We start from the raw sequence: 72,089 nt of genomic DNA on the forward strand, positions 1-72,089 counted from the left end.
TTTATGATCACAATAAGTACATTATGAACAGTAAAATCAATTGGTCTCAACTCCTTTTTCACCCCACTGCCGTTAAATTGATTCCAAATACCAATGTTCACGTCCGTTACCTTCAGATATAAGTATCCCCATAAAAAGAAATAACTTTTTTCACCTCCTTTCACTCCCCCCCCCCTTAAGTGAATTTCCCGTTAACTAATACTTATTTCTTAAATAGTAAAGGATCTTCTAAATACCAATTATCACGACTATAACATCGTCAGTTTTTGAGATATGTGTCCTCATAAAAGGAATTCAACTCCTTTTCACCCCCCCTCAAGGAGATTATTTCCCCCAAACGCCTTTTTTCCTTGTTTTTAAAGGAGATCCAAACATCAATTTTCACGTCTGAACAACTTTAGTTTTTATTAGATGTAAATATCCTCATACATCAAATTCAATAAATTTTTCTATTTCTTCACCTCCCCTCCCGGATTTTCCGAGAATACGTGTTTCTTTAATTTTAAAGCAAATTCCAAATACCAATTTTCACGTCTGCAAAATCTTTCTTTTTTGAGATAATAGTATCAATATAGAAAAAAATTCAACTAATTTTTCAATTTCCCTCCGCAATTAGGTGGATTTCCGAAAACAAAAATACGTTTTCTTTTATTTTTAAAGGGGATTGTGGAGTAGTATCTGATTGACAGTACCTGTTCGCTACACAGCTACGGAGTTTGAGCCTCCATGGACGTTAACATACTCTTTGCTATCTGCTTAATATGGACTCCATGAAAGTTATTTATATCGTGTCAGAAGCATACATAAGTTTAAAATTAAAGATAAGGAAAAACATAAAACATAATATAAATACTCCAATGGCGAAGAGCCACATTAAACTATGTGAGCCCAAAACCTTGCAACATCAAGTGCATTTGGCTTCGCTTTAACCAGGTCTTCTGTTGTGCAGCTGAATGGGCATGAACTGCATTGCAGCAAATGGGCTGTGGTCTGCTCTTCTCCACATACACACAAGGTACTGTCCACTTCGAAACCCCATTTCTTCTGGTTTACCCTGCACCGCGTAACACCAGAGCGCAGTCTGTTCAGTGCTCTCCAATTCACCCAATCTGTGACATGGCCAGGAGGGAGTTCCTCTTTTGGGGTCATCCTTTGACTGATCCTCGTATGTTGACTCCTGACGTGCCATTCTTGAATTCTTGCTTGCTGCGCTGTTCCTGCAAGTGTTTCGGTTACTCTCAAGAAGCTTTTCCTAGACTTAAGCCGCTGGCGTGGTGGCTCATATCCAAACAAAGGGTGGGCTTCCGATGTCAACACCTTTCTCTTTTCTTTCTTGGCTGCCACTTCACGGCGAATATCGGGAGGTGCTATCCCTGCAAGGCAATACACTTTTTCCAAATGTGTAGGTCTCAAACATCCAGTAATAATGCGGCAGGTTTCGTTGAGTGCTACATCAACTGCTTTGGTATGGCAAGATTTGTACCACACCGGGCATGCGTATTCAGCTGCGGAATAGCAGAGCGAAAGGGCAGATGTCCTCACTGTGTCTGATTGTGCTCCCCAAGATGTTCCAGTTAGCTTCCGCACAATATTGTTTCTAGCAGCCACTTTCTGCTTGATGTTCAAACAATGTTTTCTGTAGGTTAAGGCACGATCCAGAGTGACTCCGAGGTACTTCGGGGTAGGATTGTGTTGTAATGCTATGCCTTGCCAAGTGACCTTCAGAGTTCGGGAAGCTTCTCTGTTGTTTAGATGGAAAACACAGGTTTGCGTCTTAGTTGGGTTTGGTGTTAGTTGATTCTTCATGTAATAGCCAGCAAGAGTGTCTAGAGCTGTGGACAATGTTTGTTCAATCGCCTCGAAGTTATCCCCCTGAGATGTGATGACACAATCATCAGTATAGATGAAACTATTCGTCCCGGCAGGAAGAGGCTGATCATTTGTGTAAATATTGAAAAGCATTGGTGCCAACACGCTTCCCTGAGGTAGTCCGTTCTTCTGTATCCTCCACCTGCTTCTTTTTACCTGGAACTCAACGAAGAAACTTCGATTTTGAAGTAGGTTTCTAATGGCACAAGTCAGATGGAAGTCCTTTGTCATGCTGTATACCTTTCCAAGGAGAATTCGGTATAGTAGTCATGGTGATGTTTTGATGATGTTGTAGCAGAGGATGATTATTTTGTAAGAATAAATCAGCAACCTATAACATTTCAGTGTTCTTATGAAGTAAAACATTACAAAGATTCCAAATACCAAATTTCACGTCTGTAACATCTTCAGCTTTTGAGATATCAGTATCCTAATTAAAATAATTCAACCCCTTCTTCAGTCACTTTTACCCCTCCGCCAAAATGATTTTTCAGAAATCAAAAAATACACGTCTTTATTTTTAATAGAGAAAAACATTTTTCACTTCGGTAACATGTTAAGTTTTTGAGATATACTGTAGAAATGCTCATTTTAAAATTTCACCCCCGTTATATTCCCCTTAAGTGGAGTTTCTAAAAACAAATCACCTATGTTTCTTTACTTTTACAGGAGATTCCAAAACTTCTTACGTCTGTAACATTTTACGTTTCTGAGATATACTGTAGATATAGTCTTTCTAAAAATTCACCCCAATTTGTCACTCCTGTTTAACCCCCATTAATTGGATTATTTATTTTCAAAGGAGATCCAAAAATCCCAATTTTCAGGTCTGTAATATCTTCTGTTTCTGAGATATAAGTATCCTCATTTAAAGCATTCAACCCCTTTTTCACCCCTCCTATTGGGATTTTCCGAAAACAAAAATACGTATTTCCTTTTTTAAAAAGAAGATTCTAAATACTGAGTTATAGACACACTCATTTTAAAATTTCACCCCCCCCTTTTCACCCCCTTAGTGACGGGATGGGGTGATGCTGATTCCTTCCTGTGGTGCTCCTGGATAGGTACAGGTAACTGTGTTGCCAGTACTGAACTGAACGTCAGCTTTTGGTAGCCAGACTATCACTTGCGATCTCCTGGCTAATGGTACACGAAACGAACGATACTAGCTCTTTTCAGAGCCAATCTGCAAAGCCCTTGGGAACAGTTCTGAGAGTCCTCCAAATCAACATCGAAGGAATCAGTAGATCTAAAAGTGACTACCTTTCCAAACTGGCACTGGAAAATAATGTTGATGTAATATGCATTCAGGAAACTCATGCCTCTATCAATCTCAGCTTCGTTCAAGAGGAAACATTCCTGGATACAAGTTACTGGGAGCTACTTATCAACAGTCTTATGGAACTGCAACTGTTTTTCGAAATTCCATCACCTGCACTTATTTAGTCTTTACAAATTCTGATGCAGGCATTTTCAACATCACTACAAAAGTTAATGATGTATCGATCATAAATATTTATAAACCTCCAGGAATTCAGTGGCCTAACAGTGTTCTTCAATCTCTCACCCATCCATCTATGTGGGTGATTTCAATAGTCATCATACTCTGTGGGGTTATAGATATAGTGATGAGTGTGGAGAAAAACTTATCGAGTGGGCAGAGCTTTGTAACATGCAACTGATTTTCAATCCAAAAGACAAACCTACATTCAAGTCAGGAAGATGGGACTCAGAAACCAATCCTGACTTGTGCTTTGCTTCATGTGATCAGGGATCAAGCTTACCTGTGTTTCGTAAAGTTCTTATGAATTTTCCACATAGTCAACATCGACCTGTCCTTCTGGAAATTGGAATGCAGATTCCTATTATAAGATCTTCTCCACTCCCTCGCTGGAACTTTAGTAAAGCTAGCTGGAGAGCTATTCAGCTGATCTTGACAGTACCATATGATGGATTCCTCCTGAGGTTAGTAACTACTCTAGGTTTGTGAAAGGTATTCTAACATGTGCTAAAAGACATCTTCGCCGTGGAGTGAGAAAGGACTTTATACCAGGGTGGGATGGGGCTTGTCAACTACTTTATAAAGATTTCCAGAGGAGTGGTGAAAAAGATGCAGCTGACGAGCTCCTTCATAAACTAGATGAAGCTAGACGAAGCAGATGGAAGGAAATCATGGATACACTGGACTTCAGACACTCAAGTCGAAAAGCTTGGAGCCTTCTGAAGAAGCTAGGAAGAATACCTCACAGTCCCCAGCTGAAACCAGAGGTTTCACCTAATCATATTGCCAGCCGCATTGCCAGTTTGTCCAAATCCAAGCCAGACAAATTACACAAAAGGTTTATTAAAAATGAACTGTCTCATTTGAGAAAGCAGTACACTACTTCTTCCAACATTTCTGCTCCTTTTACTGAGCAAGAGCTTTTTCTTGCCCTAAAAAATGGAAAATCCCCAGGTTTTTATGGTATACACCCAGAATTTCTGAAACACTGTGGAAAAAATGTAAGGAACTGGCTAGTGCAGTTTTTCTCTAACATACTCCGAACAAGTCAACTCCCTTCAGAGTTTAAACGAACTAAGATACTAGCTATCTTAAAACCTGGTAAACCTACGGATTCTGTCGAAAGCTACATATCAATTGCCTTAATGAGTGTCTGCTTTAAGCTCTTGGAACGGCTTATCTACAATAGAATAAGCCCTCTAATTTTTAGAATCATTCCAATCGAACAAGCTGGTTTTAGACCTCAACGTAGTTGTGAAGATCAGGTGCTTGCTCTGACAACACATATTGAGACAGGTTTTGAAAAGCAATTAAAGAGTGGAGCAGTGTTTATTGATCTAACAGCTGCATATGATACAGTGTGGAGAGAAGGTATTGCGTATAAGTTCTTTAAACTGACAAAATGTGGTCAAATGTCGCGTCTGATTAACAATATGCACTCAAATAGAATTATCTAGGTAGTCATGCATACAAATCACAGCAAAATAAAGGTACATAACAATGGTCTACCTCAAGGATCTGTTCTCTCTCCATTACTGTTTAACCTGCATATTGCAGACATACCTGTCACGAGCTCTCGTCAATTTGTTTATGCCGACGATCTGGCAATAATTAGTCAGCATGTGGATGCTAATGTGATAGAGAGAACTTTAAATGCAGACCTGGATGTTCTGTGTGCATACTTCAAAATGTGGTGCTTGAAACCAGCTCTAGTAAAACGGAAACCTGCTTCTTCCATTTAAATAACCGACAAGCGAATATCACCTTGAAAGTGTCACTTAATGAAAGTCTTCTCTCTCACAATGCCAACCCCAAATATCTTGGAGTTGCTCTCGACCGAACGCTATCATACAGGAAACATCTAACCAACCTAGCAGCCAAATTAAGGTCACACAACAACATCATCCACAAGCTTGCTGGCTCCACATGGGGAGCTTCTGCATCTACTTTGCGTACTTCAGCTATGGCGTTGGTGCTTTCCACAGCTGAGTACTGTTCTTCAGTTTGGATCAACAGCTCTCATACTAAAATAGTGGACTCGGTCTTGAATGATACAATGCGTGTCATAAGTGGCACAGTAAAATCTACTCCTCTTTTCTGGTTGCCAGTGCTCAGCCACATAGAACCTCCTAGAATTAGAAGACTGAACAACTTGTATAGAGAATACAATAAGATATTAACCAATCCTGACCTCCCTATCCATAAAGATGTTAACGTCAGATTCAGTCGCCTCAAATCAAGATCTCCTCCTATTCAAACAGCGCAGGAACTTGTTAGGAGGGATTTCAGTCCAAAAACTTAATGGCAACAAGAGTGGAACAGCGTAGCTCCGATTCAATGGCAGACACTGTTCAATTATAAGAATCTTCCAGCTGGCTTTGATTTGCCCCGCAAGACATGGGTAGCCCTCAACAGAGTACGTACTAACCACGAGAGATGTAGATCAATGTTGTTTAAATGGGGTATGAGATCATCTCCAGCCTGTGACTGTGGTGCAGTTAAGCAGACCATCAACCATCTTGTCACCGAATGCATTGGAAGGGCATTCGCTGGATCCAGCCAGAACTTTGTGGTGGCTTCTTCTGAGGCCATACAACGGCTAGAGAACTTAGATCTAACACTTTGAACCCTTTTGCTTGCACGATTGTTTTCAATGTTATGTGTTTATCTTGTAATTATGTATATAATATTTTGTGCTGCATATTTAATCTTTGTATTGTTTTGTGTACGTTACCATACGCTAATAATAATAGAGACGGAATATCCAAAAATCCTCTCTTAGCGAGCACTACATGTTAATATGAATGTATCTCCAAAATTTCATTCCTTTATGTCCAGTAGTTTTGTCTCGGCGATGATGAATCAGTCAGTCAATCAGTCAGGACAAGTTATATATATAGATGATTTATGAGTAAATGAGTGGAATCAGATGTAAGGCTTTTTGCGGATGCTGTTATTCTGTATAGAGTAATAAATAAGTTACAAGATTGTGAGCAACTGCAACGTGACCTCGATAATGTTGTGAGATGGACAGCAGGCAATGGTATGTTGATAAACGGGGTTAAAAGTCAGTTTGTGAGTTTCACAAATAGGAAAAGTCCTCTCAGTTTTAATTACTGCGTTCATGGGATTGAAAATTCCTTTTGGGGACCATTGTAAGTATCTAGGTGTTAATATAAGGAAAGATCTTCATTGGGGTAATCACATAAATGGGATTGTAAATAAAGGGTATAGATCTCTGCACATAGTTATGAGGGTGTTTAGGGGTTGTAGTAAGGATGTAAAGGAGAGGGCATATATGTCTTTGGTAAGACACCAACTAGAGTATGGTTCCAGTGTATGGGGCCCTCACCAGGATTACCTGATTCAAGCATTGGAAAAATCCAAAGAAAAGCAGCTCGATTTGTTCTGGGTGATTTCGGACAAAAGAGTAGCGTTACAAAAAATGTTGCAAAGTTTGGGCTAGGAAGAATTGGGAGAAAGAAGACGAGCTGCTCTACTAAGTGGTATGTTCCGAGCTGTTAGCGGAGATATGGCGTTGAATGACATTAGTTGACGAATACGTTTGAGTGGCGTCTTTACAAGTAGGAAAGATCACAATATGAAGATAAAGTTGGAATTCAAGAGGACAGACTGGGGCAAATATTCATTCATAGGAAGGGGAGTTAGGGATTGGAATAATTTTCCAAGGGAGATTTTCAATAAATTTCCAATTTCTTTGAGATCATTTAAGAAAGGGATAGGAAAACAACAGATGGGGAATCTGACACCTGGGCGACTGCCCTAAATGCAGGTCAGTATTGATTGATTTATTGACAGTACAGTTTCTAGATGTTCTCATCTAGTATATCTCAGGTGATGTATACGAATATCATGCTGAACGTCGTCAAAAGCTTATTCCATAGTCAATGAAGCAAGAAAAGACAATTTGTTATTGGTCAAGGCATATTCTAAATCTAAACGTTGGAGAGTCCATTTCTATACCCAAACTGAGTTTTACTAACATTTTTCTCTAGTCTTCTCTATAACCGAGAATGTTAAACACTTTCAGAGCGCGATTAGTCAGACTGGACATTCTGTTACCACTATATCGTTTAGAATTCATTTTCTTGGCAGGCTGTGGAGTCCACTACCTGGCGTCATAGAATTATCTCCACACTACAGTACACCAGTGAGGATTCCGGGGAAATCTGACAACGTGTATTGAGAACTTTTATGTCCCTCCGGCTCTTTCAAGTCCGTGTAGAGAATGCACATTCTCAGTATTACGGTCAAGAAAATGGAGTACCAGAGGGATCTGTGCTGAATATCACACTGTTTGCAATCGCCATCAGTGGCACAGTTGCCACCGATGCTGCCCGCATTTGTTCCACCGCTGTATGAAGACGATTTAACTTCACATTTCAGCTCCCGATGGATGGCTATTGCTGAGAGACAGCTACAGCAACCTATTAATCGAGTCAAAAGATGGGCCTTGCAACACGATTTTCGATTTTCACTGGTGAAAACCTCAGTTATACACTTCCGTCGACGTCAGTTTGTGCATTATGAACCAGAACTCCACTTGCGAAACAGTGTCCTACTAGTGGTAAGATACCTGCTGATTTCTGGGTCTCCATTTCGGCAAGAGACTAACGCGGCAGACTCACATTCGTCATCTGGAGGTAGCCAGCAGGAACATCATGCTTTAGTTTCTCAGTGGTACTTCGTGGGGGTGCTGAACGTATGGTGCTCCTACGTTCTATACGGCTACGTTCCTTTAACGTATGGACTATGGTAGTGCGGCTTACGGTTCAGAACTAGGGTTGGGCAGACCGGAATAGTCAGTTCTTCCGAAACATTAGGAGCTTGAGGTGGGATGTTTCGGTACAGTGCACCGGCACACGGCACACGGGACTATGACTGCACGGTAGGGACAACTTCGTGAGGCAAAATGACATGCTTCGCGTCAGCAGGAATATGCCTGTACCGGACATGCTGTGTGTAGTTACGGCCAGCATAAAGCAGCACGGAACCTGAAGGAACAGTCGGAACACTGAAATTCGCGCTCAATAATCACGTTTAAAGGCTGCTTTTAGGTTAAGATACTTTCAGTCAATATGAAATACACATAACGTGGTTACAATGGCAGTACAGATGTTTAAAAGTAACTAATCCAACGATATTTTTTCCAGTTTAATGTATCGGTCAGTATTGTGAGTAATTAGGACCGGGATGAAACTTCACAGCACGTGAGAAAGCAGTCGGAACTCTGAAATACGCACCCAAAAATCCATGCCTAAATGTTGTTTTTTGGATAAGAACATTTGCATTCATTCTGAAATACACCTGTCACAATTACACTGGCAGTAGTTGTGTTTACAAATGGCACACTGTTATTTTCACCAATTAAAATATACTCGCACGGTTGAAGAAACATTCGTCAGTATTCTATTTACGTACACAATATACAAGCGGAACACGAAAATAATAATTAACCCATACAAGCAAAACACTAATATAAAAATTAAACACTATATACCATACAAGTTTAACAGGAGATAAAAATAAAACTATACACGCGAAACACGAAAATAAAAGTTGTGTTATGTTTAAGTTTGAAATGTCTTGTCATTGTGCCGATTGAAGATCCCTTTGCAGACAAAATAGAACATAAATTGCATTTCAGTCCGGTTTTATTCTAGTAAAAAGTTCTAAACAGGACTCCGGTTCGACATTACCGTCTTTCGTACGGTATATGTTACTAGGCTTCAATGAAAACACTCTTACAAAACAGAAGACATTAAGTTATTCGCATGTACCGAAGGCCAGTTGCCGGTGCAATGGAACTCACAGAACAAAGAGGATATGACAGAACACGGAACGCGGAACACTCCAGCACGTGGCGGCACACTGCCGGTATCGACAGTCAACTAGTAGGCGAAGGACGAAGGGTAGTGCAAAGTGGCCTTTTATACGGGATAGCGAGTCACTGTCTCGGTCTAGCTTGAGAATGTTACGGAACAACTGACACCCGGTGTTCCGGAACAGCGGAACATAAATGTCACCCCTGAGATGAAAATCTGAACCCAGAATCGACCGGGATTCGAACCTCAGCCTTCCGGGTGGGAAGCCAGCAGTTAAGTCACTGAGCTAATCACGCCCCCTAAGGAGGCAGAAATGCAGGGTCATATTTCCCATAGCTGGACCTATCTGCGAAATGTGACGCGATGTGATATACAATGACTAAGGGAATCGTAACTATATCTCCATTAATGGAGATTCCAGGTGTACTGAAGTCACGATCTATACTCCGACAATACGGCGAAGTTTCATCTACACCTGCAATGACGAAGAATATGCCGTCAATGGAAGACACATACTTTTCCCAAGAAACTTTCTTACAATCTCGAATATTAAAAAACCAGCCTTAGCGCTCAGCCGCTTGAATGTAACAACGTAAGGTTCCGACGATGTCTGAAATCCCACCGACAATCATGGATGACTGCTGCAATTTAGTCGGTCCACCCTGAGACCTGCTCCCGACGTGGAATGCAGGAAGAGGAAGGTATTGTTTTCTCTGCAACAGCCCCAGTTGTTATGGAAAAAACGCGGTTGTGGCTAGACCTCAGCACCTCATCGGCCATCATTGCGCGTTTTGAGAACTCCGGCCAATTTGACAGACGCAGTAACCAGTGTTACGGTGATTTGGACTGTCTTTGATTCAAGAGCGTGAGAAGTATTGGGAAATGATCATTATCAGAGGTCATGGTGTACTTGCCACCGTAACAGGGGAACTAGCGCACGGCTACATGCAATCAGTTTCTATAATGAATTGTGTGAAGGTTTAGATTGCAGGGTCAATATTGGCCTGTACATCTCAGTAACGGCTCGCCCGGAAGGACGTGGGTTCGAATCCCCGTCAGGAAGTTAGGGATCTGACTAACCTTCAGCCTGAGGACTCAACGTATAATAATAATAATAATAATAATAATAATAATAATAATAATAATAATAATAATAATAATAATAATAATAATAATCACATCGGTACCAAATATGGAAAATCCAAACGCTGGGTTTATAACAAGTATCTTGGAGAGATGTGTAAGAGAAGGAAGCCCTGAAGTATCGGGCCAAATGTATGGAAAGAGCTCTTCATATCTGTAAACAAATAGTAGACGTAACACAGCCACTACTACACCACAATAGTAACTTATGTCTTGAAGCGGCGGCGGAGGTGGTGATTAATGTTTTAAGAGGAAGTATAACTAGGCAGCCTATATAACGCAAATAAGAGAGAAAAATGGAAGGGGTCCGACATTTCGAAAAATGAAGGTATCGGCCAAAGAAAGACAAGGGCGACGAAAGGCGTGAAAATGAAAGACTCCCTAGCCCTCGGAAACCTAATAGCTTCGGGATCGGAAAAGAACAAGAGTTGACAAAGGGAGGTCGGATAGGATAGATGAAAGTGAGGAGCCTGGCACAAGTAATTGGAAGCAATGTCAGGACTCAGCTAAGGGCCCTGTGGTCGCCAACCCACGCTTCATAGTTCAGAGCCCATGGGGCTGTCTTGAAGCCCTATATGTCGCCAAGTGGTTGAACCTCAGTTATCACGGTGAGATATTGGTGGTGATTATTGCCTTGAGAGGAAGTACAATTGGAACAGTATCCTCTCTTAACAGTAAGCAGAGTGAAAAATGGAGGAGGTCTGACCTTTCGAAGAACTGAGGTATCGGCAAAAGGAAGAGAAGGGACACGAAAGGCGTGAAAATGAATGATTCCCTAGGCCTCACAAACTTAACATCGTCGGGGTCAGAAGAAAACACGAGTCGACAATGGAACGTCAGATAGGAAAGAGGAAAGCAAGTGGGAGCATTGTCAGACCGTTAAGTCATTCAATTATTTGTAACCCTTTAAAATTCATTGAAGTCCAAACAACTGTATTCCAAGCTCATCGCATTGCTCTCAGAGTAGCCATCTACTTACAGTAAGTTTGAGATTTCTCATATGTCATTCATTACAGAAAGCACACGTTCATCTACCACATTTATACCAAGAAACCATAAAACTACTGTAATAATAATAATACAGTACTTGCTCGGATGAAATTGGTAATTTGACCTGACTTGGGAAATCCAGAGTCGGCCCCGCTGTGTAGGGTTACCGTGCCTGCCTCTTACCCGAAGACCCCAGGTTCGATTCCCAGTCAGGTGTGGCACCTGGGGTGAAAATATTTGAAAGAATGAGGATGGAGGCCTCGAAGGTAGGGAACAACCGCGAACCTGAATACATCAGGAATGCAACATCAGCTGTCCAAATTACAGGTTATGCGAACAAAAGGAAAAAGGGAAAGGGAAATAGGAAAAGTGCTTTCAGTTTTAATTAGTGCGTTGATGAGGTGAAAGTTCCTTTTGGGGATCATTGTAAGTATCTAGGTGTTAATATAAGGACATATCTTCATTGGGGTAATCACATAAATGGGATTGTAAAGAAAGGGTACAGATCTCTGCACATGGTTATGAGGGTGTTTAGGGGTTGTAGTAAGGGTGTAAAGGAGAGGGCATATAAATCTCTGGTATGACCCCAACTGGAGTATGGTTCCAGTGTATGGGATCGTCATCAGGATTACCTGATTCAAGAACTGGGAAAAATCCAAAGAAAAGCAGCTCAATTTGTTCTGGGTCATTTCCGACAAAAGAGTAGCGTTACAAAAATGTTGCAAAGTTTGGGCTGGGAAGAATTGGGAGAAAGGAGACGAGCTGCTCGACTAAGGGGTATGTTCCGAGCTGTCAGCGGAGAAATGGCGTGGAATGACATTAGTAGACGAATAAGTTTGAGTGGCGTCTTTAAAAGTAGGAAAGATCACAATATGAAGATAAAGTTGGAATTCGAGAGGACAAATTGGGGAAAATATTCATTTATAGGAAGGGGAGTTAGGGATTGGAAAAACTTACCAAGAGAGATGTTCAACACATTTCCAATGTCACTGAAATCATTTAAGGAAAGGCTAGGAAAATAACAGATAGGGAATCTGTCACCTGGCCGACTGCCCTAAATGCAGATCAGTATTGATTGATTGATTGATTGACTGATTGATTGATTGAATAAGTGACCGGGATGTGTATCCAATGGCATCCGATACAATCAATCCAGATGCGACTGCATGGGCGGCTGTCTCTGCTGCAGCGTCAAGGGAACCCGTAACTTCGGTCGCCGTGCTGGCAGACCATGGTGCTGCAGACAACGTCGCATTATCTGTGCGGACGCTTGTCGTCCTACAAATGAGGGAAATTTCTGACTCAGGGTATGTGACGTGGCTATATGGTCCCGCAGGGCCGCGCGTCGGACATGTCTGTCCTCTTGGACGTTAGTGGCCCGAGATCCTGCATGGCTATCTTCATGATCCTCCTGGACCCATCGATTCCATTTTCGCATGGCAGTTATAAGACCCCGACCAGTGCGAGTAGTAAACCGCAGTCCCAGTAGGCCACGATCCTGCCCGGGCCAAACTCCGACGCGTACTGGTAGGCGTTCCTCCCTCTTACACGAAGCTTTACACAAACAGCCAACGTTCGGATGCGACTTTCGGCTGAGAAACCCGCTGTGTAATCTTCCCCTTTATACAGGCTGTGTATGGCGTTACTCCTACCTGCGCTGAAATGCTAATCACTTGCATATCCCCGCATTTTGTACCTTTCATACAAACTTGACAATATTGTAGCAACACCGCCTTCATGGGGTAGAATTTTAAATGGCCAGCAGTATATAAGAATTGCAGTGAATCGTGAGATAACAAGAACAAGGCAAGTAAGATGATACAGTCAGAGAAAAGGGGAGAATAAATTAAAGAGTAAAAATAAAATTTTAATACCACATAAAATAGTCAGTTATCAACATTAACAATAATATAATTTATATCATCTCGGCCTCGTGTTACTTCCAACAACCGCCACTAGAGCTCTCTTTACTGAGCTGTCTCGCGCTCATTGCAACACGTTGGTTTACGAAAAACTCTACAATTTAATTAAAACTAGTAATTTTAGAAGACACCAAACAGATATAAGATAAAAATAGACCAAGAGCAATTGTACGACTTACTTTCTAGAACGTAGGCCTATATCTTACACTATGCTAACTTGTCTAAACTTAGAATAAGAATAGAATTGGGTGACCACATTTAGTATAAGACCTCATAGGCTTGTTCAAAAACTCGAGATCGTCTTGTAGCACATGATTTTACAAAATCCCAACAACAAAAGGCTTATATAAAATATTAATTGATAATAATGTTGTAGAACATAATTCAGTGACGTCAGCGGGAACTACAGATCACAGGTGGTGCATTCAATCAGCTGTTAACATCGTGCGAGTGCGGAGCAGTGCAAACATGGAGCGAAGCGGCGAGTAGCGTGTTCGATGTGCAGCAGGCGGCGAGAGTAAGTAGGATTCCCACACAGGTCAGGGAGTTTTACCTGGATCCGAGGGTCTACCTGATTACAATTGAGGAGCTACCTGACGGTGAGGTGGAGGACCCGGGCTAGAAAGCCAAGAATAACGGCTGAAAGGAATCGTCGTGCCGACCACACGACACCTCGTAATCTGCAGACCTTCGAGCTGAGCAGCTGTCGCTAGGTAGGCCATGGTCCTTCAGAGTTGTTGCGGCGTGGGGTTTGGTTTAGGAAATCCGGAACATCCAAGTGCTTAGGCCGTATATGACAGGGGCAAGGGAACATGAATCTGAAAACTTAAAATGTCCGAGACAAATCGGGACTTCTGACCACCTTAGCTTAAGTCCCATTCAGCTGCCATTATTTTATAATGCACCCTCTGTTTCTACTCCATCGAAGAAAATTCTCGATTATTTTACTTTACATTGTTATAGGTTGAAATGTGAATGTTGAATATGCTATGCTGAAATAAAACTGTTAACATCAGATGGCTCAGTAAAGCAGTAAGCTTTTGGAAGGCATTCTTTCTGATTATATTAGACATGTTTGTGAAATTAATAACTGGTTCGATAGAAGGCAATTCGATTTTAGGAAAGGTTATTCCACTGAAGCTCAACTTGTAGGATTCCAGCAAGATATAGCAGATATCTTGGATTCTGGAGGTCAAATGGACTGTATCGCGATTGACATGTCTAAAGCATTTGATAGGGTGGATCATGGGAGACTACTGGCAAAAATGAGTGCAATTGGACTAGGCAAAAGAGTGACTGAATGGGTTGCTATATTTCTAGAAAATAGATCTCAGAGAGTTAGAGTAGGTGAAGCTTTGTCTGACCCTGTAATAGTTGAGAGGGGAGTTCCTCAGGGCAGTGTTATCGGACCTTTATGTTTTCTTATATATATAAATGATATGAGTAAAGGAGTGGAATCGGAGGTAAGGCTTTTTGCGGATGATGTTATTCTCTATAGAGTGATAAATAAGTTACAAGATTGTCAGCAACTGCAACGTGACCTCGAAAATATTGTGAGATGGACAGCAGGCAATGGTATGTTGATAAACGGGGCTAAAAGTCAGGTTGTGAGTTTCACAAATAGGAAAAGTCCTCTCAGCTTTAATTACTGCGTAGATGGGGTGAAAGTTCCTTTTGGGGATCATTGTAAGTATCTAGGTGTTAATATAAGGAAAGATCTTCACTGGGGTAATCACATAAATGGGATTGTAAATAAAGGGTACCGATCTCTGCACATGGTTATGAGGGTGTTTAGGGGTTGTAGTAAGGATGTAAAGGAGAGTGCATATAAGTCTCTGGTAAGACCCCAACTAGAGTATGGTTCAAGTGTATGGGACCCTCACCAGGATTACCTGATTCAAGCATTGGAAAAAATCCAAAGAAAAGCAGCTCGATTTGTTCTGGGCGATTTCCGACAAAAGAGTAGCGTTACAAAAATGTTGCAATGTTTGGGTTGGGAAGAATTGAGAGAAAGAAGAAGAGCTGCTAGACTAAGTGGTTTGTTCCGAGCTGTCAGCGGAGAGATGGCGTGGAATGACATTAGTAGACGAATAGGTTTGAATGGCGTCTATAAAAGTAGGAAAGATCACAATATGAAGATAAAGTTGGAATTCAAGAGGACAAACTGGGGAAAATATTCATTTATAGGAAGGGGAGTTAGGGATTGGAATAACTTACCAAGGGAGATGTTCAATAAATTTCCAATTTCTTTGAAATCATTTCGGATAAGGCTAGAAAAGCAACAGATAGGGAATCTGCCACCTGGGCGACTGCCCTAAATGCAGATCAGTATTGATTGATTGATTGCAACTTACTTCTCAATGCTGTGCAGTCTTTTCAGCTCCTTCTTGATGTTGTTCATTTGCTCTTCTCTCCAATTGTTTAGAAACAGCATAAGATCCGACTTCGACTTTACTATACCTGCAAATACAACTCAGAGTTACACAAAAAATACCAAACAGTGATCACCAGTATAGAAATGGAACGGCGAAAGGCTGCAAGATTCATACTTAATGATTTCAGTCCCAGAAGTAGGGTAGCGAGAATTATGAAGATGATGGAAGCTAGAAGAAAATAAGCACGGTTATGTGCTATCTACAGTAACTCAAAAGAAGAAGAATGAGCACATGGTGGTGTGTAAATTCTTCACAGGTACACTTTTCTACTACTACCACTAAAATGTTTTTATTCCTCCCCTGAAGGGGGAGGCGGGCCTCTTATACGGTAACGCCGTCTCTCAGGCCAGAAGATTTGTTGCGATGAAGGAGATGCTCGGAGAAGGTGAAGGGGTTAGTGGCCGTGGCCTATACTCGGAACTGTCCCGCCATTCTCCTTAAAGTGCAGGAAAACCACGGAAAATCATTCTCAGAACAGCCGACGGTTGAGACCAGCCGTGAGGGCCAGTCCTGTCCCGTCTCCCGAATGCAGAGGCGTGGAGTCACGGTAGAGCCGTGGCCACCCCTCATCTGCTCGGTCGGAGTGCAGAGCTGTTGTACCACGGACCAGCCGCAGCCACTTGTGGGCCGAGATCCACTCTGCATCCACCGACCCACTTTTCTTAGAAACAATTGAACCTATAGATTAACGTTCGTTGAGGGTTTGTGTATACATGCGAGGTTAATTATATTTTGATAATAATTAAAATTGTCTGATAAAATATTAAATGCGAGGAAAATTCAACATCTTGCGCTTATTCTTATTTGAGTGCCTATACAATGCCTGCAAACGACCCAGTTCGTTGTCTCACGCTCGTTCGAATCTCCGTCGACCTTGAGCGGATTCGCTAGCAAAGTGTAGTCTGAGGTAAGCCGGCTGATGCGCAAACTTAAATGGGGCGAGGGAAGGGGAGTGACTTATTATAAAATGTTGGACACCATGCAAATGTCCAGCTCCATGGCTAAATGGTTAGCGTGCTGGCCTTTGCTCACAGGGGTCCCGGGTTCTATTCGTGGCACGGTTGGACATTTTAACCATCATTGGTTAATTTCGCCGGCACGGGGGCTGGGTGTATGTGTCGTCTTCATCATCACTTCGCCCTCATGACGACGCGCAGGTCGCCTACGGGTGTCAAATCAAAAGACCTGCACCTGGCGAGACGAACATGTCCTCGGACACTCCCAGCACTAAAAGCCATACGCCATTTCATTTACCATGCAAATATTTTAACGAAATATGCATTGAAGTAATGTGATTACAAACTTACTACAAATACTGTGAAATTAACTTGTCTGTCGTTAGTAGACACGGAACATCAACCTGTACTGTTTTTCACAACGTCACAAACATTCATCATTAGTGTGTTTTTTTTAAGTACAGGTTGAATCAAGAGATCGTAGTTTACTATACCTTGGTTAAGCGAGCTCATTTCAAAGCTACCAGCTGAACTGAAATTTCTTTCACTTGCCTCACTGGAGGCTGGAACAGACAATACTTTCTTCGCTAGCAGAGCAAGTCTTAGATATTCTGTGCTGTTACTTCTCTGCTGTGCAAGGAGATCGTCATCAGAAAGGCGATATTTTGATAAATAAATTGTTATGGTAAGAATATCGGCAACGTTTACTCGTCCATATAGTCTGTGGCAACAATCGTAAAGGGGCGGAGATCTGTTGACGCACTTCTACGTAATGTTTTGTTCGATATCATGTGGTACTCTATTTGATGTACGCAATGTATTCCGTAGCACTTTACATAAGTGTGCTTTCATATGTGAGGTAGAAGATGTAAACATCAATGAGAAGGCACAACATTTACATGGCACATACCTTGTATGTTGATTATTCTCGATAGCTGCAGTCGCTTAAGTGGGGCCAGTATCCAGTAATCGGGAGATAGTGGGTTCGAACCCCACTGTCGGGAGCCTTGAAGATGGTTTTCCGTGGTTTCCCATTTTCACACCAGGCTAATGCCGCGGCTGTACCTTAATTAAGGCCACGGCTGCTTCCTTCCACTTCCTAGGCCTTTCCTATCCCATCGTCGCCATAAGACATATGTGTCGGTGCGACGTAAAGCAAAATAGCAACAACGACAACATATTCCCAGTTGTTACTTGTAAGAAGTATTTTCACACTTCGCTCTTCATCTTTTCTCAATTTAGTACGGCAATCAATATTGCTTCCCGTCAGGTTTTGCTTTCACCCTGTCTTTGGACTCCCGTTCCCGCTCACTAGAGGAGTAGAACTTAACTAGACGACTACCTTCGTTCGACCGACCGTAAACGGTGAGTGCAGATCTCTAATGATAGACGAAAAAGCCAGCCCGGGGAGAGCCCTGTGACACAGGAAGGCTGATCATTCAGTAAAGTAAAAGGAAGACCGCAGGATCGCGTCCGCCTGTCACCCGGCGGCCCCGGGCTCAATTCCCGGCGGGGTCAGGGGATTTTAATTATAAATGATTTATATCCCTGGCCTGGGGACTGGGTGTTTGTGTCGTCCTTAACGTTCATTTCCTCATATTCAACACTTTAGACTTCCGCCATTTACAAAATACATGCAGGTTCCTCACATATGGTGCAAGTAGGGGCAAAAGGTCTTTCTAGGTCACGCCCTGAACAAATAACATTTTTATTAGAAAAACAGACCGAGGAATCTAACTAGGCTAAATAGTCGTTTGTAAATCGGGGAAGTACATTACCTGCAGCGGAAGTGTAGATTATTTCGAGAAGAGATCCAATGTCCTACACATTTGGTGTAAATTTCTATGTAATGATTTTGTAAGTACAATGTTAAGCTAGTAGTCAGTCTCTGTACCGCTAAAGCTACTGTAAAAGGTAGTGTATTGGTAAGGAAATAGTCTATGGTATTTTTGCTTGCAATTATAGTGTTACATTATTCGTAAGTGGTTCTTAATGTTAATGTTCTTTCATACATTTATTTTCAATCATCTTCGTTATCACGATATTTATCATGGTATGATTTGAGGCCTACCATTCCAAAACTCGCTGTTTCCATTCCTTAAAGAAATGAGTTGCCTACTGCATTGGGTAAGTATTCAACAGGGCTAACTAATAAAGTAATAATGCTGTTCCAAAATCTGTCAAAACCTATTATAATAGTGTTTTGAAATTCAGTAATCATTCCAGAACTCGATTCATCGCCGATATCGTTCCAAAACCTGCTAAATACGAGCAGCCAGTAAAAACTATGCATTGCAGTCACGTGATGTGATCTTCTATGGCCTCTCTTGGAAAGTGAGTTGCTTCTATCAAGTTAAATATTTTGTGTTGATATTGCTGTTACTGACAAGATTAAAACAATATTCGACGAAAAATGGATTGTGACAGAACTGTAACACCATCCCCAGTGGGGCAAGGACGAAAAAGACGAGTCATTCGACTAAATAGAAGAAAACAATAACGAAATTGACAAGGTATCGAAAATACAGTACATAATCAGGCAGGATAACTGTCACTGGAGAACTCTACTATAATACATATATAGGAGTGGGCAAGTTTGTGATGAATAGGGAGAAACGGATTGGTGACTGCGCCCCTGAAGTTGTGCCAAGAGGTGTGGTACTGAATCCAGCGAAAGTTACGGATATCAAGACCTTACTGGCCAGTCATTTTGGTGAGAAGTGGGCTGAAGATGGACGTTGTCGGTTTTTCAAAAACCTGTGCAATGACATTGACGAAACAACACGAAGTGATGCTTGTGACAGTGAAGAAAGTTTGCATTGTGAGGTGGTGATGGTGATTATTGTTTTAGGAGAAAGTAGAAGTGGACAACCATCCTCTATAATTTGTACTGTGAACACACTGATGATACTCGAGACAAGGACTTAAGGATCTAAAGTGTGTATTTTCCAGCATTCGACGTGCATTTACCTCTTTTCAGGATCTGAAGTATCAGTTTGATGTTCCAGGCCAATATTGGTGTGAACACACTATGATATGACTTTTTCTGTACAATAATATAGTTTATTGAGCATTATATTAATTTTGTTCTTTCATAATCATTTCCTATTAATATTGATAATTCCTTTAACATTTATGTTATACAATTTACTTTGCAATTGGAGGCAATCTCGAATCTTTACTTGAATTGTCATTCCTAAATTGCCGTTCTCCACATCCTATCATTCCATAACTTTCTTTCTCCATTCTGTCATTCGAAAGCTCGCTAACTTCATTTCTCTTTTTCATTTTCCACATAATTACTTAAACGAATTTATGTAAGATTACTACAGATTCACCAGCAATTCCTTCTTAACACATGCGGGCTATTTGTGCTGCTGGTCAACGTCAAAGTAGCCTGAAAACTGTTTTTCGTGTTTCCTGAAATATTTCCTCAAGTGGAGTTAGCAATTTTTGGAATGGGAGGCCTCTTTTATTGTATTTTTTAATTATTGAATTTATGTTTTAATTTCCGTTAATATTCTATCATAAGCAGACATTGCCACCGAAATACCGTATCTTCCCACTGCAATACTTTTGTCAATTATACACTATCCACCAAAAACAAATTGGGCACCTGTCCACAATGTTTGTTCAGTGGTTGTCACCCCGTTAGAACCTCGTAGTGCCACCCCACCCCGTTCGGCATGCTCTCGACGAGTGTACACAAGACAAACACTGGGATTCGTCGCCATTCCGAGAATTGGACAATGGATTTTGGCCACTCCTCCCGAAACCACACCATGTACTTCAATTATTCATCCTAAAGATGATCTATTGAATTGAGGTCAGGGGTCTTGGTGGGCCAGTCCAGTCGGTGAATATTACTGTCGGCGTACCACTGCATAGTAGCCTCCGAAATACTATGAGATCTAACATTGTCATCTTGGGAGTAACAAGGGTCCATTCCGTAAAAAAGCCACAATGTTGGGAGTATTTTATTATACAGAATGTTACAATATGCCTCTGTGTTTATGCTGCCATGGGCAAACACCACTCGTCCCACGCCGAAGTACAAACAACAGCCCCACACCATCACTCCATCGCCACCGAATTTCCTGGTGGGCACTATACCGTACACTTTGTCAGTAGCCGTACCCCGGATAGATGCCACACCCATATACATCCATCGGACCAAAATAATGTGAATATCTACTCATCACTCCACAGAACTGATATCCACTGCTCTATTGTCTCATTGCGAGGGTCCAAACCCCACCTGAGTCGCCCAGCTTTATTATTTTTCGTGATATGGGCCTTATGTGCCGCTGTTTTTTCGGAATATCCGAGTTGTTGGGCCGGCACACGCAATGTTCCAATGGGAACAGATACTCCTGTTGCTGAATAAAATTACCGTCGGACAGTAGCCATCGGTTGTGCCCTATTTTGGACAACGTTTCAGGGTTCTGAAATTTTTGTCGATCAATGTTTTAGGTCGCCCGCAACGTGGGCACAATGCCCACTTACGCAGAACAAATGCTGTTGTTGATTTGGGCCTGTTTAACTTCACTACAATCTTCCTGTTAGACAGCCCACCAGCCCACAATCCAAGTGCGTGTTACCTCATGTCAACTGGTTCTCGTATGTTCTCAAACATATGTTGACTACACAAGTCAACTAACGCACCAAACATCACGGATGCCCAATATTATTACTGTTTGGTAGATTCCCGCGATGAATGCCAAAATGTACAAATCTTGCTTGTGAGGCTAGTTCTTTAATGTTTGCAACAAGGCCACTGTATTTCTTAGTCATTGCACGAGATCCATCAGAATAAACACCACCACGCCAATACATTTACTCACCGGGCGAGCTGGCCGTGCGGTCAGGAGCGCCCGGCTGTGAGCTTGCATCCGGGAGATAGTGGGTTCGAATTCCACTGCCGGGAGCCCCGAAGGTGGTTCTCCATGATTTCCCATTTTCACACCAGGAAAATGCTGGGGCTGTACCTTAATAAAGGCTACGGCAGCTTCCTTCCAACTCCTAGGCCTTTCCTATCCCATCGTCGCCATAAGACCTATCTGTGTCGGTGCGACGTAAAGCCACTAGCAAGAAAAAATACATTTACTCCATTCTATACCATTAATGTTCATAAATTGGCCTAATTTTGAAAATATTTCATTTTAGGTTGTACAAAGGTAGTGGTTCACAAAACAAGAATTCTGCCTTCGCTGTTTCTCTATCTATAAATATTACATAAATAGGAAGATAGGCCATGGTGGTCATGTCAGTAGTTCCATCCAATCGTATGAAAAATATTATTTACTAGCCCGAACCTTTTTATATTAACAGCTGTTTAACATTTGAAGAAAAATTTCAAAATTTTCGTGATTTAATGTCATTGGATAACGCTTCAAGTTGTTTTGAAGCTCCGACCTTCAACATTATTTTAACGATAGCTATAACTACTGGTAATATTAATCTTCAATCGGTGTGGGGTTTTCCACTTTCGCTACTCTGAAATGGACTTAATAAGATATATCCAAAGTCTTCACGTTGCATCCTAAATATGAGGATATTTGCTTTTATCTTGTTAACAAACCGGATAGTTTTCTCTGGAAATACTCCGAAGGTTGGTGTTTCAAAATTACATTTAATAAGGGAAGACTTCATCGAACGATTTGAAAGCCTTTCGTAACGAATCACACATTGCGGTACTATAATAGTTTTATTTCCATCTCCAGTATATGTGAAACCATATGATAGATAATTTATATTTAAGATGTGTTGTACAGGGATTTTTGTTCCATTCTTGTACAGCGATGTCCATTGGTGGCTGGTTAGCATTCGAATTAGTGGCTTCTGTCAGAGTAGAATTATTTCCTCTGCTTACACTCATTTCTCCCTTTGATATTTATGAGCAGAATCGGCTCGTCAATCACTTATTCTTGTTCTGTTTGATATCCCCTGAATCTGGCTCAAACTACACATGTTGTAAATATGACAAGTTCATAAATTATTAAAATCTCACTCCACTGCTTTATTAACTGCCCCTCACCGCTAAACAAGCGCCAAACTATTTTCCGATCAAATATGTTCAGTTTGCTTTCTGTCATGATCATTGGATTTATACTTAATTGAAATTAAACTTCCGTAATACTTCTGTATATTACACAAACGTTTTTAATGATAATGTAACATTTAATTGTTTTCATTTAATTATATGAAGCATTTTAAGTAAAACTGTTAAATATACTTGTTGTTTGTAAAAGAATGTTAATTTGCCCGTTTATTTTCTCAAATGTATACGTGCCACTCGGCTGTAGCTCACGTACCAGCAGTGGTACGCATATCACAGATTGGGAACCCCTGTTTTAGATGATAGGATTTTAAAACCATACGATTTTTTCATACATACCGAGTGGTGTAACGGCAGCTTGCACACTTGGTGGGAGATCGAAGCCCAAAGCCTCTTCACTAACGCGCACGGACGTCTTTCGACGCCCGGTGCGGAAGAACGTATGCACGCTTTGATCGCGCTCCATCATGGCATTAAATGTAGGAGAAACGTTCTCCTGATCAGAAGTAGAAGTACCTGGTATGGGACCGGGACACGATTCAGGCGGCATCTGGGTGGCCTTTTCGCCACCGTCCTTCCCTTCTTCCCCCTGAAACAAACATACAAATCTTCACAAAAGTGCTAATGGGATTACGTCAGGGATTACCAATGGATTCTGATGAAGAGCCGTTTTAAAAGCTTGCCAGGCTTCTGCCTGTAGGCCCTCACGAATTCAAATGCATTTATATTTTTAATAATTCTCCATAATTTTTCAAAACAGTAGATTTCTGGTAATTACAAATATGCAAGTACGGCTAAAACAAAATAATCATTTGGACAACATAAAAAAAATAATTGATTGGAAATTTATTCATACACTATTAATGCTCAGGAATCTTATTGCAAAAGATGCTGTACGATGAAACCAGAAGTTGTGTTCAAGTGGGTTACGGGCTGTCCAAATGGTTTGAAACGAAGAGAGGAGTACAGCAACAGTTATCGAAATGTATCTCAGCAACATCGCTTTGTTCTTACAATGGCCTCCGTCTTTTTGGCGGCAAAGAATCTGATCTTGGCGCTGGTCTCTTTGTCACTCCTCCTATTTATCACCGTGATGGATTCCATGATAAAGGCTCTAAAAAGGAGGGAGCTGCAAGACGACGTGGTGATCTGGGGTGAAACCCGAAATGATGTAGAGGTAAGGGTGCTGAAATGGAGTCGAGAGTTTGAGACATGATTTAAATATCAGCAAGGCTAAGACGGTGGTGATAAAGATGCAGAGGGGAGATGCGGTTAGGAGCGCGCAGATGTGAGCTTGCATCCGGGAGATAGTGGGTTCGAGGCACACTGTCAGCAGCCCTGAAGATGATTTTCCATGGTTTCCCATTTTCATACCAGGAAAATTTTGGGTTTTACCTTAATTAAGGCCACGGTCGCTTCCTTCCCACTTCCTATGCCTTTCCTATCCCATCGTCGCCGTAAGACCTACCTGTGTCGGTGCAACGTAAAACAAATTGTAAAAAATCAACAACCACGTAAATGACAACAAACTGGACAGTGTCCCAAAGTTGAAGTAGTTGGGTAGTACAGTATCAAAAAACAACCTTGCAAATTATGAGGTGGACAATCGAATTAGCAAAACAACTCAAATTTACCACCAAGTGGGATAAACAAGAAAAGGCTAAAATGACACAATGTACATCTTAGTATACACCCATCCTCATGTAGGCCTATAGCGGGGAACTACCACGCTGAAATGGAATGAAACTGCGTATGGCTTTTAATTAATTAATGTTATTTGCTTTACGTCCCACTAACTACTTTTACGGTCTTCGGAGACGCCGAGGTGCCGGAATTTAATCCCGCAGGAGTTCTTTAACGTGCCAGTAAATCTACCGACACGAGGCTGTCGTATTTGAGCACCTTCAAATACCACCGGACTGAGCCAGGATCGAACCTGCCAAGTTGGGGTTAGAAGGCCAGCGCCTTAACCGTCTGAGCCACTCAGCCCGGCGTATGGCTTTTAGTACCAGGAGTGTCTGAGGACAAGTTCGGCTCACCAGATGCAGGTCTTTCTTATTTGACTCCCGTAGGCGACATGCGCGTCGCGATGAGGATGAAATGATGATGAAGACGACTTATACACCCAGTCCCCTGGCAGCGAAATTAACCAATTATGGTTAAAATTCCCGACGCCGCCGGGAATCGAATCCGGGACTCCTGTGACCAAAAGCCAGCACGCTAACCATTTAGGCATGGAGCCGGACACTACCACATTAACGAGACAAGACAACTCAAAACTCCAAGCTGCAAAAATGTTCCTACGCCCAAGATCATGAACCAAAAAGTTCGAGAGGAGGTGGAAATAGGAGACTCCCTATTGATCCGGAAGGCAAGACTGAAGCGGTTTGGTCATACAAAAGGGATGAATCAGAGTGCAAGCAGGACTACAAGCATGGCAGATGAAAGAGAAATAAAGAAAAATGCAGTGGGCAGACCAAGATAAAAATGGACCGATCTAGTAAAGAAAGATGTCGAGGAGAGAGGACACGATTGGGAGAAGTTTATGAGAGAATAGTGGTTCATGGGCAGACAAAGATAGAAGGGGCTCGTACACCAAACCCGAGCAACTGGGGATGGTCAACGATAATGATGATGATGACTGCGCTGAATTTACTAAACGAATGGCAAAAAATATTCGTCAGCCGGTTGTGTCTTTCGTCATCTACCTCAGAAAAAGTTTGTCTTTGTTCCTAGATATACACGGTTTGTTCAAGACCGAAACGACCCTCATCACTGAACACCGCAACTCTCCATTCGCTTTTCCAACGCACTCTGTCGACACCACCGGCAACGTTCACGACGATGATCAGGTGTCAACAACAGTATTCGTTATACCATATGGCACAGTGCTACGTGTTGACTGCGTAGAGGACCTGGCAGCTTTGCTGACGAGTCAACACATCTTGCAACAACATGTATGTCATGCCATTTTTCAGTTACCTCAAGAAACTGTATGGTCTTCTGCAGACTTTCTTGATTTTTACCAACACAAAAGCAACAGTAGGCAAACTCTTCAACGTACTTGTGGCTGATATAGAAAATAACGGGCGCCAGGAAATGTTCTCCGCAGTGTCTCGTGCTGCTATGTAAGGTAGCATGAGCAGTTTAGTTGGCAGCACGGTGTCACATCTGTCACCCTCGCTCGCTCTCTCGCCGACAGGCCAAGGTTAACAAGGTAGCAGTACAGGAAAAGCCATACGTGTTAGCTGTGGGCTGTCGAAATCGCCAGTATGTATTGCAGTGAGCAAACGTTCAGATAGATTATTGAAATAGTGCAACAGAATACAGGCGGTAATGTTTACTACTGAAGAGAGAGTTTTTTGGTGGAATACGTTTTTCGCGAAGGCGATCGGTTTACAGAAAATGTTAAACTAAAATTTCAGGCACGGTTTCCCAATTCAAAGTGTCCAAACCGGGATACCGTTCGGGATTTGATAAGTAAATTTCGTGTGACCGACTCAGTCCACGATGTACAGGGAACAGGCAGGTGTACAAAACTAATCCAAAAACGATTGATAATCTTAAAGTGAATATCATTAATTCTGTGCAGTCCATTATGCAAGAAACTTTAGTGACAGTCTTCGACAATGTGTGTAGACGTGTTGAAGTCTGTCTTCGAACACAAGGACAACACTTCCAGCATCTGCTATGAATTGCTGTGGTGAGTAAAAGGTTTACTGTTTGTTGTTTGTTTGTTTGTTTGTTTGTTTGTTTGTTTGTTTGTTTGTTTGTTTTGATAGAAGTGGCAGCAGCTGTGCTGACAACTTAACTGCTGATGCAGCCTCGCACAGCAGCACCTAGGCGTTGCGGAGAACATTTCCTGGCGCCCTGTATGTATTTGCAATAAAAAAAAAAACAGAGAAGCTTGTCAGCGACTTGATCACTTCTGCCGATTTCTTCTATTTCAGCTACAGTGTATCCTAAATATTCGTCAAGATTGCAGTCATAAACTTAATGTTATTGGTTTTATGTCTCACTAACTACTTTTGCGGTTTTTGGAGACGCCAACTTGCCAGAATGTTGTCCCACAGGATTCCTTTTACGTGCCAGCAAATCCAGCGACAGGGGGCTGACGTATTTGAGCACCTTCAAATACCTCCTGACTGAGCCCGAGCCTGCCAACTTGGAGCTCACAACTACCTGAGGTACCCAATCCGGCCAATCATAAACTATTTTAGTCTTAATCGCCATCTCATCGATAATGTAAGAACCATTTTTCCTCTCTTCAGGTTAATTCGCCTGTTTCATAGTGAAGACGCTGTTTAATGGGAGAAGTTACTCCCGTTTCAGCATTTGTATACCCGATATGAAAGGTCAGCGGGAAAAGAAAACAGGTAAGTCAACTTCCTTCAGAACTCAGAATAACGAAATTTTAGTTTCAAAACATTGCTATATAAACAAATAAAATGTTTACAAACTGAAATGCTTTGAATAACTGAAGTTCGAAATATAATAAACTGATTTAAGGTTGGCCCGATGCCCAGTACAGTATATCACAGCTAACTCGATCACGACAAAAAGTTGACGCCTGCTTTTTCCCCTTGACCCTTCATATAACTTACATTTTCAATGTTCTTTTACGGGGAAATTTCAAAACATCGATCCAAAGTAAATTTATTCGGATGGAGATTTCCTATGTCAAAGTACACAAACCTTCACATTTTTCTTGCCAGAGGGATTACTTTGTTCTAAAATGAAAGTCGCTTTAATTTCTCCATTGGTAGCATTTTCCTGAAGCCTGAATACCTATTTTGAGAGTATTTGCTACCGAACTAGTTGGTTGTGCGTTATCGAACTATATGTCAACTTGGTTCTTGCAATAGACTCCGTCTTTTTGGCGGCAATGAAATTGTTCTTGGCGCTGGTCTCTTTTTTTTTTTCAGAGGTAACCATGAATCTTTGAGGGAACTGTGTTAGGAAGGAGGGCGCTGAATATTCTATAAGATTCTTTAGCGATCTAGTAAAGACAGATAGCTCAAGTCCATTTGTCTCTCAGTTCGGCGTCCGTGGAAAATTTGTGACATGTGACACTGTCTTCCTTTTTGGAATCATCCGCTGTGCAGTATGGGACACAACAATGCACCATCTCAAAACAATTTATAATCTCTGCTGGAAACATTCGCACCCACAGACGGTTAAAACGCTTTTTCTTTTCTAACAGAACTCTTATTACGCTGTACACTGTTTGCATACAAAGCAATGTAAACTAGTCACGAAACAGGTGACAAGTCTGACATCTAGAGGATGTAGCTGAAAACGCTCGTCTCACGTTATGATGTACCAAATACAATAGAGACAATACGCGACACATCCGGATTTAGCCTTGTTAAAATGGGAGACAAGTCGCAAGTGGCGCTCCTAGTGGCGTGACCTAAAATTAGCGCTAAATTCAAATATCAATGGAAATGTATATACGGAAATGGATAAATAAATTACGTCTAGAAAGAAGGTGTTACTAAGATATTAACTTCAAAGTTGCTAAAGCAATTCTGGATAAATGAATGAAGAATTATTTAACAGGTTATTATTTAAAGAATGAAATTACACATATAATCAAGATGTGAAAAAGACTGTTGTGAAAGGGCTTGATCTTTCATTTATGCATTACTTCTTTAGCTTTAGCATTCCTGCCTGAACGTTCACGGCTCGATTTGTCTTTTTTCTCTTTTAAAAGCATTGTATCATCACAACAGATAGGGAATCTGCCACCTGGGCGACTGCCCTAAATGCAGATTAGTATTGACTGATTGTTGATTGATTGGAATTTATTAAAACGTTTGTCAACAAAAATATCGGCACATTCCCTACACACATGATGCAATGAATTTACATTCAAGAGTTGGACATTTTTCCTTTTAACTTGAACCCTACTAACAGAAAGAAAATCTATAAATTTAGCCTCAAAAACATCAAACTTTCCCTTCAAGCAATACTTGCCATAATGCCATTACATTTGGGTAAAGCAAATTTGCATCATCATATTGTTTCAACAAAATATGTACATTTCTTAAATCACCCATATTTTCTTCAGTGCTTGACAACGCATTACGGCATTACAAATGGGGTAACTTGGAACACAACCAGCCAGACACATATGCATATGTATTTTCCTGAATAAAATCAAACTCACAGATCACACCTACAACACATCGGTATTGAAGGTTAACTGCTGCACTATACAATAAAATAAGCTTATTATATGTGAAGCCAGTTAAAATGTGGATTGCGCAGGTCAGAAGTTCAGAAAGTACTATAAAAATCTCTTTGTAACTGGAAGAATATATGTGCAAGCACAATATTTACTTACATTTTCTTGTCACGAGGGAAACCGAAGACCGCGAAACCTTCTGCACTTCATAGTTATTGCAGCCAAACACAGCACATATCTTTCCACTCATATTGAGAGGAGATATAACGGAATGACACACGCTACTATTTATTTATGTCAACTTAATTCAAACGCATAAATAACGCCAAAAACTTCACAAACAAATACACGTGCTCTTATGACAGAATCAATAACTCTCAGGTCACTCCGCTAGAGAGACCTCTAATCGCTGTCCCTCGATACCTCGCAGAGTGTCGCGTATTGTCTCTACTGTATTTGGAGGTACCAAACCTTCGTTTTTTCATGGCCGCTAGCATTACGTAGGCAAGAGTTGAGCTCGTTGTGTTGCGGCGGGTGTTATCGTGCTGGGACGTTTGTTCCTGCGGTATGTCAAGATATGATCGCAGGGCAGGATTGACAACGTCACGGACGTACAGCACTCTCGTCGTGATCTCCTGTATTGACACCAGAGGAGATCGTGGTCTCTCCCCATTACTTGTACGACGTGAGTATTTTCTATCGAACTAGTTGGTTGTGCGTTAATCGAACTGTATCTCAACATCATCGGCTCGTACTTGCGCTAGCCTTCATCTTTCTGGCCCGGTATCGCGAGTGCGAATACATGATGGATTGTTCCACTCACCCACATATCTATGAACGCGAACACAGTCATCACTTTGTCCAAGACAGAAACGACTCTCATCACTGAACACCACAACTCTCCATTCGCCTTTCCCAACGCACTCTCTTTCGACACCACCGGCAATGTTCACGACGATGAATAGGTGTCAGTGGTAAACGTGGCAAAAGAATTCAAGAACGTAAACCTACAGAAGAGGACCCACAGATTAGGCTTCGTGGATATTCGACCTCAAATCAGTCTTTCCCACTGGCTAATCCTCGGGGATTTCATGTATGAAGTAAAATTAGAGGTCTGCATCACTTTTGTGCCAACATAACTCTCATAGTAGCTTGCGCATCTTTGGATTCACATCTAGCTTTCTTCAGTTTATCCATATATATCTAGGAGTTTAAGATCTTGCCTTTTGGGTGGCAATTCCGTCCTATATACTAAAATTCGAAACTCCGCCATCTAGATGGGAAATTGGCAGATAAGCCACTGCGCTACTTACACCTTTCTTCACACTAATTTCTGGATGAATGTACACCTTTCAAGGATGAATCCAAATATACTGCGGAGAATTAAAATTAAAATGATTGTCTCTGTAATGTGTGTGGCGAGTAGAGAGACTGTTCCTGCCATAAGTGTTTAAGGCAGTTTATGGTGGGGGCTGAGGATGAAGAACTTGAAGACATTTCTTCAGTTACAGAAATTGTAACAAATGTTGCTCTAGCTGCCTAATCCTTATAAATCGCACGCAACCTAGCAGTTTCCGAGCTGTGTTAACACTTACCAGATTTTGGAACTACGAGTTTCTGTTTCATTCCCCGTCAGGTGACAATCGTTTGAAAAGAAGGCCGAGATGAGTCTTTGTTCTCGCCAAAGACACTCAGACCTTTGTCAATGATTCTTGACATGTTGGACATATTGTGCATTGATTCAGCATTATTCATTTGTGGCAAATGTAAATGTAATTTTGTTGTTTTCTCCATCGTATCCGTACTTTATGCTCACCTTATCTTCATATCAATCAGTCGATACTGATCTGCATTTAGGGCAGTCGCCCAGCTTGCAGATTCCCTATCTGTTGTTTTCCTAGCCTTTTCTTAAACGATTTCAAAGAAATTGGAAATTTATTGAACATCTCCCTTGGTAAGTTATTCCAATCCTTAACTCCCTTTCCTTAAACAAATATTTGCCCCTTTTTGTCCTCTTGAATTCCAACTTTATCTTCATGTTGTGATCTTTCTTACTTTTAAAGACACAACTGAAACTTATTCTATCGCTATATGGATTATAACTGGTAAAATGTAGCCTCCTTCAAGACGGTTAACCATATCTGACGAGTAGACAACACTTCTTTGTCAAACTATTGCGTAGAATCGTGAGTTTCCCCTATCGTGATGGAAATCGTTCGAACCTTGTCTGAAGTGCAGTTGTACCTCGTTCGCTTAAGTAAATTAGAGAACTACTTCTTACCTTTTCCTTCTTTGCTGCCTCGTGACATGGTTGACACTCATCCCAGTTGCAAATTGTTTCATCAGCACCCAGAACTTTCTTCATTGCAGCGTATTGGTCTATGAGACGGTCTTCTAATATCTGAATACACACCTTCACATCCCGTGGATGATGTCCGCGTCGGCTGCGAATACCCTTGAGAAATTCAAGTGCCCAACTCAACTGTACGATGCCTGTGAATGAAACATAACAATGTGAATCGTTAGCATAATCCCATCATAAAATAAAATATGTGATTCTTTCAAATTATTTTACCGGTATTAAAAATTGGACAAATACAGAACCTTAACGAGCCATAGTTTTCGGACTAATGTATCTTGAAAAATGTTGTAATGAAACGATTTTCCACGTCTATGTAGAATTTACATATTGTGCCATACTATGTGTAAATAATGTCTGGGTCATTGTAGACAAAAAATACGGTGCGTTTTATTTGTCCTTTTTTGCCTTTTTTTGGCGTATTTTGGCTGACTGGTAATTCTTTTTTTTTTTTTTTTTTGCTATTTTGCTTTACGTCGCACCGACACAGATAGGTCTTATGGCGACGATGGGACGGGAAAGGCCTAGGAATGGGAAGGAAGCGGCCGTGGCCTTAAATAAGGTACAGCCGCTGCATTTGCCTGGTGTGAACATGGGAAACCACGGAAAACCATCTTCAGGGCTGCCGACAGTGGGATTCAAACCCACTATCTCCCGGATGCGAGCTCACAGCTGCGCGCTCCTAACCGCACGGCCAACTTGCCTGGTGGTAATTCTTTAGCCATTTTTAGGTCTTGGCAGTAGATATGTGAGAAACGGTTATTTTGGTGTAACTGCTACATTTGTCACTGCTACAATAAAGTAATTGTGAAAAGTAACAGTTAAAAATAACGTCCAACGTTACTCACCTTTTATTGGTCACAGCCTGGTCACGGCTTGAAGTCGCGTTCATTCACTCGCACATGCGCACACGCATCACGACACTGTTGAAAGTCGGTGCAGCAAAACACACATTCCTATTTGCTATAAAGTTAACGAGAGGCAGACAACGGATGAAATGGGCAACATAGCGTCTTTTCTGAATTCTAGAGGAGTGAGTTTGACTATGCCCCTATCAAGGATAAAAGACAAGAAAACATGATGATCTGTGTGCCAAACCTCAACACAAACCGGTACAAGAGAATCGATTAAGTAAAATGAAGTAATGTTATCTACAAATAACGTCAATGTGGAAAGTTAGCATACTAATTTATTTATGGTACAAGGAAAATTATACGGGCAAAACTTACAATAATATTAGAATGTAAGTAGCCCTGCGCGATGTCTGAGTCAACAATTACCCCTGAGCAGTTGAATAATTATGTCGTAACAGTTTACACTTTAGTTACCAGATGACAGCAGCAACTTAAACAAATGCACTATAGAGTACATAGTATATTTGACTTAAAGCAATCGCCTACGAAAGCACGTCACTTGGAAGACATGCGTACTCTTTGAACTCTGAAGGTTACATTATTTTTATGTCTGTAAGCTGCTACTAGTGACAGTTCCCACTTCCCGGTTACTGTTTTCACCAGTACGTTGTTTTGTCGTTATTCGGTAACCTGTTATTTTTGTCCTTGTTACATTTGTAACAGTGACAGGCATACAACTGTGACAAAGTAAATGCTACGTTATTTTTTAGCCATCTCTACTTGGCAGCTTTTCCTCTTTTTTTTTTTCGCAACTTCACCTTCTTTCGACTAAATGTTTACTATCCATTCTCTATTCGAATCATCTTTAATTCATCCATCACCTCTTAAACATCTTTTCTTTCGTAAATGCATACATTTGAACCATATCTGAAAAGAGAGAGAATGAGAATGAAATGAAAAACTGAAACTAGTGCTTGAAAAATCCAGGGGTATCGAATTATCTGCAAGATAACTGAAATATTGTCCGACTCGTTGGCTGAATGGTCAGCGTACTGGCCTTCGGTTCAGAGGGTCCCGGGTTCGATTCCTGGCCGGGACGGGGATTTTAACCTTCGTTGGTTAATTCCAGTGGCCCGGAGGCTGGCTGTTTGTGCTGTCCCCAACATCCCTGCAACTCACACACCACACATAACACTATCCTCCACCACAATAACACGCAGTTACCTACACATGGCAGATGCCGCCCACCCTCATCGGAGGGTCTGCCTTACAAGGGCTGCACTCGGCTAGTAATAGCCACACGAAATTATTATTATTATTATTATAACTGAAATATTGTTAGGAGAACATTTTATGTGAGTGTTTTTGAAGAGGAAGTTCTCACTTGATTCAAGTATGAACCCTTAACATCCGCTGATGTGGAGAGAAATTTCTCGATGTTTCTCAACGTGCTGTCTGAAAACTGACGATCCTTTATGACTATTGTGATCCACTGCAAAGCCAACTGAGGTGAGGTTTCCGAATTCCAATTTCTGTAACCGTAGTGTGGTTAATCCAAACATGTTTCCAGATACACTAATTTAAATTTCTTTCTCCAGGATGTCCATTGCGGGTTCAGTGAAGTCATTCTAGGCGGGAAAAAAATCATTCTAAATTCTGCAAGTACTTTTTTAACAAACACGGAATTCCTTTTTTAAATTAGGCTATGTTAATCTAAAAATATATACTGTCTGGAAGAAGAAGTATTTCACTGGTATGTTTTCCACTGTACATTGCATACCACCAAAATTTTGCTTTTTAAACATTATATTTCTTCATAAAATATTTAATTAAAACTAAAACTATGATTTGGATCGCATTCTTACGCCCCTTTTGCTAGTTTTTAGGTCCTTTTTGATTTTTTAGCTTTTTATAGGCCCTTTTTAGGCATTTTATAGATCTTCAACTTCCGAGCCCTGGACATGACAAAGTTAGATTAGGGATGGCTAGTTAGAAGCCACTGTCGGCAGGTTTGAGGCTCATTGAGGAATATAATATGAATGCTAGAACGCCCGGAAATTCCTTCCTTCCTTCCTTCCTTCCTTCCTTCCTTCCTTCCTTCCTTCCTTCCTTCCTTCCTTCCTTCCTTGCTGTATTAATAAAGGAATTTCCACTTAAGACAATTATGATGATTGGTCAATATCAATAATTCAAATATGTGTGCGACACCTGAACTACGTGGTCAACAACGCGGTTTTCGGTTCACGGAGTCTCCTGTTTGATTCCCGGCAGGGTCCAGGTTTGTGTCACGTCTTGTTAATTCCTCCTGCTCTGGAACTGGGTGTTTGTATTTGTCTCAATAAACATATAATCCTATGCATATGCGCACAGCACACTACTAACCACCACAGAAACACGCAATAGTGAAATACACCACTGTTTTTAAAAAAAAGTACCGTACGAAGATATGGTTTCGCATGGGACTTGATACGGGTGATTATAATGATTGTCTGAGTAAATGATTATAATATAAGAGCAAATGGGTTGTTCATTGCGGAAATCTGAACACTTGAAGGAGGAATCTAGTAGCCGGCAAGTCCGCCTCCAGCTTTAATACAAGATAAGGTACGAGAGGGTATGAAAATATACAGTTTTCGTATGGTGTCCTACAGCACATTTGTTCATATTTGTTGCAACTGGTCCTCTAGATCGTGTAAACTCCTAGGCTGCTGAAATTGGTGTCCCAGGTGGGCACTCGTTCGATGGGCGATAAATATGGCATGGGGCAGGCAGCGGATGTGCGGCGATACCCTTGCGGTCAAGCATTATCCCGATGGAGAGAGCATCTTGGAAGCCCACCCAAGAAGGACAGCACATACGTCTGCAGGATGTCCTACAGATATCTCTGTACTGTTAATATCTCCCAGCACACCAACAATCATGGCGGTGTGTCGCTACAGAGCAAAGGTAGAACTGAGGTGCTTCCACGAGGCCTCCAGACGCGAACATGGCCATCTTCAGTGCACAAAGAGAATCTGGATTCATCACTACAAACAATCGGGTTCCAGTCCGTAGTAATCCAGGTTTGTCCTTCACGACACCACTGTAAACGGAGACGACGGTGGATTGGTGTCAAAGTTGCGTCACGTAATGGGTGCCGTGAGACTAAATTTCCTTCAGCGAAGCGCCTGAAAATGTTTTAGACAGACACAGGGACTTGTACATGTGCCTGGATGGCAGACACCGCAACGGTTGGATTTGCTCGTGCTTGTCGGAGGATCAGACACTCCTCTCGCCTGGTGGACAGTCGAGGGTATCCTGAATCCAGTTGCTGTGTGTGTGTGTGTGTGTGTGTGTGTGTGTGTGTGTGTGTGTGTGTGTGTGTGTGTGTGTGTGTTGCAAATAAGTACAAAATCACTTACTTAAATCCTTCCTTGTACGGTTGCTTCTCTACTCATAATATGGGAGTACCCTTAAAACTGAGGATTCATTTTCCCGAGACTAATCTGTGAGTGTACCATTGCCGGGCTGAGTCGCTCAGGCTTTGGCTGAGGCTCTGGCTTTCTGATCTCGTGATAACGAAAACCTCTTTAGAATTAGCTACTAGCGAAATCTTCCTGCAATGTAATGTAATAGTAACTTCTGGGAGCTGTGGCCAACAGTAGCAGGGGAGGTGGTGGACCCTTGTGGTCAACTGTAATACTATCTCTGGTTTGAAGGTGGTTGTAGACGGAAAGGCACGTTGCTTACCGTGCTCCTCACTTATGGATATATCTGTGCATAAACCATGACGTCATATCCATGCGCATGCGTATAGTCTTAAGGCTCGTAGCAAAATCTCCAGTATGCTCCCTGGCATTGTCAGTCGAAACGAACAGCTGTCAATGTAACGGAGCTTCGATATAAGTCGATTGCTTTCGATCGATTGACGAAATCAGGTCGAAGAAAGGAAACAATTTTGAATTACCCGTATCCATGAATGCGTGAATATGCGTTACAGCTGGGTGTTCACGTGCTCATGTGCTCCTGAGAGCCCACCGCCACTGGTGGCCTCAAGATTCCACTGGTCCTAACATGCCCTAACAATCTGGTCAGAATGACCTAGGTGACGCAGGTAGCGAAATCAGAAAGAAATGGCGTGGAGGAGAAGGATCATAGGGCTAAACTACTAGTGTTTTTCAGGCAGTACCTGGCAGGTACACACTGGAAGCTTATTCCGCTTGTACACTCCTATTGGCTACCTATTGGAAACACCATCTCCGAGAAGTACAGGAGTGGTGTAACCTCGTGCTACTTAGAGCGATGGCAAGGGAGGAGGGTTTCAAGCAATTTCAATTTTTGCCCGGGTTTCAGATGGACTTTCCAGACTGAAACATGACCAATAGGCTGCAGGCGAGGAGCCCCAACTACGTTGCTTTATTGCTCAAGGTCTGGCAGTCGTTATACTATTTCTATGTTATATGTATTCTTGCAGATGTTTTTATGGCAATATGCACAGTAAAAGACATTCATTTCCGTAATATATGTGTTCTAGATTTTCCTCATAATTTTATAATGAAAGAATCCCCCACCCGGACAATTTTAGTGGGGGGGGGGACCTTTGAGATAAAATCGTTGTTGGGGGGGATCCTCCCTTTCCTCCCTGCGATTTTTTACCCTGAGGTGACGAGCGATTCATCGATACGATCATTCAGCCTCACGCTTTCCAATAAAGTACCCTCTCTCGAAGTCTAATAACTGGGCGAAATCTTTTCGATTACACCGCACAGACATGCCGAGTGGTCAAAAGAGTTTTCCACATCCTTATCAATCAAGTAATACTGATCTGCATTTAGGGCAGTCACCCAGGTGGCAGATTCCCTATCTGTTGTTCTCCTAGACTTTTCTTAAATGATTTCGAAGAAATTGGAAATTTATTGAACATCTCCCTTGGTAAGTTATTGAAATCCCTAAGTCCCCTTCCTATAAACGAATATTTGCCCCAATATGTCCTCTTGAATTCCAACTTTATCTTCATATTGTGATCTTTCCCACTTTTAAAGACACCATTCAAATTTATTCGTCTACTAATGTCATTCCACGCCATCTCTTCGTTGACAGCTCGGAATATACCACTTAGTCGAGCAGCTCGTCTTCTTTCTCCCAAGTCTTCCCAGCCCAAACTTTGCAACATTTTTGTAACGCTACTCTTTTGTCGGAAATCACCCAGAGCCCATAAGGAACTTTCACCCCATCATTGCAGTAATTAAAACTGAGAGGACATTTCCTATTTGTGAAACTCACAACCTGACTTTTAACCTCGTTTATCATCATACCATTGCCTTCCGTCCATCTCACAACATTATCGACGTCATTTTGCAGTTGCTCACTATCTTGTAACTTATTTATTACTCTATACAGAATAACATCATCTGAAGAAAGCCTTATCTCTGATTCCTCTTCTTTACTCATATCATTTATATATATAAGAAAACATAAAGGTGCAATAATACTGCCTTGAGGAATTCCCCTCTTAATTATTACAGGGTCAGATAAAGCTTCGCCTACTCTAATTCTCTCAGATCTATTTCCTAGAAATATAGCAATCCATTCAGTCACGTTTTTTTGTCTTGTCCAGTTGCACGTATTTTGCCAGTAGTCTCCCATGATCCACCCTATCAAATGCTTTAGACAGGTCAATCGTGATACAGTCCATTTGACCTCCTGAATCCAAGATATCTGCTATATCTTGCTGGAATCGTACACAATGGGATTCAGTGGAATAACCTTTCCTAAACCCGAACTGCCTTCTATCGAATCAGTTATTAATTTCGCAAACACGTCTAATATAATCAGAAAGAATGCCTTCCCAAAGCTTACATGCAGCGCATGCCAAACTTACTGGTCTATAATTTTCAGCTTTATGTCTATCACCTTTTCCTTTATACCTAGGAGCTACTATAGCAACTCTCCATTCATTTGGTATAGCTCCTTCAACCAAACAATAATAAAATAAGTACTTCAGATATGGTACTATATCCCAACCCATTGTATTTAGTATATCCCCAGAAACCTTATCGATTCCAGTCAATTCTCTAGTTTTCAATGTTTATATCTTATTGAAAATGCCATTGTTATCATATGTAAATTTTAATATTTCTTTAGCATTAGTCACCTCCTCTATCTGGACTTTATCCTTGTAACCAACAATCCTTACATACTGCTGACTGCATACTTCTGCCTTTTGAAGATCTTCACACACTCCCCTTGTTCATTAACGATTCCTGGAATGTCCTTCTTGGAACCTGTTTCTCCCTTCCCTTCCACTTTTCACTAATATTGTATAACTGCCAATTATGCTTGCCATTATGTTATCCTTAGCTGACTTCTTTTCTAGATTCAGTATCCTGGTAAGTTCCTTCAATTCCGGAAGCAGCGTTCCTCTACGTGCCAGCACCTTCTGCGAGCCTTTATGCAGACCACGGGTGGCAAGAGCAATACTCTAATCGCATCACTACGCTAATCATTTGACTATCCGCTTAAGATTTAACAGCATGCCGAGTTTTGCATCAAAACGACCATCCCTTCTTGGTTCGTGATTTACTTTCTTCCTTTTTTTGTCGATGAAATAAACTTCCTCCAAATTCCAAATAGTGTTGGCGCCAGGAAGGGCATCTAGTCGTAAAATAAGCTAGGGTCCACATGTGCGACACAGTTCTTACCCACGACCCTATCATGGTGCTGGGTCAGTAGGTCTAATACCACAACATATTTTCTCACAAACGTGAACATTTCGTACAGTAGTGGATGAGGCCCGCAGAGAATCGCAAAATCAAGCTCAACACCTGTGAATAATCTAATGGTTCTCATCGGTTCTCCGACTTCATTCTTAATTCTACCATGTATTAATGAAACACAGCGATGCCCCATCACGAAAAGCAAGAACTGTACTACTGCGTTAGTAATTTCCTCAGATGAGCCTTACCTAGAGGTGCTTTGTCTTTGCACGGGGGTACGAAGAGCGTCCAGACAGTCGCCAACGTGTGATCGACCAAAACCCAGAATGGTGGAGTTTGGGCATTCTCTACCCTGTCGTCCACTTTATCTTCCATGCGGAAAACATACGGCCAAGGGACGAAACTTTCGGCTTGTTCAATAATTTCTGCCTTTCGCTTCTCTTCTAGTTCTTTCTCAGTAGGTTTCGGTCTGAAACAGTTTACACACACAGCATATTACAACGGTCTTTAACGACGGGGAGATTTACCTTGTGTACTGACAATGTTCAATTGATAATTACCAAATTATTTTACTCCAGTTCTTAAAAATTCATAAATAATCTTATGCTTATCCTTTGTAATATGTATAATTTTCATTGCCCTAAGATGGTTAGTTTCTGAGAAATTGATAATTATCAATTCATTAAATTGAAAAATAAGGATTTTTAGTAACTTACGACATTATTTCTAAAAACCAAGTTATGTAAACTATCTAGCTACAAAATGGCGTTTGGAAGAGACACTCATGTTCTATCAGCCACTAAAATTTTACTGTCTTATCATGCATAGTTCTTGAGATAAATGTACCTAAATGAGACAAATTTAACATTGTCAGTATACAAGGTACAAACTCCCCTTAAAAAGAAAAAAATGAGACGAAAATCAGGACTCTTGATCAAACGAATAATCACAGCTAAGCTAGAGGGAAGGACTGAAGCCCTTCTAAAACTTGCGATACTCCTCTACCTTGGGGAAGTAGTTTCTCCATGTCTCAAATTGTTGACTTCGTAATTTTCTCTGTATCTGTACATTAGGCTGTTCATCAGAGGTGAAACCAAAGCTTGTTAAGCAACCCTTTACTTCCTGTTTGAATAGCATTGTTTTTTCAAAAGTGGAGTTATCACTTTCCGTTGGGAAGTGTCATCATGAAGACATTATATATGCTATTTGAGTTTCGTGCACCGTCCATCCGACTTCGTCCTACTTTGTATACTAAAATAACTGTAATTTCAACTCCCAAAATACTAACTGTTATAAGGCAGAGTGGAAGTCGGTATAATTCAGTAAGTTTGTGACAATCTTACTATGTAATGGATGGCAGGAGGGACATCCGGCTTTAAATCCCCGTCCAGTTCCTAAACTGCTATCAGCTTGCATTCGGGTGACAGTGGGTTCAAACCTCACTGTCGGTAGCCCTGAAGTGACTTTCTGTGGTTTCCCATTTTCACACCAGGCAAATACTGAGGATGTACCTTAATTAAGGTCACGGTCACCTCCTTCCAGCTCCTAGGCCTTTCCCATCCCATCGTCACGGTACGACGTAAAGCACCAGTTCCCAAACTGAGGCTGGGAACTGCGCCGACTTTATATTAAAGTGGGAAGGTTGGAAAAAGATAACTGTATAATGGATACCAGCGTTAAAGGATACTTTATATGTCTTTTCAGTTTTACAAGCACAAACAGCATGGAAAAAATGATTCCAGGATGACTGGTCTGCGGACAAATCGTCCACTTTCCATACAGTCCATTTGGAATGATGTCCATGAAAGTACAGGTTCATAGTACACACATTTATTAATTAAATGTCTTATTTTTCATGGTGGGACTCGGGCTCTAAAGCCTGCTGTTCTGTCCGACCATTCATTCACTTGCGTTTGAAATTATACTTTATCTATTTGCATCTTTTACGCCCGCATTAGAACATTTAAAACAAACCATATACATCTAAGTCTTAAAAGAATTATCTGGGAATTTAGCTTTCATCATCTTCCTCCTCTCCCAAAACCTCTTCATTCTTTCCGACCTGGCTGCCCTTTCTTCATGAGATACCTCCCCTTACCCGAATATCATTAACTCCTAACACGTCCAGACGCATCCACTTTGCTGACTAGCCAGTTCTACTTTCTTTCTTCATAAGCCCCATTAATATTGATAGCTCCCCGTCGAATTCAATTTCGTTCACCAAGTTATTTCCAAGGAGTCGTATTCTACTTACGCGTAGTCCCAGTGAGAATTTATCCTGTAACGGGTTAGGAAGCACTGCCGGATTATACAGTCCTAGACACTTGAGCACAAGGAAGGACATGACTCAGAATGTGTCCAAGATGCTCACCCCTAGTCCATAGCGGAACCACCTACTATGCCACTCAGCCGTTGCCCATGGTTCTTGAACTAGGACGTGACTACAGTAACCTACACTACGTACCATGATATCTTATAACTAATTGATTTTATCTTAGTATATAAAGTAGGTTTAAAAATCTATATTAATTTATTGCTTAGTTGTTGTATATGGTGAATCACCTAAACATTGCACCCTAAATATTTCTGAAATGGAAGATCCCACTGAGGTGCTGTTTTTATTTGTGAACCTCTCCAGCCAATTACGTGAAACTGAAAGTGTAACATTAGAAAACGTAACAGAAACAAAGGAGCGATTGGAGCAGAGGATGTTCTAGCTGCTGTTGCTATAGATCAACTCGTTAGTTCACATGCGATCGCACGAGGAAGTGGCAGGAGTCAGGCAAATGTACTACACGTTCTCTACCGTCATAAGTTCCATCCGTATTGAAGTCTCTCCATCAAGAGTTGCATGGAAACGATTTTGAGAATCGTGTTGACTTTTGTATATGGGCATTGAGACAAGATATAGAACATTTTCATGGGAATTTGCAATGCAAGGTGCATTACTGTATAGTTATACAATTAAATTATTTCAGTAGCTTTAGTCTTCAGGACATAGACTAAGTGGACCCAAATGGTCACGGACATTATAAATGTGTACACATATGCTGATAGACATTATACATGTCATCAAAATATTGTGGACAAAAGCACTACGGACTCTGAAAAAGTGAACATTTTGTCTGCGGAAATAAACAAGTGGACTAAAATCCTTGAACCATTAAGTGTTAAATAACTAAAACTAATTAGAATATAGATCGATATTTTTCTTTCTCCTATCCGGACATCGCACTCGTTGACGCTAGGATAGGAAAGGAACGTCCCACAGTGACTTAGATGGAAGTTTACCGTGCTAACGGAGATCAGAGCAGTGAAATTGAGGATAGAAACGAACCCTTTGGTTCAAGAGGTCCCGAATTCCGAATTCGATTCTCGTTCGGGTCGGGGATTTTAACTTTCATTAGGTAATTCTTATGGCTCGGGGCCTGGGTGTTTGTGACGTTTTCAACATTAGATACATCTTAGAGAGGGCCCCATCCTCACAGACGCGCAGGTCGCCTATACGGCGTCAGATCAAAAGACCTGCACCAGGCCCCTCCTGAGGCCACACGCCATTATTATTATTATTATTATTATTATTATTATTATTATTATTATTATTATGATATCATCTTAAATTACATATGTTGCGGAACACACTTTTGTTGGGCCCCAGGGGTTATGATAAGACAACATCCATAAAATGAAATTTTAAAAAATATGCACGAACACGATAGGCTCCTAGCGTCGTGCGAAGGTGAGAATGGAAAAGAGACCAAGCACAACGCGCAGACTCCCACCTGATAAACTGTGCTCACAAAATACGTTCCGTATCTCGTAAAGTTTTCGTGCCCTTCACTCGAAAGATTGAGTTACGAATAAAACACTGTTTTATAGAACAAATGTAACCGAAGATGACCCAGTTAGTGCGCACGCACACACACACACACACACACACACCTGCTGAATGACAACACTTCACTAATTACTGGCTATTTATAAAAGTCTCTCGTCCTCACAGCGGGTCTTCGTCTGCCAGTCTTTACCTTTAAAAGGTGATTTTGTTAACGATTTACTTTACGTCGCACCGACATAGATAGGTCTTACGGTGACGATATGATAAGAAAGTGCTAGGAGTGAGAAGAAAGCGACCGTCGCCTAATTTAACGTACTGCCCCAGCATTTTCCTGGTGGGAAAATGGGAAACAACGGTAAACCATATTCAGGGCTGCCGACAGTGGAGTTTGGACTCACTATTGGCCGAATGCAAGCTGATACCTATGTGACCCAAACCGTGCCCTCACTTAGAACAGGTGATTCTTCGAAATCTTGACTGACAGGTTCAACTTTCACTTCTCTGCACACGCACTAGAGCCACTTTACACAGCAGTTCCATGTAGTCAGGTTCGAACACACGAAACGTTGGCTACCATAACGCACGGCGACTGTACACCCCAGACAAGACCGATAACCTGCACAATTAACTCATGTGACTCCTCGACATACTGAACTACTGAACACCAACTATTTCTTCTGGTCTAAGCGAGCTTGCTTTTATATATCTGGTGATGACGTACTAGTATCTTCGGGGTGCGGCAAGAATACGCGTGTTCTGGTTTCGCCTTCGAAAATATTCACATAAACTCCAGATGAAGCGGGCAATAGAAGCCGAGGTCGTCACGTTCTCATGGGCCAGTCGGTAGCTCTCCAGCCTGGCTCATTCATCCCTTCCAAGAAATACCGAGGGGGGTTTCAAGAGGGCTGACAGTCGCATGAACACGTAATGATAGGTTAGATCCCAACATGGCACGGCGTTGCTAAAGTCGACGCATTAAGCGTCACAGCTCAGCAACGCATTCTATGTTCGAGAGTGGACAAATCTTGAATGAACGAATTTCTTGCCATGCGAAGAAGATCATCGGTCTGTTTAAGTTAGGTCTGGGTAGTGCCCAAGTTAGCTGCCGCAAAGCGGCGTACAGACCTCCTATATCCTCTGTGAACATGTCCTTCCCTCCTGTCAAGGATAGAGCAGTCTCGTCTGGCACACACCATGATAGTTTCAAACTGGGCGGTTTTCATATTTCCAGGCAATGTGACATCACTGTGGCCAGCTCTGTCGGGGCCATATGAAAATTGTCCAGTCAGCTGGAGCAAAACAGAACATGATCGCATATCGCAGACTTATGCAGTGTCGGTTTTAATTGTCCTATACAGTATAAGAATACTTCTTGGGGTGGATTGATATGTTACTGACAAGAATAAAGGAAGTATCTCTCCTGTCTGCTACTTCAGGTATCGCTTACCATCATTTTTCTAAACATTTACCGCCTCCTGAACATGCATAAAGAGTATGGAAGCGCCGCTACACTTTTCTCCAGTTGACTATGGATGGAAATTGTGAGTTAGAGGATTGGTTCCTATCCTTTTTTTAATTGCTCTGTTCCCTCTTATCATAGACTGTAATTACAGGATGACAATATTCTTACATCCTGTAGAACTAATGAGAAGCTTGACTACTTCTGTTTTGAGGATGCTAAAAGGTTTACTTCTGTTTTGACTAAAATGGAACTGGAATATGTCACTAAGTAAAAGCGATACCTACTCTTCCTTCGTCGACGGACATAGACGAACAGACTTCCTCTTGCGTCTTACGCCTTTGCTGTAATGAGGAAAATAATACTGTCACTAGTAGTTAGAGGTCTCAACAACTACATAGGCCATGAATCATTCGATATTCTTCTTTACGCACTAAGGTCATATTGTATCTTTTATTTACTAGCTATCAACCGTCGAGTACCGAGCGAGTGGCTACTCGGTTTGGTCACTTACCTGTGAGTTTGCATTCGGGAGGTAGTGTATCCGAACCCCAAAGTCACGAGCTTTGAGATAGTTTTCCGTGGTCTCCCATTTTCAGACCAGGCAAATGGTGTGGCTGTATCTTAAGTAAGACCACGGTCACTTCCTTCCCAGTCCTAGTCCTTTTCTATCCCATCGTCGCCGCAAGACCTGTGACGGTGTGACGTAAAACGATAATAGTCTATAAAGAAGACAGTTACGTTTTCAACGACGCTGGGCAGGTAGCGGTCGCCTTGGTTAAGTACTGCCCCAAAATTTGTCTGGTGTGACTGGGGAACCACGTAACAGCAGGTGACGCCACGCTTTGAACTCACTACCTACCGAATACAAGTTAACGGCTACACGGCCTTCATTACGGAGGCTGTTTTCTATGCCAGATGATAAACACGCCATTTAAAAACTGTGGTTGTCTTACATCTGGCCTGGAGTGCGTAACAAGTAGAAAAGGGAAGAGAGAATAACAACAAATTTCTCGTTGTAAACCTCAAAGAATAACACATGTTGGTATCACAATTGCGTCATTTTTTATCGGTTCAAAGATACTGCTTTTGTCCATGTGCGTAATTCTATTTCACGTACTTAGTAAAACGTTGGTGAGAGGAGAATGATTTGGCGGAATTCGACCAGATAGGACTCGTCTTAACGACACCCAGGACTTGTTCAGTTGGTTGTCGAGGGAAGTGCAGGTGGTAAAAACGGTAAGGGGAGACCAAAGTATGAATATGACAAACAGATTAGAGTAGATGTAGGATGTAGTAGTTAGCGCAGGATAGGGTGGCTTGGAAGCTGCATTAAACCAGTCTATGGACTGATTACCCGAACAACAACAGTGGAACGTTCCAATACTGCCACTCTTCACCTGTAGTAATGCCAGACTGTAGAGATTTCCTTTCATTTTATCAGTGTAGCTCTCTACTTTTCCATAACCAACACATTGATCATATTATGTTATTCTAATACCAAATATGCAGGATTTTTCATAAATCACACATAATAATAATAATAAAACTAAACTCGTTTATCTGAAAAGTGCTCGAATATGTCAAATTTAACATTTAATAATAATAAATAAATAATAGTACTGTGAAAGAATAACGAATGTAGTAAGGAAGAGACGCCTAGCATTCTATGGGCACGTCTACAGGATGCATTCTACCAGGTTGACCAACCGGATTCTCAGCTACTGGAAACCATGGTTGATCGATGTGGATAATGATCTACAGGAACTGGGAATAACAGAAGGAATCTTAAAGGATCGGACAGCACTCAAGAAGATGCTTAAACATAAGAAGTTCCAGGACAGCTGATTTTAAGACCTATGGTTGTAAAAGCTTCATGCCAAATATCTAATCTAGTTTGTACTTCCACTTCCGTCTCACCCCAAAACAGGGATTACTTGTTAGTTTCTTTTAACCTCTTTTAAAACTTCATCCATTATGATTACGAAGAGGAGTGGCGAAATAAAACTTCCTTAACCAATCTGACCCTCCATTCTGGATTTGAGAGGAATATGCCACTTTAAAAGTCAGCCCTTATGACCAAAGGCCAGCACGCTAACCATTTAGCCATGGAGCCGGACATAAGTGTGATACAGTCAAATAACAGCATAACATAATAATATTCACCTCAGGATTAAATTGAGATGGTAATAATAATGCGTTCAGCAGTTAATTTCGTATGGCTATTTCTAGCCGAGTACAGCCCTTGTAAGGCAGACCCTTCAATGAGGGTGGGTGGCATCTGCGTGTTAGTGCGGTGGAGGATAGTTTTATGTGTGATGTGTGAGTTGCAGGGATGTTGAAGACAGCACAAACACCCAGCCCCCGGGCCACTGGAATTAACCGATGAAGGTTAAAATCATGGACCCGGTCTGGAATCGAACCCAGGTCCCTCTGAACCGAAGGCCAGTATGCTGACCATTCAGCCAACGAGTCGGACTTTCAGCAGTTAGGTAAGCGAGATTTGCAGTTTATAGCGAAATCCAGTAAAACTATAAAGTTTGGTATTTTGGGAAACTTAAAGTTCATGACACCATGTAATTGTGATATAGAAAATTACGGCATGCTATTTTACTCCTGAGGCCCGGAAAAATTTCGAGAAGTTATTTTTGACATTATTATAAAGTTGTTTGGTTATGGGATCGCTTGTATTTAAAAGTTTTAAGCAAGAAGAAAGTGGAATGTAATGGAAATGAAATATTATGGAAATAATTAGGGAGAAGTTAAAGGCAGAGTAAGCCTGTATTTTATGAGTGGTGTAGAATAAGCAGGACGCCAAGGATAAGAGGCCATGTACTTCTATGGAGAGGAATTTTCGTGACATTGTGTATAAGTTGATATTTAAATTTCTGAGACAGCTGTATGAGAGGATCGATGTCCTGTAGCGATCCAGAACGATTGAAAAATGTACGGGTTGTCAAATCCAAGCGAATGTGTTGTAATGCCTATTTTAAGTACAAATTTATGTTCTCCCATGATTATTATTATTTTATGTAAGACTGTAGGTAACGGCAGTTAAGTTTAGGTGACGATTCTATTTGTTACCAGCGAAGTGCATTTTGTGATAGCCGACCTCACGAACAAAATGCATTCTGACACACGATCAAGATAATTATTGTAAACTCAATTCTATTCTGTATCCTTACGAGACGAAAACCTCGTGAAACGTTGTGTGTGAGAGAATTAATTTTATTAGATTGAGAGTTTAGTCTGCATATGTCGATGCGAAGTTACTTCACTGGACAGTTCACGATGATACATGTTTGGAGTGTTGACACTGCAGGTCAGTTGGAGCCTCACACTCGAGTTATGCCGTGAATATCATGATGGTTGTAATTAGTGATTTCAGTGATATTACGTAATATCAAACGAGTTTTGAGTTTATTTTTATTTGGCGAACTTCACCGCATGTGTTTAAATTGTAATGAGGAATAGATTAAACTATTCGAATCTGTTGTTTAATTTCGATTTCACACTTTATCGTAGGAGCTAGACAAAGTAATATTTCCAGATTCGAGTTCATTTCTGTAGGGAATTTCATTTCATGTGTTAGAGTTTCAACGAGGATCAGATTCAAATACCCGGACACTGTGTTAAAGTTTCGATTTCGCTGGCAGTATGAGTGATGTGTGGATACCATAACGTTGGCTCAACGATATATTTAGGATGCCACGTGTATTATAATTATTGTTAAGGATGAGTAGACGCTGTAACGTTGGCTCAAAGACAGGATTTGGATGCCGTCTGTACATAGCCAAGTCATAGATTGGGCATTTTTGCGAATCGACTTGAACGACGTTAGTGTTTGCAGTAGTGGATAGACGTGTGGAAAATATTAGCAGGTACTATTTACAGTAGTTCACGTTTCGGCACAATCCTTACTAGCTGGAAGGTGCTCCGTAATAGCATTGCACCAGTAGCGGCATGAATGTAAGGGTTGTCCCACATGGAAACCTGGCTAATGGAGAGACTGATCCCTACTACTTAGCCGCGTGCGTTCAAGTTTGATGAACTTTCGTTTCTTTTTCTTTACTGTTTTGGGTGTACGGTATATTATGCTAGTGCCGTGTGTTGACAGTTAATGTTTGTAGGATTTACAATAAGAATGCGGTTTCGATTCGTCAGCTGTTATTATATATTTTTATTTTCATTTTACCTTATCCACATTATTTAGGTGAGACTTTGACTTACCTATCACTTGTAGCTTAGTTTAAGGGGACAAGTGTAGACAGACATATTTGTAATTGTAGTCGTGGTTATAGAGAATGGGACAAATTTCCTGTTGTTTGTTTTATATTGTGGACTTGTATTTTAATGAATTTAACGATGTAACTGTTTCATAACCTGAAAGTTAGTTTAGTAAGAACATTTTCAAGTGATTTATCACTTTTCTTTAACTTCAGTGTTTGGCGTTTCTTCTAAACGCATAATGAATTAACGTTTCCCTTCATTTCGCAGCTTTGTTCCTTCAGATCCCCTCGGATCAAGTGTTGTCGGTTCCTTCTGAACATCTGTTTGGGGTGATGCATGTTTCAGCATTGGGATTCCTCTGTAACTTAAGGGTGTCACGAGAGACAATACATGGTGGAATTTTATTTTTGATTGTGATAATTGCTGTTAACTTGTATGGAACCATACTTTCAAGTAATATTTTGCAGCCTATCCAAAGCAACTGATAGTCGATTTGGTTTGATTAAGGATCCATTCGGGGGATGTTCCAACATCCTATAGGATAGTTGACTGGTGGATAACCTTAATTCAATGTAAATCTGGAATTATACTCGTTGAAGGTCAGATTTTTCACGGATCGTGTGGGTTAACTCTCAGTTATCGTTCGGATCGATGTTGCCCGATTTTCAGGTTTTCTATTCTTTTTCTGGTTTTTGCTGTCCACGAATCGTACACTGCGTTTTAATTCTTTGGAAGACAATAATATAAATTATTTCAAGATAATTTTACCACTCACGTTATGCATTGTGACTGCGTTAAAACATATTGTGACAAATTTAACTGATTCTTTTCTTGCCTATTTAGTAAAACTAATTACTGAACCATTCAGTTCATGTGCCAATAGTCTGGATTTTAGCATTAGATATTGGGTTTACCTGAGACCACCATGGAAGTCATTGTATAATAGTTTATTATATAAGAGAGCCCAGAGGAAGCATTTCTCGTGGGAACATAGCAGCAGCATCATTATGAAAATTCCAGAGACTCATAAAAGGAATTTATTGCCCAAGCGAAGCTTCTTAATTGAGAGTGGGGACGCGCACCATGTCGCGGGCTGGCAAGCATTTGGAGGGAAGAAGAAATTAATTTAATATCTCTGGCTACGGAAGAGATGCATTGGATCTGACAATAGAATTGCAACCTGCTTAATTTCCGCTAAATTTTGATATGCAACATGCCTATAATTATAAGTGCATACGTTAAGTGTGGTACTTGACGCTCTTTGTGCGGGAGAAACTTCGAGTCGCGGGCGCGGTTTATCCAGACCGCCACCAAGCGAGCGTGGTAACGCCAGCCTGATTATAAATACATGACCGCTTAGCGCGTCAGATTCATTCTTTGACTGTACGGCTGCTGGAACGAGGTCGTCACGCTGCGAGTCGGCATCGAGAACAGCGTCTTCTCTTCGAGCTGCACACACACTTAGCACGATTGAATCTGGGAGGAAGTAAGTAATCAACCTGCTTAATTAATCTGAATTCTTGATATTACATGTGCTGATCTGCTATCATGAGAAGAGGTGCAGCCAATATCAGACTGTTTGACTAGTAGCTTCGGATTATTTGAGGTCCAATTGTAACTAACGTAACGCACGAATTAATGAAGGCTCAGGGTACTTCTGGTATCTAGAAGTTCGGTCCGAGTGTAAGGATAACATAAAATTGCTACCGAGTTTGATGAAGAGAACAATGGTGTATCAAGTCCAAATTCAGAACATGACTTGGTCAAAGTAACGTGTGAGGCATGGTTTTAGTGGAAGCAGGCATCGAATTCGGACTGTGTGTAATAAGACATTTCTTTACAGTTTCCCCTACATCAACCCAGTACGAGCTACTGCACACTCACAGCGAGGAAGCAGTAACGGGAGCTGAAGAAGACAAGAAGTCGTCACGACATCGGGAATCGACCCGGGAACATCTGGCGAACCTGCTCACCACGACGTCGAAGGGGACATCTTCCTACCATCTAAGAAGCTGCAAGAAATGTTTTCGCCAGCCAGAATGTCTCCAGTCGTCCGCCTGTATCTGCTACCAGCGTCGAAGCCTGTCTCGATGTGGTAATTCCAGTGGTCCATATGGGGGGCCGCTCCGTCACGTCATCAATCATTTCAGGCCAGAGCTTTCCAATTCGTAATCAACATGTAATTTAACTTCACCAAATAGGAACAAGGTTGGCCGTCAGCCAACATGTAAATTTATATCAGAATAATTCTTTGTACAGTATAGCTATGCCCAGGACTCTAACTCAGTATATTAGTGTAGGTTGTATAATCCTTGTTTGTGTGATTACATTTCTATTCGGTAGTATTATGATAGTGTACTTGTTGTCTCCATTGTTGATGTAGGATCATCTTGGTCATGTTAGCGATGTTAGACAGACAGATACTGTTTTTAGTGCAGCGTCAGGGCATATTTCTTTGTGGTCGTATGTAATTCATTGGAGATCGGGATTGACCCCTTAAACTCACCTAGGTTAACGTGACGGGGTGGGCGTGCCATCATGTTTGAGAAATATGGACATTATGCAAGTAGCTGACTGTGTGTATTGATATAGAGAAAGCCCTAGCGCAGATTAAGACTGTGTTAGATGAGTTTGATAGCCTTATTATGGCCATGTGATTATAGCGCACTGGTTTACGCCCTTGTATACTTATGGATGAGCCCAGTAGTGGCTGAAATGAGATTATGTTGTATTGTTTGTGACATTGACACGATAGCGTGTAGCCCATGCATAATTACGAGAGCGCTATGGAAGCCAAGTTACGAGAGGTACGATGAAAGCGAAATTTTCCGTGCAGTCAGCTTCCTCGGCAGTCAGCTGAGCTACTCATAAAATAAAGGATTGCCGCCGCCTGTCTCGTGCAGAGTGCTGGTGAGGGGAAGGGGTGTCTGACGTCACGGTCTTGGAATGCGGCAGTATAAGCTGCTTGCGGTCTGTCGAGTGTTTTGAGGGGAAGAACGACCTTGATGTTACGCTGCTAGTAGAGATTTCAGTTCCGTTTGTTTTGCTTCATTTTAAACGTCTTGCCCGTTATGTGTTGACCCTAGGACGATGGAGTTGTGTTCCTATTATTTTCTATGTAGATATTAGGTGCCTTGCTCTTAGCTGGACCAGGAATCTAGACTCGGTCCGAGCACTGTACATAGTATGTTTATATTTGTTAGATCGAGGGTTCGATGTTCTGAGGCATAATATATTAACGAGTAGGAGGTTGCGGTTAGACGAGTATTTGTGCAGATATCCGTTCTTATTTCTTTACTCCGTTGCTTACTCCGTGATTTCATGCTTGTTACAGCCTTGCAGATTCGTGAAGGCAGTGAACTGGTAGTCAACGGCTCGACATTTTATTTACCCCATTTATGTTTGGAAAGCTCATGTATTTGTAACTATTTTGATTTCTATGTAATAAATCCCTTATTGTAAAACTTTGAATGCAGCGAAGTTTTCTGTTATATTCTTTTTTGTAGGATTTGCTCTTACCCTGCACTTTTTCGTATCCACTTATTTAATTTCGCCCTTGTTTATACCCTGATACCCTGATTCATGTTCCACCGAATTGCTGAGTGTGGATACGTATCGCAAGGTAAGCTATGTGCCAGAATACACACTTTGGTGGGCGTATTGGTCACTATAATGTTCTTGGTTCAATCTCGGCGTTTGCCTGACGGGAATCAGAGCATTATAGGGCACATTACTGTGATTACATTGAATACAATTTTTAGTAAGTAAATTCAGTCTTGCCTAAGCCACCGACAAAGGAGGTCGCATTGAGCGGTGAGTCCCGGGTGGCGGAGTGGAGTTCGAGAGTTTGGAGTGCTGGAAGGCCGCCGAGAAGTGGGCCGACAATGATTGGTATATAGCAGTACAGAGCGACGATAGGAAGATGGCAAAGGAAAATGAAGAAGGAAGAAAAGAAGCCAGGTGGGTGTAAAATGGATATGGAGAGGAAAGGAGAACTATTGTTATCGGCAGCAGTGATTATAATTTTATTATGTATTGGGGGAGTCGAGTTGAACCCAGGCCCGTCATCTATGAGAAATGAGGAAAGAGAAAATATGGACGCAATCAAAAGAGCTGTACGAGAGGTGTTGAGAGAAGTTTGCCCTTTCGGGCAGATAAAAGAGATGATTGAAGAACAGTCCAGTAAGATTGAAAAAATGGAAGTATGGATAAGAGGAAAAACGGACGACATAGCAGCACAGGTGAGAAATAACACCGAGGAAGTGGTAGCATTAAGGGAAAAAGTAGGGCGACTTGAAGAGGAGAATTTAAAGCTAAAAGTAGAAGTGGAAGCGAATACTTTAGATAGAAGGAAGAAGTGCTTGTTTATTTATGGAGTGCCTGAGGAGATGAGTGAAGTCAAAGTAATTACAACTTATAAAGTAGTGGACCTAATACAGGGAAAAATGAAAATAAATTTTAGTGAAGTGGATATTGATGATGTGCAGAGAGTGGGGAGAACTAGAGGCAATAGGCCTATAAAGGTTCAATTGTTTTCAACGTTGATGGCGGATATTGTGTTAGCAAATGCGGGAAATGTCCAGAGGGATAAAATATGGATAAGGAGAGACGTGGGAAGTGACGCGATCAGAAATGAGAGGCTACTCAGAAAACACAAGATGCTGGCTGTAAAACAGGGGCTGAGGGCAACTATCAGAGGTCAAAATTTAGTGGTGTCAGACAGGAATTGGAAGAGAATCTGGTCTGTGGATAGATTGATGGATTTAGAATTGAAGTTAAAACAAGGGGGAGAAAAGGAGAGTAGTGCAATAAACTGTAGGCGAGTGAGGCGAAATACGAATAGCAGTGTGCTGAGGATGGACTTAGAGATCAGAAATGAGAGGCTACTCAGAAAACACAAGATGCTGGCTGTAAAACAGGGGCTGAGGGCAACTATCAGAGGTCAAAATTTAGTGGTGTCAGACAGAAATTGGAAGAGAATCTGGTCTGTGGATAGATTGATGGATTTAGAATTGAAGTTAAAACAAGGGGGAGAAAAGGAGAGTAGTGCAATAAACTGTAGGCGAGTGAGGCGAAATACGAATAGCAGTGTGCTGAGGATGGACTTAGAGATGAAGTCAAAGCGGGCTGAAGAAAAAGGGAGTAGCACAGCGATTAGTGGAGAGGATAGGCAAAATACAAGAAGTAACAGTGTACCGTGAGAAGAGAGGCAGGGGGAGGTGTCCAGTGATAAAGTGACTGATAGCAGTGTTCGGAGTGAAGAAGTGCGGGTAGAGAGGCCAAGTGAGAATGTGACTATTTGCAGGGAAGAGAGAAGTAAGGGAAGTGTATGCAGTGAAGTAAGTGAAGAGCAGGGTAAGAGGCTCGGGCAGAAGCTCGATCTGACGCGAGATCTGAGCAGGGGCCTACATGTCGAGCAGAGAGATAGAGAATTGAGGGCCATGTTGGAGGCTCTTTATGGAAAGAAGAAATAAAGGGCAGGATTGGCGAAGAAGTAAGAGATGTAGGTGGTGTTGTGGAGTTGGATTATATGAGTGATTGGTATTTGTTATTCATTGCCGAAATTTTTGAAGATGGAGAGGTAGTTTTATTAGGTTATGATGGTATTTATTTGTGAAGGCTGAAATGTGGTGATGATATTTGGAGCTGGAGGAGTGGTGGTAAATGTGGTGTTGGAAAATATTGAGGGCTTGGTATTTATGATTATGTGTTATTTGGGGGCTGAAATGTTGTGATGGAGAAGTGATGTATAAGTTATGATATGTTATAGGGTTGAAATGTGGTGTTGGAGAAGTGGTGGTATAAGATGGTGGATGGTAGAAGGTGAGTGTAATGGTAGAAGAAGTAGAGGTGGTATAAGGGGTGGAGTTGGTGTTGTATTGCTGAAATGTGGTGTCGGAAAATATTGAGGGCTTGGTATTTATGATTATATGTTATGATTAATTTATGAAGTGTTATGATATGTTACAGGGTTGAAGTGTTATATCGTTGGAATGTGGTGTGAGAGAAGTGGTGATATAAGTAGAGGTGGTATATGTTGTGGAGTTGGTGTTGTTTATTAGGTTATGCTGGTATTTATTTGTGAAGGCTGAAATGTGGTAATGGAGAAGTGGTATATTTATTGTTGATATTTGGAGTTGGAGGAGTGGTGGTAAATGTGGTGTTGGATAAGTGTTATATCGTTGGAATGTGGTGTGGGAGAAGTGGTGATATAAGTAGAGGTGGTATATAATGTGGAGTTAGTGTTGTATTGCTGAAATGTGGTGTTGGAAGTATTGAAGGCTTAGTATTTATGATTAGGTGATGTATGGTTTGGTATTGAGATGGTTTATTTACGGCTGATTTCGTGGGAGTTGGGAGGTGGTATTATTGTATTGGTGTCTGGTATGAGTATTTAATTTTTTGGAGCTGGAGAGAGGTGAGTTTATTACCATTTTGTAAATTTTGGTTTGTTTGTATGGAAAGGAGGAAGAGATATGATGTTGGAGAGGTGTCGGTATATGAGTTATTGGTATTTGTTATTATGGAGTTTTATGGCGGAATGAAATGAAAGGAAGCAATGTTAACGCGGATTGGTAAAAGCTGTGGTATGATGGATTGGAATGCAATGACGGAATATTGTTGTTACTATTTAGCCTTTTACTATAGGAGGTGGAATCTGAAAGAGTGAAAGCAATGTTAGTGTTATGGCTGGTTTGGAATGCAATCTGGTAATGTTGCTGTGGTAGCTTATTCTGGAGTAGGTCAGGGAACAATAGAAGGTGATGAAAATGCTGAAGCAAGAAGGTTGCGTACGTGTGAGTGATAACAAGCAGGGAGTTGTAACACCAGCAGTAGAATGTAAACATTGACCGGGCTGTTGTGAACTGGTGAGATGGAGTTGGTTCTGGTATAGAACCGGGGCGTTATTGTTCATTTCATTTTATTTTATTTTGTATATGGTGGAGAGGGGTGGCTTAGGTAGGTTGGACTACGTTTATTAATCTTATTAGTTATTTATTTATTTATTATTATTGTGAACATGTATTCGGGGCTGAACGCCTGTTTTGTTCATTAATAAATACATACATACGTAGTAAGTAAATTTTGCTCCTCATTTGAAATAGTTATGCTCTCCTCTGATCCCTATCGATCGGTCAATGAAGAGACAGAAAAAAGCTCGTAACGACCCCAAGATCCGAAGTAGCCGGGGCAGACGACCAACGATGGAACGGTAAGTTCAAGGGTTCAATTTCCCTCGGAGAGTGCTGCCACTTTGCCCACATCGCCCGTATGTATGAGTTTACCAGTATTCGAAATGATGGCCATTAGCCGGAATACATGCTTCCAGTCTCAAAATCACTGAACCTGACATAGCATTTCAGAAGAAATGCCCGTACAGGCTGCTCCAGTAAGGTGTTTCATGTCGTCCATTGTAGCTGGTACAGTGCGTCGTTGTACAAATACTGTAGTTTTTTTTACAGGAAAAGAACATCTAGGGGTGACAAATCGGAAGAACGGACTGGTCAGCTTACAAGATTCCCTTCGTCCAATCCAGCGATCGGGAAACATGTTTTCAAGACAAGCAGAATGAGCTCGGCACCCGTCATGCTGATACTACTTGTCCCTCCTCGTCTCTAACATCAGCGGAAGTTCCTTTGTTAGGAAGGTGTCATGCTTGTTGGCATTCAGTGACTCGTCTATGAGAAAATGGTTGTATGGAAATGATGGCCCAGTATTACGCACCTCACGTTTACAATCCATGGATGTTGACGTTTCACTTGGCGAGGCCACTCTCTTTGATTCTCTGTATCTAATGCAATTATTCCTTTCAGGCTTTCCACTGTAAATGTTGCTAATTGCAAATTTATTGTCCTAGTTCCGTGTGTGTCAGTGGCCGTCTTATTACCTGTTTCGTGCTGTACGGTGGAGTGATCACATTGTCATTGTGTTATGTCATTACTAGCTGATGTGCCCGTGCTTCGCTACGGAATTCTCAGAAAGACTGTCTTTGTGGTTTTCCCAACTGAAGTCATCATAGGCCATTACAATTACGTCAGTAGGAATGTAGCGATTAAAAGTAATGTTATCATATAAAATACTCGATCAAAAGAAAAACCGCACATTTTCACAGTTTTAACGAACAGTACTACGGTGCCTAACAGTCCAATGTTCCAGTGCTGGAATAACCAGGCCGCAGACAGTCGCGAACACTCCTCTGCCATTATTCCGTTCAATGTGCGCACTCCTCATTCCAATCAGTGCCTCAGAGTAGGGATTGATTAGCGGGAATGCTATGATGAACCAATGTGTTACGTACCAGTAGTAGGCTATCAGAAAATTTACTAACCAGAGAAATGACATGCCAAAGAAGCGAGAGATTAACTCCCCAGCTACTTCCCGCCAATATTCAGGCAGGCTGTTATACTCGGTACGCAGCAGTAATCCCATCTATCGGAGATGAGTGGCAGCAGAAGACACAAAGCACATAACAACAAACAATGGTCAATGTAATGTTACTGTTGATCAATTTTACGAAATTTATTGCAGGCCTCCACATTTAGTTAGCTTCCGACTCTGTGATATTAGGGCATCTTATAAAATTATTTATAGCGTAAAGTGTAGTTCCTTATTCCCCGAGTTACATACCGATTTCCATTAAATTCTCTTCAGCCGTTTTTCCGTGATGCGCGTATATACAGACAGACAGACAGACAGACAGACAGACAGACAGACAGACAGACAGACAGACAGACAGACAGACAGACAGACAGACAGACAGACAGACAGACAGACATTACGGAAAATGAGAAAGTGCATTTCCTTGTTACTGTGGACACAGCCGATACAGAAATACCATTCTTCTTACATTCTGAGCAATGTACAGACAAAACTCTTATTTTATATATATAGATTGGTACTGTGGGAGATCAGTTGTGCTTCTATGCATGAATGTATTTAATTTTTTCCTGTTTTCCTGTCTGGTCCGGTAGTGGTGATCTCACTTGATCTTGTTTGTTGTTCCTCTGAATTCCCCTTCTCATGTCTTGACCTGGTTCGTCATTGTGACCCTTTTGTAATCGTACCTACCATGCATCAGACTGTGCAACTGTTCCCAATTGAATTAGATTAACTCTACCTGACACGATGTACTGTGTCAACTTGATAAGAACGTTTTACTCGGAATTCGCTGCACATGTATACTCGTGATCACGAGAATTCTGGGTGGAAAGGAAGACGGGTAACGTCTGGACGTAGATTTTGGCCAACCCTGAGGATGAAGGAGGCGTAAGTGCGGCAGCGCCACATGTGTTCGTCTTCCAGGAGGTGTGGCCTGTGACTTTACACACTCAGAGGTCACGGTAAAACATCCTGGCTATACTGGCTTCTATTCAAGGAAAACAATTAATTAACTGTATCTTAATTGTGAAGAAAGATGGACGATGTAATTCCGCCCCAATACGTATGGTATTTAAGTGTCTGATCAGCGCTGACGATAACTCCATAGGAACCGTTTTCCAAACACCCTTGCGTCTCTGATTATCACAATTATTTAATGCCAGGTTATTTTGACTTTGGTTGTTGAGGATAAAATAAGGGTTATTCTTTCTTACAATGGTCGGGCGCGATACCATTTGAAAATAAGGTCATGGCCGAGACCGCTAATATTTCAGCCAGCCTTTGCACAAAAGAATTACAAAGAAATAGAAGAATCTGGCCCTTAATGAATTGACCTGTGAGCCCCCATGTGGTTCCTCCTTTCATTCCCCTCTCTACCGTATTTTCTAGGTTGAGACAGGGGATGGGGGCGTGGGGGAAGGCGGGGAAGCAAATACCTTCCCCTCTTCTGTGGGTGTTTGGTTATGTTAGATCTCCCGTCATTCGCTGTCTGTATCTCTCCGCGCTCTTCATGAATCTGACGAATGAAAGAGAGTGTGAGCTGGTACTGGGCGGTTCTGAGGGCTGTACTGATTTTCCTGCCTGAAATGAATATTTCTGGCCTGATTTAAATGAACTAGTCTTTTTTAAGACTGCCCTTGCTTGCCAGTAACTCGTTGCTATGTGAGTGAAAAGTCTACGCCTGCGCTAACCGAACTTAACCTCGTATACCATGTACGTCACAGTGGGACGTTGACACGAGATTGTGGAGGATATTAGACAACGCCACAAAATACAGGCATAATTATACTTCGCTCGTTCCGTGACGGTCGCTTTGTGTCATAGTTTCAAGGTCGTGAATCCAACCTGGTCATCCCTGATCTCCAAAAAGAAAAAAGGAAAAGCACTAGATTCGAAAAAAATGTGTTCAGTATTATTTAATTCTGAATGTTAGAGTTATTAATGAATTACTAGTAATTACTAGAAATCAACGTACCATACACAGTCCTCCACAAGCACATCTGCCATGGTCAGCGAGCTTCAGGAACACCGTTGTCAGACTGCCTCCTGTAAAACATGAAATAATGATTATTATACTTATGGTGGTGGTGGTGATTATTGTTTTAAGAGGAAGTACAACTGGCAACCATCCTCTATTAACATTGGTCCGAGGGGAAAAAATGGAAGGGATCCCACACTTCGAAAAATGAAGAAAGACATACAAGAGCTACAAAGCGTGTGGAAATGAAAGACTCCCCGGTCTCGACACCTAATAACGTCGCGTTCCGAAAACAACAAGAGCTGACCAAGGGAGGTTGAATAGGATAGATGAAATGAAATGGCGTATGGCTTTTAGTGCCGGGAGTGTCCGAGGACATGTTCGGCTCTCCAGATGCAGGTCTTTTGATTTGACACCCGTAGGTGACCTGCGCGTCGTGATGAGGATGAAATGATGATGAAGACGACACATACACCCAGTCCCCGTGCCAGCGAAATTAACCTATTAAGGTTAAAATTCCCGACCCTGCCGGGAATCGAACCCGGGACCCCTGTGACCAAAGGCCAGCACGCTAACCAGTTAGCCATGGAGCCGGACATAGGATAGATGAAAGTGAGGAACCTGGCACAAGTAAGTGTAAGCAATGCCAGGACTCAGCGAAGGGCCCCGTGGACGCCAACCCACGCCCTTATGACAGGTAGGGGGTACCGTCGGTGTTATTGTAGTGCCCCCACCCACAGAGGGAGCCATTTCATCCCGGACTTCCCACTACATTTCACGATTTCAGGTCTATTTTAACTTATTATAGCTGCTTTATTACAATGGAGTTTATTTACCATCCTTTCCACTTCCTCAAGCGTAGTTTCACCAACATCATTGTCCTCCTCCCCATGAGGACGACTGTTGGCGACGTCGCCAGGAAGATTTCCTTTTACTTTGAGAATTTCAAAATACAGTATTTCTTCCATCTGTCCAGTGATTTCCTGGGATCTGTTATGAGTTCACTTGATTTACCCAAAACACTGTACATTTCCTTTTTTCCCCTCCATTCCTAAGGTTCATTACTGTCGAGAACGGTTCCTCTACTGCTTGACCTATCGTTTCCAGGTTATTACCAACATATAATAATAATAATAATAATAATAATAATAATAATAATAATAATAATAATAATAATAATAATAATAATAATAATAATAATAATAATAAGAAGAAGAAGAAGAATGGTCGGTGCTGCCTTGTGCAGACATTTAGATGTGACGCTATTTGGCTGTCTGCTCGTCAATTTCGATGTTACGTTTTACTCTGGGCCTACCGAATCTCTCTTGGATGTCTATGGCTGAGTTTGAATTTTGTCGGATGTGTCACCAGAAATCTTTATATACCGACATTGCACGACATGGTGTGCCGAATGGATTTTTTCTTTCCTTCAAAAATCCGACTACCTCTGCCGGGTTTGAACCCGCTATCTTGGGATTTGAAGGTCGACACTCTACCATGGACCCACAGAAGCAACTAAATGGCAGAAACTGAAGACATAATACAGGACGGAACAAATTTTAGAAGGTAAATACATGATTTGTCCGCCTCTGTGGTGTAGTGGTTAGCGTGATTAGCTGCCACCCCCGGAGGTCCGGGTTCGATTCCCGGCTCTGCCACGAAATTTGAAAAGTGGTACGAGGGCTGGAACGGGGTCCACTCAGCCTCGAGAGGTCAACTGAGTAGAGGTGGGTTCAATTTCCACCTCAGCCATCCTGGAAGTGGTTTTCCGTGGTTTCCCACTTCTCCTCCAGGCGAATGCCGGGATGGTACCTAACTTAAGGCCACGGCCGCTTCCTTCCCTCTTCCTTGCCTATCCCTTCCAATCTTCCCATCCCTCCACAAGGCCCCTGTTCAGCATAGCAGGTGAGCCCGCCTGGGCGAGGTACTGGTCATACTCCCCAGTTGTATCCCACGACCAAGAGTCTGAAGCTCCAGGACACTGCCCTTGAGGCGGTAGAGGTGGGATCCCTCGCTAAGTCCGAGGGAAAAACCGAACCTGGAGGGTAAACAGATGATGATGATGATGATGAAATACATGATTTAAGTGTTTCCTGCAGAAAGAAAGGAAGAAAATAAGTTACATCTGGACGGAAGAGCGGAAGGAACAACATAGCGAAAGAATGAAGAATGGGAAGTGAAGAGAAAGCGGAAATTTAATTAAAGAAATAAGTCCAATGAGTTACTTTACGTGGTTCTTCTTTCTTTCTTTCTTTTTTAATCCGGTTACCCTCCAGGTTTAGTTTTTTCCTCAGACTCGGCGAGGGATCCCACATTTACCACCTCAAGGGCAGTGTCCTAGAGCGTGAAACACTCGATCGGGGATACAGCCGGGCAGGAGGACCAGTACCTCGCCCAAGCGACCTCACCTGCTAAGCTGCACAGGGGCCTTGAAGGGGGATGGGAAGATTGGGAGGGATAAGCAAGGAAGAGGGAAGGAAGGGACCGTGGCCTTGAGTTAGGTACCATCCCGGCATTTGCCTGGAGAAGTTGGGAAACCATGGAAATCCACTTCGAGGATGGCTGAGGTGAGAATCGAACCCCACCTCTACTCAGTTGACCTCTCGAGGCTGAGTGGACCCCATTGTTTCAGCCCTCGTACCGCTATTCAAATTTCGTGTCACAGCCGGTAATCGAATCCGGGCCTCCGGGGGTGGCAGCTAATCATACTAACCACTAAACCACAGAGGCGGACGTGACGTTGAACTACGGCATAAAACATTATTAGAAAGGAGAAATGTTATTGTGCCTATTGCAATTCTTCTGTAATAAGATAGTGATATGAACGTTTAATTATGTTTGTGTAAACTGTGGATTCAGTATTTCAATTGTCTTGATCTGCATACTTGCCAGTTTATTTATCCTCAGTCCGGCTCCATGTTTCAACGAGTCCCAGGTTCAATTCCCGGCTGTGTCGGGGATTTTAACTTTCATTAGTTAAATTCTCCGGCTCGGGGTCTGGGTGTTTTGCTGTCTTCAGCATTAGAATTCATCTTAGGTAGGGCCCCATTCTCACAGACGCATAGGTTGCCTATACAGTATCAAATCGAAAGATCTACTGTACAAACGCCACGATGATGACGATGATTATTATTATTATTATTATTATTATTATTATTATTATTATTATTATTATTATACCTATCCTAGAAAGGTTAAAAGCACGTTTTTGAGTTTAGGTGAAGTAAGGTCTACCATCGTAATTAGATTCCCGAATCATCGGATATGACCTGAGATCTCAATAACTCCAATTAATTGTAACTTTGTAATTGTAATTTTATTTTCGTATACACATTTATTTGGAAACCCGTCTTCTTGGCACCCAAGGTGTATTTTTGAATATATATATATTTTGTACCGTCATAGACGGAATACGAAGACTGACAAACATCATTCATTTTTTTCCACAGTATTATTCCCTGACATGAGTGAAAACATATCGAATGATCTTGTGTATGTAGGTCTTGCTGTCATTTGCCAGAAAATGAAGGAAGTAAGAACACTTTCTACAACGAAATGGGCAAAGGTCTAGCATGAAACGAAAATATTTCTCGGACACCAGCTTACTGGGTGAATTTAGGTTGGAATCAAATTATGGTAATAACTTAAGAATGTATGAATAACAGTATTCATGTCTTCTTGGTAAAATACATCCGAAAAGAACTTATTTTTTAACTAATTATCTAAGTAACTTTACTCCACTCGATATCACTTTTTTCAGTTTTTCTTTTTGATGTAATTTTTTCCACAGGTGACTATTAACCTACAAATATCTGTCTTCTTCTTTTCTGCCTTTCTTCCGTAATAACCTGGGGTCGACACCCTGTAAATAAATATGAATTCAGATGATAGGTGTACCTGGGACTTAACATTAGGGTGTGCTCAAGCTCAGTCAACCAGAATTTGAAAATTTACATACTGTTCCTTATCCGGACACCGTAGTTACAACAACGGAAGGTGTCGCTCAAAATCAATCGTGAATTCATCAATGGCATCGTTGAAATCAACTGTACTTATAATATATCTCTCTACACTAAGTAAAATTATTTATCCAAATCTCTCTTGAGCTTGGGTAATCTGACGCTTGCTCTTCACAATTTTAAGTTTTTAAAACACTCTTTCACAGGAACAAATGGTGATTGGGACTGGAGAAAATGTTACCACAACTTTATAAAAGGCCATGCGAATTTCGTGTCGTCCTTTTTCACAAAGCCACTGACACTATTACTGTTAATGTGTTATCTGAACTATCCTTCACCACAGTGACAGATGGGTCATTTTTCTGAAGATTTACCTATATCTATAGATCATTTCATGTTAAGAAAACAGTACTGATCTTATGAACGTACAAGGAGTGAACGCACTCCCAGTTAGACATCCACAATTCCTCGTGATTAAGAGATAGTATAGGCTAATGCATTTTATATCGTTTTGTGAAAGAAAGGAAAAGTATGATATTCAATATTTCACAAAAAAAAAAAAAAAAAAAAAAAGTGCAGGGGAAAAGCACAATGGCGGGAACAGCCATCACTTTGTTGCCTTCCTTCATTTTCCTTTTACTGGGCGAGTTAGCCGTGCGGTTAGGGGCGCGCGGCTGTGAGCTTACATATGGGAGATAGTGGGTTCGAATCCCACTCTATGAATCACCGGCAGCTTATCACTGTTGAAGAGAAGTCATCTATTTATTTGTGTGTGTGTTCATATATTCTTGTACCGTACAGCAGTTGGCTCAGGCGGCAGCGTGCCAGCCTCTCACCGCTGGATACCGTGGTTCAAATCCCGGTCACTCCATGTGAGATTTGTGCTGGACAAAGCGGATGCGGGACAGGTTTTTCTCCGGGTACTCCCCTTTTCCCTGTCATATTTCATTCCAGCAACACTCTCCATTAACATTTCATTTCATCTATCAGTCATTTACCATTGTCCCAGAGGAGTGCGACAGGCTTCGGTAGCCGGCACATTTCCTATCCTCGCCGCTAGATGGGGGCTTCATTCATTCCATTCCTCACCCGGTCGAATGACTGAAAACAGCAGTTGTTACTGAAGATATTTATGCTGTTTTGGGCAGAGATACATCACGGCATGACTTGTACTGACACACAAATTCGCTGTTATTTTTATCTGTGCCTGGTTTTGTTATTTATCTGTTATCTCTTAAGCGCATTTTATTTGTTTCCAGATTTTTTCACTAGAGTATATCATTTTTACCATTATTTTCGTGGAGCGATACGATGGCACAACAGTGCCATGACGAAATTTATTGAATGTAATTAACTGTATCCCCCGTCCACCGAGCCTATAACAATTGTCTGTTGTCTATTTTCTCCCCCAATTTGCCTTGAACTTCAGTACTGAAGTTTTGTACGCGCAGTATTTTACCCTTGTTGCTGCAAAAACCTAAACCTCAGATGTCATAACAATAATATGCAGATTAGTTTCTTCTCCCTTTTATGTGTGTGCCACCATTTTCCCGTAGTGCTGTGAAAACCAAAACGAGTCCCCTCTAAAACCTCAGTCCCCTTGAGTTCCTAGAAATAATTTTGAGCTTTATTTATTTCCCCATTTTTTCTTGAAATTAAATAGTGAGTTTCATCAATATATGAACCGCCGTTTTTCCCTGACATTATTGAGCAGAGCTATTCGATATGGCAACCTTGTTGTCATAAGAGCAATGCTGTTTTCTCAACAAGGAATGACCTATCGTGATATATCAAGTTGCACTTTAAACCTTTGGACTAAATTCTGCATCGTTTTTTATGTTTAAAGCTTTAATCTGAAACAATCAGGGAGTGCGCAAGCACATTCCATAGTTATATCTATGATTCAGATAAAAGTATATGGGATAACACGCGCAAATCACTTATTATTGCTGCTAAATTTAGTCACATGTTAAATTAGCATGGCGTCTTGCGTGAAAATATCGGTCAGTGAGATACTTTCCTCATGCTATGCCCGAAACTACACATGCCTGGAAGATCGTTCGATTTTCTAGTACACACGCCCGGTCTTACCTTGCGATTTAGTTTGCTCACGCAAGTCGATAAGCAAAGTGTAGCGTAAGTGCCCGTTAAGAACAACGGGCGGGATTGGATGGTAGTAATGAAATTCTGTGAGAGTAAGCCGGACATAGGTTAGGTCTCTACCACACTTTACCTGTTGTTAGCCTCTTGAGGATTGGAATTACAATGATTGCTTGCTATATTATACGGCACGTACTTTCAACTTACCTTTCCTCCTGGTAAACTATCGTATTTCAGGTTATTGTTCGGTGAAAATATTGCAGATATGTAATTCCAGTTCATTCCTCTACTGAGACGTAGATGTTCGCAAAACATAACGTTCTAACCTGATGAACGATGCATTAATGCTTCCTGATTGTCTTCTGGAAACGAAGAATGTGGCTATAACACCAAAATATGAAGCTTTTTATGAAAAACAACTGATCATAAGTGATGAAAGGCAGATTCTTATAAATTAGTCCATCCGAAGCTCCATTTATACTTTAAAATGCAATATAAATTTTATATTCTCACCACTAATATTTTATGTATGTATTCTAGAACTTTTGATAAAATTACAATAATATTTATCAAACTCGTAAACCGATGAACAGACGCGATCGTTATCTGAAAAGGGAAGTTTATAGTGCGAGAATAACAACACTCCAAATTTACCGAAAACAAAGTCTAAACGCAGTGTGTGTTTAGGTGTACCACAGTAAGATGACCAAAGAGTACTGAAGAGACAAGACTACACCTACATACCTCCGGTGATAGCTTTTGGAACTGATGATGATCTGCCGTGAATGTGTGGCCATGTTGACTCCTGTGATCATGTTATTGGTTTGAGAACAATTTCTCGTACAGGTCACTTCTTTTTCTTTTTAATTCCGATGGCTTGGGGCTGGTGTGTGTGTGTGTGTCTTCATCATTAGAATTCATCACGCGCAGGTCCCCTATACGGCGTCAGCTCGAAAGACCTGCATCAGGCCTCTTCGGAGGTCGCACGCCATTAAAATAATTTTTGAGCTCAGACTCCAGATGAGTGAAGTAAATACTGGCCACTAATGCATGGTGTGTGATAGATTTATGAATAGTTCATCAATGTACAGAGAGATAATACTTCTCCTTTGTTATCAAGGTGAACTTGTCAGTTGGTCGAACTAGACCTGATCAATGGTTGTATGAACATTAATAAAAAATTGAATGTCCTCATTTTTAGCTCAGTCCCGATCCATGACTAAATGGTCAGCGTGGTGGCCTTTGGTCTAGAGGGTCCCGGGTTCGATTCCCGGCTGGGTCGGGGATTTTAACCTTCATTCGTTAATTCCGATAACTCGGGGCTGGTGTGTGTGTGTGTGTCTTCATCATTAGAATTCATCACGTGCAGGTCTCCTATACGGCGTCAGCTCGAAAGACCTGCAACAGGCCTCTTCGGAGGTCACACGCCAATAAAATAATTTATGAGCTCAGACCCCAGATGAGTGAATGGATTGTGTAAAATAAATAAATGTGTTAATAAACGGATATTACATTTATTTATCCTGGCAAAGTTAGGGATATGTTATTTTTGCTGTACTTAATAATTTTTATCCAATACACTCACATTTTATCAATAATAATGTTAACAATAATAATGTCCGCCTTCATGGCTAAATGGTTAACGTGCTGGCCTTTGGTCACAGGGGTCCCGGGTTCGATTCCCGGCAGGGTCGGGAATTTTAACCATCATTGGTTAATTTCTCTGACACGGGGACTGGGTGTATGTATCGTCTTCATCATCATCATTTCATCCTCATCATGGCGCGCAGGTCGCCTATGGGTGTCAAATAGAAAGACTTGCACCTGGCCAGCCGAACATGTCCTCGGACACTCCCGGCACTAAAGGCCATATGCCATTTCAATAATAATAATAATAATAATAATAATAATAATAATAATAATAATAATAATAATAATAATAATCATAATAATGTACATAAATAAAATAGTAAAGACCGAGTGTCTTTATATTGGTTATAATGGCGAGATGTTCTAATAGTTATCCGTTTTAATAATATATTACGGTGCTTTCGAAAGATAATTTCTTAACCTAGTAAAAATTTTACAAATTTGCCATTTTTATATTCTCAGTTCATAACTTGCGAATATTCCCTACTATATTCACTAATTGATTTTACTCTTTTCGGACATACCGTTATATGATATAGACTGCACTTTTGATCACAGAAAGAGAGAGCAAATCACACTCATTGTTCGGTTTATGGAAGACTAGCTGATGTACCCGAGCTTCGCGACGGAATTCTACATTGCATACATAATTCTAGGCTAGGTAGTGTACACGTTGTGAACCAGATTGTATTAAATTGCATAGCTCTTAACGTTACCCTAGAAACGCGACAGGGAAGTCACCAAACGTCTTTTCTCATATGAAGACTGTGTTAGGGAATTTTCACTGTAATGATAGGCCCGCTTGCCTACCATCAGTCACCACCAGGTTGGGGAGTTTTCATTATAATGGCAGACACTCACTCTCCACCAGCCATTTTACATCCTCAGAAAGACTGTCTTAGTGGTTTTTCCAACTGAAATGAACATAGGTCATTGCAATGACGTCAGTAGGAATGGCGCGATTAAAGGCAATACTTTCATATGAAATACTCCATCAAATGAAAGACCACACACTTTCTCACTTTTAACGAACAGTACTATTCTGGAATTCCAGAGCTGGAATGACCAAGTCGCAGACAGTTCTGATCCGTGAACACTCTTCGTCTTTTTTCTGCGGTGCGGGGGGGGGGGGCGAAGGCGAATAGTGGAGAGTCCCAGGGCAAAAACTATGCCTTTTTACTAATCTGTTTCCGAGGAGTACCCGATGAGTTGGAAAATCTCAATTCACTACAATGGCAACGGAAAAACCTATCTGATTTGTAGACAATTTTTCCCTCCAAGCCAGAGGAGTAGCCCCCTCTTCACTGCTGCTAATTTGGAATTAAATGAATGTAGAATTTAACAAAAGTGAAGAGGAAGAAGCTTTTCTTAAGAAATGGCTCTTTTCAGGGTTGACTTTTGAGTTATTTAGTGAATTGTGGTGCTATAATTTGAAATAGGCTTAAATAGTAATTCTAGGTCATACTACTACTACTACTACTACTACTACTACACTACTACTAAGTGAGCCTCTGCTGTAAGTGTGCATACAGCTCATTCAAAACAGCGCGTCAGAGTAGGGATCGAATAACTGGAATACTATGATGAACCAGTGTTTCACGTACCTGCAGTATTAGAAAATGTATGAACCAGAGGAAAATGAAAATGAAAATGAAAACCTACAACCTGTTTTCCAGTCATTGACCGGATCAGGGATGTAATAAATGAAGCATATATATAGGCTGTTAGTACGATGGGGTCGCCACTCCCAGTGATACATTAATGACTGATATATGCTATGAAATGAGAATGGAGAGTGTTGCTAGAATGAAAGATGACAGGGAAAACCGGAGTACCTGGAGAAAAACCTGTCCCGCCTCTGCTTTGTCCAGCACAAATCTCACATGGAGTGACCGGGATTTGAACCACGGTTACCAGCGGTGAGAGGCCGACGCGCTGCAGTCTGAGCCACGGAGACTACATGAACCAGAGGAATGGCATGCTAAAGAAGAAAGTTTTCCAACTCCCCAGCTATTTTCCGCCATTGTTCACTCGGGCTGTTATACTCGGTACACAGTAGTAATCCCATCTATCGGAGTTGAGCGGGACCATAAGAAACGAAGAACATCACAACAAACAATGGTCAATGTAAAGTTATTGTTGATCAGTAACAAACAAACCGAGCTCGATAGCTGCAGTCGCTTAAGTGCGGCCAGTATCCAGTAATCGGGAGATAGTGGGTTCGAGTCCCACTGTCGGCAGCCTTGAAGATGGTTTTCCGTGGTTTCCCATTTTCACACCAGGCAAATCCCGGGGCTATACCATAATTAAGGCCACGGCCGCTTCCTTCCAACTCCTAGGCCTTTCCTATCCCATCGTCGCCATAAGACCTATCTGTGTCAGTGCGACGTAAAGCAAATGGAAAAAAAAAATTTAAAAAAAAGGTAACAAACAATGGTCAATGTAAAGTTATTGTTGATCAGTGTTATGCGCTTTCGATATTGTAGGCCTTCTGAAATACCACTCTTATCATAGTCGGTACAGTAAAACTGAATGAAACATAAATGATCGGAAATTGTATTGTCTATAACTTTTGTTATGTAGTACTTTTCGATAGCACCAATAACATAGCTGCCGGTATTTAAAAATTAAATTTTAGGCGCCTTCCCCTAAACTACCATTTCATCTCGGGCGAATAAAATTATTTACAGCCTAGACTGTAGTTTCTTATTCCCCGACTCTACATAGCGGTTTTCATTAAATTCTGTTAACCCAATTTCTCGTGGCTAGGTGTTGATACGGACTTAGCAACAAAACTACAAATTCATTAATATCTGTGTTATCAGAGCCGGTACGGTAAAAAATGTATAAGACATAATTGATTGGAAATTTAATTCTATATAGTTTTTATCGATAGGACCGCTAATAATATAAATATTCGAGAATTAAATTTAAGGCCTTCCCCTAAACTACCATTTCACTCGGCGTGAATAAAATTATTTATAGCCTAGATTGTAGCGGCTCATCCCCCGACTTTACATACCGATTTTCATTAAATTCTCTTGTCCGACTCGTTGGCTGAATGGTCAGCGTACTGGCCTTCGGTTCAGAGGGTCCCGGGTTCGATTCCCGGCCGGGTGGGGGATTTTAACCTTAATTGGTAAATTCCAGTGGCCCGGGGGCTGGGTGTTTGTGCTGTCCCCAACATCCCTGCAACTCACACACCACACATAACACTATCCTCCACCACAATTACACGCAGTTACCTACAAATGGCAGATGCCGCCCACCCTCATCGGAGGGTATGCCTTACAAGGGCTGCACTCGGCTAGAAATAGCCACACGAAATTATTAAATTCTCTTCAGCCGTTTTCTCGAGATGCGTGTACATACATACATAGATACAGACAGACAGACAGACAGACAGACAGACAGACAGACAGACAGACAGACAGACATTACGGAAAAGTAAAAAGTACATTTTCTTGTTACTATGGACATGACCGATACAGAAATACCATTATTTTCAAATTCTGAGCAATGTACAGACAAAACTCTTATTTTATATATATAGATGGCATTCCTGCAGATACAGTGGTGAAAGCCATGTATGGCTAGCCTGGTAACATGCTTTTGTTCTTGACCTTCTTTAGTCCAGTTTCTGTCACTTGTGCTGTAGAACTCCTCTTCTATCTCTTCTCTCTTCACCTCTCTCAGTCGTTGAAGCTTCTGGCTTGATCTAGTAGCTGGCAGAGAGTATTTTAATCATATCTCTGTGAAGAAGGTTTCCGTCATAAGAACATAAACTAGCACCAGCCTTGAAGGGGATGCCTTGCTCACAACCATTACTCTCTTTATGAAATACGCCTTCGCCTTTTCAATTTCCGTTGTCGCTAAATTACAGCTTTTCCCATATTATTTCAATACCATAGGTGACTATTGGCTCTATTGCACTTTGAAAGTTTCATCGCCGTGTCAGTTGACAGCTGAGTAATATTTCTTATTTTATAAGTGGCTCTGGTGGCCGCTGCGGATTTTTCCTGAATATGTATCCTGAAGGAACTTCCTGTAGATTGCATGGCGATTCCTAAGTACTTGTACTTCTTAACAGCTTCAAGCGGTACACCATCTAACATTATTTTGTCTTTTGCTGCTTGTTTCCCCCCTTTTCTGAACACCATTTGGACAGTTTTGTCCTTATTTATATTAAGATGATTTACCTCAGTCCATTTCTCTAGTTCAGCTATCGCTATTTTTAGGTGTAACTTTTTTAACTCTGGTGCCTGTTTGCCGGTTTGTCTGAGTTCTTATAATTGAAAAACTACTGGATATATATTTCAACCAATCTTCATATCGATGGCCTAGAATGAAAACCTCGTATCTCACAAAGTTCTTCCTATCCATTATTTCCCTTAAGACCGGTTACGCCTTCCAGCCACACATAAATATGCAGTCCATCAGAACAATGTTCGTTGTGTTCTTTATTCCTATGCCGACGTGTGAAGGAAAATGAACCTTACCGTACCGTACTATAGGAAAGTATGTCTGCGTGACTTATTTACTAACTCCTAGAGTACAATTTTTATAAGGTTCATTTTCCTTTACGCCTCAGCATAGGAAAATAAACCCAACGAACATTGCTCTGATGGACTGCATATCGAAATGTGACTGGGAGGCGTGACCAGTCTTAAGGGAAATAATGGACAGGAAGAACTTTTGAGATACGAGGTATTCAATCTAGGCCATCGATATTTAGAATCCACCTGTCCTTGGATAGGTTTCAGGGCCAATATTACTTATAGGAAGATCGAAACAGTGATTTAACTCACCCACAAATTGTACATGAGAAAACTTCATGGAAATCTACCAGCCTTAATAGAAATCAGTTTCTAAAACCTTTTTCTCACGTAGAGGAAAGGAGGTGGTTATGGAATACCATTTTGTTTTACGAAGGTAAGTCCAAAGTTTTCCACGAACAAATTTTTTAATATTCCAGTTTACTGGCAATTTATTTATCTCTATTACGCTCACACTAGAAGGTCTTCACATAAACACACTTATTACAATGTCCAAAATTTCAACAAAGATAAATGCTGGGGATTATGGAATACTGCTGCGGATATGGAATACTATCATCTGAATCTAAACAAAATATCCTTGCACTCAAAAATCACTGACATAATGGTCCTTATTACAACCAGGAAAATCCTCATCTCACACTGCAAGCACTGAACCCATGTTTCGCCTCTAAATTTCTCTGAAAATCTAACACCACAGAAGATGCACTCTACGAGTACATTGTCATCCTTTGGTTGGCGTCGAACGCTGACGGTTTCGCTATCACTGGATTATTCCTCTACATTCTCTGGTTCGACAGTTTTCTCCCCTAATTTCTTATCCGTTGCAGCATTTTCATCTGACATTTGTGATGATGCAAGGCGGAAAAATGTAGTTCTAGGGACACCAAACCAAACCAAACTCGTACGCAGCTTTCAGATATCCCAGTTTCTTCTCACGCTCTAACTTGATAGCTTTTGCCATTGCTGATGGATTCCATTTCTTTTGTTGTCTGTGATCTGGCGGTACAGGTTTACTATAACCCGGCATTCTTTTGGCTGTGGATAGATTAAAATACTATGAATTAAAATTAACAGGGATATATGTTCTTAGTCATGAAGTAATTATTTATAGCTTGCTTC

Source organism: Anabrus simplex, chromosome 7 (assembly GCF_040414725.1).
Source record: "Anabrus simplex isolate iqAnaSimp1 chromosome 7, ASM4041472v1, whole genome shotgun sequence".
In the NCBI taxonomy this organism is placed as follows: domain Eukaryota; kingdom Metazoa; phylum Arthropoda; class Insecta; order Orthoptera; family Tettigoniidae; genus Anabrus; species Anabrus simplex.